Source organism: Paroedura picta, chromosome 1 (genome assembly GCF_049243985.1).
Source record: "Paroedura picta isolate Pp20150507F chromosome 1, Ppicta_v3.0, whole genome shotgun sequence".
Taxonomy (NCBI): Eukaryota; Metazoa; Chordata; class Lepidosauria; order Squamata; family Gekkonidae; genus Paroedura; species Paroedura picta.
Genome location: NC_135369.1, coordinates 129,125,659 through 129,197,747, shown reverse-complemented (window position 1 = coordinate 129,197,747; position 72,089 = coordinate 129,125,659). Strand labels below are relative to the sequence as shown.

Sequence of the window (72,089 nt, the reverse complement as noted above, 5' to 3'; positions counted from 1 at the left end):
AATCACCTTCAGGTGCCCCTAAGCCAGCTTTCCTTGTGCAGGCTATGCACACCAGCTCCAACTCATGTTGTTGTCTGCTGCTCATGTGTGTGCCACACTAGGGCAAGCTCATTCTAGTTCCCACCCAGGCAGGTAAAAGTCACTTGAACCCTATTCCAAGGTAATTGACCATGGGCGAAAAAAGGGAGGCTGAGTTGATCTGCTATACTTGTTGTCCATCAATTAGGTTTCATTGTCCACATCCAAGCCTATTGTGAGGGAGAACTACTTTGTATAATAGGCCGGCATGGCTGTGACAGTATTAGACATCTGGGATGACTTTAAATCACTTGATGTCTTACATTTATCCAATAGAAACAGCTCACTCTTGACTGTGAATACAAGAGAAGGGTGAAGATAATACACAGAATTTCAAGATAAAACGTACAGGTAAAAGACTGACTACCTGGTTTGTAATAAGTGGCTTTCCATTTAATGTACTGGCATTGTTCCAAGGACATCTTTTCAGAGATGAAGCAGGGGCTGATGAAGTTTTGAAGAACTTGGGCTGTATGTTTTCAATGACACATTTAATTAACAAGCCTGAACACAGTGAGGCACTTGAAATCACGCTAAAACAATAGCTACATAATAAGTCAGCTTGTCAACGCAGTTGTGTGGTGAAAAGCCTGAAAATATCATCAAATTGCCGAGCAATTAAAAATAAGTTTTAATTTTCATTCAAGGTTTTCTTTTGCTCTATGTGAATTTAATCTTTAAAAGAACTTTCCAGGGACATGAAAGAAAAGAATTCATTTAAGATGTACAATAAACTTATAATGCATCCCTAGCAGAGCAGCCAAAAAGTTTTGACCTCTATTCTTAAGTACAGCACTTGACTGTGATAGTTTTGCATGGAAAAAGCCTCAACTACCACTGTTATGCTTGCTGATGTGATTAGGATTTTGTCCTGTCACTTTTAAACAGACAAGCAAACCAAATATATGGAACAATATTCGTGATGAGAGAGAGGGAGATCTGAACACGTCAAGAAAATCCTTGCACAAACTTCTCTAGGGCTGCAGTGCTGGAAGGAAGAAGATTTTATTTCTCTGTGAAGTACTAAAGGAAACTGTGTTGCTGAAGCGAAGTGGTTTCAGTACTGGGACTGGATCTGGGTTCAAATTCCTGTTCAGGGGCTATGAGGATGCTGCTGCTGCTCAGCCACATAAAAGGGAAAGAATAGGAAACCACTTCCTGAGACTGTTGTGAAGAAGGAACAGCTATATATAGGGTTGCAGACATCATGGCTATTTGGTAAAGCACATGTGTCTCAATAATGCTAAATAAATAAAATAGAAGAAGAGCCCTGCTGGATCAGAAAGAAGTCCATCTAGTCCAACACAGTTCCTCTGGATGGCCAACAACAGGGCATAAAGGCTGAAGGCCTTCCCCTGATGTTGTTGTCTCCTGGCTCTGGGCTTCAGAGGCTAAATGCCTCTGAATGTGGAGGTATCTCTCAGTCACCATGGTTAGGAGCCCTTATCCTCCATGAAGCTAATTAATCCCCTTTTAAAGCTCTTTAATCACTCTATAAAGTAGTATTTCCTTTTGTCTACCCATTAGCTTCATTGGATGCCTTCAAGTTCTAGTATTTTGGATGGTGGATGAAAAAAAGATTAAATAGTTATGTTTTGGGGATATTGTTGATTGAAACGGAAGGACAATTGCCACAATTGTCTGTCTTTCCAGATTAGGGAATTGCAGTGCAATTCTATACAGAGGCATTCCAGTCAAAACTAGTGGCATACCTAAGGTAGGGCACATACTCTGGGCCTCACTACGGGGGCCTCACTGAGCAAGAGCAAAAAGCCCTCTAGGATTGGCTAGATAGAATTCCATATTTCCCAGACTTACTTAATAGAACTTTCTTAACAGATCATACAAGGGAGCCAACCTCAGGGAACAGCTGCTCAGTAACTTCCAGGCTGCAGGTCACTTTTTCCTCTCAGTTTATCTCTCTTTTTCACACCTTTCTCATTCATTTCTGAATCCCTTCACCTAATGTTCCTATATCTCCTCCCCTTTTTCATTTCTTGATCTCAAGATCTTCTCATCCCTATTCTACTTGGTAAAGACTGTATAGATGGAATCTTTGGAGAAGCAAGGCCAGCAGTCTGTGGGATTCAGTTCCCCTTCTTAAGTCATAGCCCCAGACTAGCCTGATCTTGTCAGATCTCAGATGTTAAGAGGGCTGATCTAGAGGTAGGCAAACATCTCTTGCCAGGGGAACCCTAGGGGATCACCGTAAGTCAGCTGTGACTTGACAGCAAAAAAAAAAAAAATGAGGAGAGGGCTGTTAAAAGTTATCTGGCCCAGAGTTTCACTAGGCTAGGTACACTACTGGTCTAAGCCTCCTGAAATCTACAGATTTAGGCTGCATTAAAACTGGAAAGTATATTATGCAATAAGCTTGTGTTGTTTTAGAGGCATATTTTTAACTTGGTTTTAATTGTGTTTCACAGTTTTTTGATTGATTTGATCTTAGTGGTCTTAGCCATCTTGGTGGTCCTGATGAGGGTCAAAAGGTGAGGTATACATTCTGTAAATAAGTTAAATAAATGAACATCTCAGCCTCACATCTGCAACCCAGGGATAATAACACTGAGTTTCCTTACAGGGTTGTTATGAGGATTATAATGCATATGAAGGACTCTGAATGTCCAAGGGTGAGTGCAATAGTACGTTATTATTGTAAAATGGTTCCACGTCTTTGTAATTCAGTGTGTTTCAAACTGTCTTCTGGGAACACCCAAGGTTTCTTGCAAGGCTACCAGCTGTGTGTCAGTAAGAAGATTAGTAATGGAAGACATTATTTCAGTTGTGAGTAGTAGATCTTGCTCTACCCTCTTAGCCTTTCCCTGCACTTATAGCAGTGTTCCGATCTAAGATGCATTCTTGGTTAAAAAGTGGCGAAGACTTAGCTGCAGCTGCCATTGATGCAGCGGAGGAGCAGGTGGTAGAAAGGCACGCTGGGAGGAGGTTCTGTAGCAGGAAGGGCAGGCACTGTGTGAGAGCGATGCGCATGCAACATTTGGTGCCTGGGTGTGGGCTCAGGGTGCCTTAAAAGGCACCACGTGGAGAAGCCCTGCCTCTCTCGTCAGGCTCGCCGCCCGAGCAGCTTCCCTCCCACCCACCTTGTTTTGTTGGCTGTTTTTGTTTGGATGGCCACTGGATTAAATGTTTATATTGCATTTTGTCACAGCTGGCGATTTTGGCATGGGATGGAGCCTATTTGGGGGGAGTTCAGTCTGAATGTCGGACTCCCCAGGTTGGGGATCTCCTAAGAGGTGGCAGGTCTGCAAGCAGGGCTGACCCAGCTGAGGAGGCTTGTGGCTCGCAGGGCCAGGTAGCCTGGGGTGGGACCAAGAATGAGGTGGGCACCTCTCCTTGGCACCCCAGGGCTTACAGTGCCGGGTAGCCTGGGGTAGGTCCATGGGAAGTGTGTGCTTCCTCTTGGCACCCCAGGTGGACACTTCCCTATGTGGGAACCCAGCGGCAAGGGGACCCGCATTCCCAGGGGGAACCGGGTGGGCCCCAGGGCGGCACTGGCTCTTCCTGTGGGTGGGATCCCGGCAGCAAGGAGACATGTGTTCCCAATGAGGATCTGGATGGGCTCCAGGGTGCTGCTGGGGTCCAGGTTCTTGTGGTCTTTGGACTGCAAGTCAGGCTCCCTCTCCCATGCTGTGCCAACACTCCTTTGGAGTAATAATAAAGCTGCGGCCTTTTTCAAGCCAATGAAAATGTGTGCGTGTCTTCCTTGAGCCCAAAATGCCCTCCTGCAAATAAATGTGGAGGACAACTGTTTCAATGAAACCCCAAGTAGCATGAATGTCTGTTCTAGAATGTGCTTGGAAGGCACAGGAATTTAGCATCAGATCCTTAGGGGTTTTTCTGTAAGATGTCTAACTTGGAAATGTTCTCTGAGCCTGCTGCTGTAGCTGTACTGCTGTGGATAGTTAAGAAATATCAAATTGATACAAATATGGCAGGTTTCAGCCCCCACGTACACACAGCATCTGACTAAGCTAGGCCATTTTGATCTTTTATCAGCGAAACACTAAAATGGAGCACAATGCATGTGCGAAAAGGGACGCATGGAGTTTCCAAGTGGACCAAATGTGCATTGTTTTCAACCAATACAGTCTCAACTTGTTTTAATTCAAGCAATTTGCAGCAAATGGCCCTGCAGTGAAGTAGATATTTCCTTCCTAAGTGGCTGTCCCTTTTCACTTTGTGAATGTCTAGTTGGATATTCATAAGGAAGAGAAAAGATCTGAGGACCTGTGGCCCAGGCCTATTATGTGTGATTCCATCTGTTTGTGCTGAACCAGAAAGAGATGCATGTTAGGTCCTCTGCCTTATGGCGATCCCTGGTCTGCAGTTGCTATTTTCCCACACTTCCTTAAGCTTCTCTGCACAGGGACCCACACAAAGCAGATGCCGGTGCCACAGCAGGCTTGACAGCATCCTCCAGAGTGCAGCATATTTTTATAGAGCCAGGTCCTCAGGACTTGCTGCCAGCAATACCAACCATGCAAACAGGCACAAAGCGGCTGCTCATGATTGACATCAGGCAACCCGAAACTGGTTTATTGATTGTTTAAAGAAGAATACACAAAATCATCAGTTATTTGTTGTAATGCTTTGCTATAACCTTTTTTTTCTTTAAATCTTTATAAAAATAGGAGGTATACTAGGAGGTATACTCCCCCCCCCCCCGCTTCTGAAAGTGTAATTTAAGAGAAGAAATTGGCACTGGGGAGAAGAGTTTTTAAAACCTTGCTTTGAGAAGTGTAGAAGAAGTGAAGAAGTGTAGGCAGCCACCAGCTCCACAACTGCTGTAGCTCACCAGACTGCCTGCCTTCCCCTCCCTGAGGTGGAGGGAAGCAACAAGAGGAAGAGCAGGCCCATGCCGGCTTCTCCATCACCTCTATCGCTTGCCTGGTTGCTCGCTGACCATGCCCCTTCAAAGGAGGGAGGGAACAGGCGGTTGTCAGATCACTCAGATCCTGATGTGCTTTGGGTGCTGTGGCTTGGGTAGTGTCTACACTACGATGCCTCTAGATGTGCCTGGGCAGAAGGGGTGTTGCCAGGCTATCACGGGGGAGTGGGGAGCACCTGACTTGTTGCTGGCCTAGGGCACCAAGAGACAGCAAAAGGATGAATACTAATGCAAGGAGGCTCTATTCCCTGTTTGTTGGCTCTCCAGGGTAACTGCTGGCTACTGGGTGAGATAAGGTGCTGGACTAGATGGGCCAGTAGGGCACTTTTGATGTTCTTATGTCATATAGTCACATTGACAGCTCTGTGCTTCTGCTGTCTGTCCATGCAGCTTTCGAAGGCAAAGGGATTGTGTTACATTCACAAAGTGACATCCTGACTTTGTCATATCCAGCTGACTTTCAGAACTCTGTTCCTGACCTGTTCTGTAAACTGTTGATTGTTTCACAGCCCTGGGGTTGAGTAGATAGGGGCCCTATAGGAACATGACAACTGTTTTCAGCATGCGCCTTGGAGATGGGTTGGGGGACTCCTCCAATGACTGCACAGTTTTGGTCTAGCTGTAACCACAGACAGGCTCCTCAGCATTCACAGTCCCCAATTGTTAAGGTATGATATGTTAGAATATGCAAATCTGCACTGTGTATAACTGAGCAGAATATGAAGGGTGTCCTGCAGGGGGCATTAGAGGAGATGTATATTTAGCATAGATAGGATAGGAAATGCCTAATGATTTTCAAATTATTTCCTCCAGTGTCCTAATTGGCTCCACAAGAGACTTCCTGCTTTTTGAGCACAATTCCTCCCAGCTTGTCTCCAGAACAGCAGTAGAACAGAAGAATGACTGCAGCTAGCTATATATTTAGGTCTCTCTTTCTATACATAGTTGTTTTTCTTCTGAATAGAAATTATTTTACTCTTTAAGCAGCCTAGTGCTTTGCTTTCTCTGCATACTGAAACTCTGTCAACATGAAAAATCATGTAGACTGTGTAATGGAGAGTGGTAATTTTATTTCCCCTCATTCTGATTGGGTTGCTTCTAGAACTGGGAATACTTTGATCATATGTTCTCAAAGAAGAACAAGGAGAAGCCTTGGTTTTTATACCCTGCTTTTCACCTCCTGAAGGAGTCTTAAAGCAGCTTACAATTCCCTTCCTCTCCCCACAACAGATACCTTGTAAGGTAGGCTGGTCTGGGAGAACTTAGACAGAACTGCTCTGTGAGAACAGCTGTAACAGGACTTTGACTAGCCCAAAGTCACCCAGCTGTCTGCATGTGGAGGAGTGGGAAATCAAATCCAGCTTGCTAGATTAGAAGCTGCTCTTAGGCACTACACCAAGCTGGCTGAATGAAGTATTTTATACGTGTAAATTCTATTTGCATGCACAGTTTGATAATTTTTCATACAGGCACAGCTAGTTGATCAAGGTTGCCTTTGAGAAATACATACTATCAAAAATGTTCTTAAAGCATAGACCTGAGAAAGACACCATCTGAGATGTTCTTGCCTTGTGATAATTAATGAGGCGTTATTAAATCTAAGGGCTAGTAAAGGGCTAGACTCACAGTGTTTGCCATTTATTCACTACCAGAAGCCTTTTCAATGTGAAATGAACTCTCAGAAATAAGTATCTATTCAGGCTGAGTGCTATTGAGTAAAGTTCATCAAAGTTAGGGTGCCTTCTCTGAAAGCTGGAGGTAATTACACATTGGTCAGCCTCCCTTGACTTCTCTGACAATAATTAACTTTGTTGCAACACAATAATGAAATTATAGCCTGCTTTGAGCCTGTCTGCATTATCCTGCTAGGAGTTTAAATTACTTAATTATGTTCATTTCTTTGTATTAGAAAGTCTTTGTCTCATAGGAACTAGAAACAAATATGAAATTTCAGTTCTGTTCTGAACCATCTGATCCTTTTTGTGCAGCGGTTCCAAAGAAGACCTGCTAGGAATTGGTACCTCAAGCAGTGGTTGCTGGTGGTTACAGGAAGACCACCTCTTTGTCTTGTTGGGTAGCTTTCACTACTGCCAGGACAGTCTCCTGTATTATTCTCACCTTGAAGTCAGTGTGTCCTGATTACAATGCTGGCCTATGGCTTGAGAGACCAGGTTCAAATTCCCACTGGTCACAAAACTGACTGCATGATGTTGGGAAAGTCATTCTCTCTAACCCTGACTTACCTGATAGAGTTGCTGTGAAGATAAGATAGAGAAGAGGTGTGCATTCTCCTCCTCCCTGTCCTTCCTGCTGCTGGTGCCTCAGAGGCTGAGGAGAATCCACATACACGTGAGAGGGCTTGGCCCACTTGCCTTCTGCCCCTGTTGTATGGGGTTGCATGCCCCCACTGCAGCTGTGCCCCCCTCTTTTTACCCTTGAGTCACAGATGTGAGCTGTGTGCATTTGGGTGTCTGCTATTCTGCCTTCCCCCCCAGGCCTGCTCAGTCAGGAGTTACTGAACTAAGTGAATGAACTGTCAGGTGCACAGGTGAGATTTTTAAAAAAACATAACAAGGAAACCACAAATGTTTCCCTGAGTGCCTTGAAGGAAGGCTGGGAAAAAATGAACTCGATAAATCAAATATGAAGAGGATTCGAAATGCACCATTCCATTTCCCTAAAACTTCTAAGATAACTTTCCTTTGTGAACAACGAGTGGAGCTGTTGAACTTCCACCTCTCACACTGTTGTAAGAGGAACAGAAGCTCTGCAAGCAAAATGGGAGGGGCCATTCAAATGGCAATCATTGCATCTCAATCAGAAGTCCTGCCTGAAGCTACCATTACCCCAGGGCTGTTGCCTACCTTACGCTTCTTCTTTCCTCATTTCCCAAATGTATTTTAAAAACAGCACAGCAAACTGTAAGCAATCAGTAGGGCTCCCCCAGTTTTGTGAGAGTTGAGGAAGCCCTAGTGGACATATACTAAGGGCATTTCCACACTAAAAAAATAGCATTACATCAGCGTAATGGCATAGCGCTAAAAATAATCATGCCTCCAGCCATTCCTTACCTTCTGCCTGTCTTGCTTCTATCTGCTTACACTCCTCACACTCTGCATGCCTGATTGAAATGGCAGAGCAACACACTTTACAGGCGACTCTCTTCCACCTGTCAATCAAGCCAGGCAGCCAATCACTTCTCAGCATTTTAAAGGGCCCGCGATGCCCGCTAATCTTTTTTAACACATTCAATCAAAAAAAAAAAAAAAAGGCAGGAAAGATGGTGTCCTGATCAGTCCACTCTTCAGTGAACTCCCTAACCAAGCGGAAGGGTAGAGCTCGACAGATGCTGGTGAGACACGCAAATCTCACGAAAAGTCTCCCCTGAGGGCTCTTGAAGTCCAAGGGGACTCAAAATTGATCTGTGGAGCTTAGTCTCCGGATCTTAAGCCGTCTTGCTGGTGGCCCTGTGGCTGCCTCTCATTTCTTACAATGCATAGTGCTCTTCGAGTGCTATCCATTATGGACTCAAGATAGTAAAAATATCAAGATACTGAAAAAAAAATCTTGTTCCTGATTTTTTTGGGGGGGGGGACTTTAAGGAGGGATGCTTTGTGTGATAACTTTGGAAAAATATTTTTTTGCTTTGTCTGCATGCTTGTATGCCTATTCGTTACTCCAGGCAGTTTGCTTAAAAAACCCCACCCATCCCCGAGAGAAGGGAGAGGGAGGCAGGTGCGAGGGTAGGACATTGGAGGTGGAGGTAGTACTTCTTTGCCTCCATACATTTTTTTAGCATGTGGTCTGCTGGCTGCTCTTCTGTAGCTTGCACGTTTTAGGTTGGGGAATCCACTTTATGTGATTCTCCAGCTAGTGCTTTAAAATGGAGGATGTAGCTAGTGGTTTGCTGCTTGGATGCTGGATGTTGGCAATGTCATGAGAAATGCCAAAAATGTATTTGAAGCTTGCAAAAGGCATGTAAAGGGCCTGTGATCCCTCCAGGTAAGCATTTCACTATATGTATGGCGTGTGGAAAGGTCCTGTGTTTCAAAATGCTTGGGGAACAAAGATCAAAGGAGCATTAGTTGCTCTGGCTCCTGGGTGCAATATACACAGGTGCCCCCCCCACTAAAAAAATCCAATGACCTCATTTGGACACAACAAACAACTATTTTTCTTGGTGTGGAATACATTTTGCTTATATATTGCCAAAGGTGAATTACCATGAAGGCTCTCCTGTGAGCTCTCAGACCACTTTGCACTTAAGAATGAACCTGAAAAACAGCCACGTTGCTTAGCGCCCACACATTGGGTCTGCACTGTGTAGTATCTCAGTGGCCGAAGTGGGAATGAATATGTGTTCACTCACGTTTACTGTCACTGATATTCATCAAGAAGGCAGCAGAAAAGCAGGCATGCTGAACTTGTAGAAATGCCTCTGGGGTTTAATGGGAATGGATGATATCATTAGCCAGTGACATCTCTAGAAAAATCTGCACAAATACAGAATGGCAGCCCCTCTCTACTTGGCGAAGACAATGCTGTTGCAGTGCAGTGCCCTCTTTTGTGTTGCCATAGATGTTGTTTACGACAACTATGAGGACAATCCCCTCCTGGAATGGTTCTTGTTTCCTCTATGGCTCTGCAGGGGTGGGGAGCTCTGTGAGTATAGTTACTTCTAGCCCACTTCTACAGTAGGCCATTTGATCTTGCTGAATGCCACCTCTGCTATACAGGAAGAGCAGGGCAAGAAAGCACATGCGTTGCTTCTGGAAGAATGGGTGGGGTTAGGGTTAGGGCAGGACACAAAGCGCCAGGAAGGTGTCCCACACAAGTCCACACAATAGAATTTTTGACTTGTCTTCCCATTTTTACCCCTTTTTGCTTTCCTTTTTCTGTGGGGTTTGTATCTGTTTTTCTTGACAAGTGCTTAGTGGGGTGAGGATAGGGGGGTGGTGGAGAGAGACAACTTTGACTGATATTGCTTTTTGTCCTTTTAAGTCTGCATTAAGTCTCCTTGTTTCCAGCACTTAAAGCTTAGTTCTCTTCTTCCAAGTCATAACAAAACACCTTTCCTAAGATACAGCCCAGACATGCTCACTATAATGCTCGTTTATCTGTCCATATTTCTTCCAAAACTTTTAAAATTCTGCAGTTCTTTCAGTTGATCTTCTCTCCATTTATACCATTGTAGTGGCTTCCTAGAGGACTCAGTGCAAAACCGGTTAGCCTATATCTATTCTCTGTACTCTCTTTGTACACCCTCTTTACGTCCCTCCCTTACATTCTGAGAGTACTTTGCTTCTTGTCAAGCCCTAAGCCAGGGGTAGTCAAACTGCGGCCCTCCAGATGTCCATGGACTACAATTCCCAGGAGACCCCTGCCAGCGTTCGCTGGCAGGGGGCTCCTGGGAATTGCAGTCCATGGACATCTGGAGGGCCGCAGTTTGACTACCCCTGCCCTAAGCCTTGCATGTAACCCTTCATGCCAGTTACTGCTGAGACCCTCAGAAAGAGAGGCGGCAGGAGTCAGGTGCTTTTCTGTCATGTCTGGATCCTGCTCCAGCAGAGGACTTCCTCCCTTGCTACATTTTGTCTTTGTATTAGATTCTGTGTGGTTGGCCAATATGGGAGCCAATCTGGGGTTGAAAAGTAGGACAAACATACAGCAAATAATTATTTTCATCCTTGTTATTCCTTATCTCGGGAATAAGGATGATGATATATAATGGTGCACTTGTATGATTCAGTGGAGCACAGGAGATTGCCATCACTCTTAGCTGGGAAATAAAATGCAACTCAATTCCGACGTAGTCTGTATCTTTCTACTCTTTTAATAATGCCAGTGCTTTATTCGGATGCTTGAGGAATTATGGTCCAGAGGAGCAGGTGGTTCTGTTCTTGGAGAAAACCTCATAGTAAGATTAGCTTATTCTTCCCACAAATGTACAAGATTAGAAACTTCTGTAGTGTTACATGGTAATGTTGAGTTGTACATTGTAATTTTTTTAAAAAAATGTATGTACCGGCTGACCATATGAACATGTTCTCATTCCCTACTCGTGCTTTTGAGCAATTTGCAGCCTTTTGTTAGTACACAAAGGCTCCTCAAGCCTCCTACTTGAGTGCAGAGTTTACCAGCTGCTATCCACTACTAGGCCTCATTAGAGGCCTGCTGCTCTGCTGAGAACCAAACCACATGCTGCACCCTCTGTTGTTTGTCTATTAGCCTGTTGCTGCTCCTTAAATTACAAGGCACAAAAGGTTGTTCTATTTCTCCACAGAGAACATCTATTCTTATTCCCATTTCAAGAGGCTGCATCATGATCTCTCTAACTAATTAAGGTTCGCATGCAGGCCACAGGTTGCTACAGAGAATTTGTCCTCATCGTTGATATAATTTCTCCGCCTCTTTTCTTCCCCCTAAAGCTGGTATAACTCATGTTCACTGGTGTCAAATAAAAATAAATACAGATGTGCATTGAAAATAAGAAGCCATCTCTTGTTTTAAATCAGGTGCTATTCTAGAAATGCAGTCTTTTTGATACTGTTTTGATGGATGACTTATCAATAAGAGGGAAATATTTCCTGTTTTCCTGCATAATTTGGTTGTTCTCAGGGGAGATGCATGTAAACTGGATCAAAGTTGTTTTGATAACCATATTATCTGGTTTCCAAAGGGTGCAGTTATAGACTGCAACAGAAACAGGAATTATGTGAGCTCTTCACTGAGAGAACCAAGCAAATGGGGTCATTGTTTTTCTTCCAGTGTTACAAACCCCATATTTTCTATTACTGAAAAGGATGAAGAGGGAAGCCCTGTTCACATGTAAAAGTGAACACATGTACATCTTATATGTATGTAAAGGTAAAGGTATCCCCTGTGCAAGCACCGAGTCATGTCTGACCCTTGGGGTGACGCCCTCTAGCGTTTTCATGGCAGACTCAATACGGGGTGGTTTGCCAGTGCCTTCCCCAGTCATTACCGTTTTACCCCCCAGCAATTTGGGTACTCATTTTACTGACCTCGGAAGGATGGAAGGCTGAGTCAACCTTGAGCCGGCTGCTGGGATTGAAGTCCTAACCTCATGGACAGACAGCTTCAGACAGCATTTCTGCTGCCTTATCACTCTGCACCACAAGAGGCTCTATATAGCAATTATGTGCATCTATATCAGTATCTATATGGGCGAGGCTTATAAATATTACTCTCTCAAAGACTCACACAACACCACAATTTGCAATTTACAAATGAAACCAGGGATCAGTTAAATGCTGATTTTAACTCACATGTTCAGCTGCATATGCACTGAGTATAACATCAGAATTACTAAAGTATATAGAAATGTACATTGTACTTAGGTTGTATGTGTGTTCACTGTAACTTATTAACAGGGTTGGACACAGACCCTTATCCTGTCTTCGAAGCTCCAATACCCTCTCACTAGTTGCCAACTTTGGGTGGGGAAACTCCTGGAAATTGGCAGGTAGAACTTGGGGAGGGACCTCAGCAGGGTACAATGCTATAGAGTCTACCCTCCAATGCAACTATTTATTTATTTATTTATTTTTGTCCCCCCCTTCCCACCTCCTCCAGGCCCATCATTGGCCATTTGGAGGAGAGGGCAGGTCAACGTGACCATATATGGTCATATCACCCAATAAATGTTTAACAATTTTTACAATTATATAAAAATTACTTAACTCCCACCCATTTGGGAAACCCTTCGAAGACCATAAAGAAACCCCAGAGATTCACAAAACCATGGTTGAGAAAGCCTGATCTAGAGCCATGCCAGCAAAGTTTGCCCACACCTAGTTAGGCTAATATGTTACATAATAAGTTACATAAACTTATTTCCTGGTTCTTCTGTGACATTGTAAGTGAAATAGAGGATCCACATATCTGCAAGGAACCTCTAATTTAGATGTGACAAACTGAAGTCAAGGCTTAATTTGAGCTGAGGTTTAATCTCAGAACCTATTTTGAATACTAGTTCTCAGCTCTGGATATTGAGAAATTAGTCAAGATGACTGCCTGGCTGACAATTTCATTTATCAAATGGTAGATGAACCCACAAGAGGTTCAGCCATACTGGACTTAATACTGACCAACAGGCAAGAGTTGGTGGATGAGGTGAAGGAGGTGGGGACCCTAGGGGGAAGTGACCATGTCCTCATAGAATTCCTTTTGAGATGGGGAGGCAAGGAAGCTTGTAGCCAGACGCGGATGTTGGATTTTCGTAGGGCAAACTTTAATAAACTCAAGGACATGATGAGTGTCATACCATGGATGAGAATGCTGGAAGGGAAGGGAGCATGTGAAGGGTGGGTGCTACTCAAACAAGAGCTATTGCATGCTCAATCAATGACTATCCCAGAAGAAAACACTGCAGGAGTTCTAAGAAGCCTATTTGGATGAACAGAGAACTTCAAGAGGAACTAAGAAAGAAAAGGGAAATGTTCAGGAAATGGAGGGAAGGACAGAGCTCTAAAGAAGAGTACCTACAGGTTACTAGGCACTGTAGATCAATCATCAGAAAGGCCAAAGCTGAGAGTGAGCTAAGATAGGCCAGGGAAGCCCACTGTAACAAGAAAAGATTTTTCAGTTATGTGAGGAGCAAACGTAAAGTAAAGGAGGCAATAGGCCCACTGTTGGGTGCGGATGGACAAACTCTAACGGAGGATGCAGAGAAAGCAGAAAGGCTCAGCGCCTATTTTACATCTGTTTTTTTCCCACAGGTCAAAGGGTTTAGGCACATCTAGAGATGGCAGTAGCCAAGAGATAGTGTCTGGGTGGCAGGTTGACATGGACAGAGAGGCTGTTGAGAGGCATTTAGCTGCACTGGATGAGTTCAAATCCCCTGGTCCGGATGAAATGCACCCGAGAGTGCTCAAAGAACTTTCCAGAGAACTTATACAACCATTGTCCATCATCTTTGGGACCTCTTTAAGGACTGGAGATGACCTGGAGGACTGGAAAAGAGCAAACGTTATTCCAATCTTCAAAAAAGGGAGGAAGGATGACCCGGGAAACTACAGACCAGTGAGTCTGACTTCTGTTGTGGGGAAGATAATGGAGCAGATATTAAAGGGAGCGATCTGCAAACATATGGAGGACAATTTGGTGATCCAAGGAAGTCAGCATGGATTTGTCTCCAACAGGTCCTGTCAGACCAACCTGGTTTCCTTTTTTGATCAAGTGACAAGTTTGATGGATCGTGGAAATTCGGTTGATGTCGTTTACTTGGATTTTAGTAAAGCTTTTGATAAGGTTCCCCATGATGTTCTGATGGATAAATCGAAGGACTGCAATCTGGATTTTCAGATAGTTAGGTGGATAGGGCATTGGTTAGAGAACCGCACTCAAAGAGTGGTTGTCAATGGTGTTTCATCAGACTGGAGGGAGGTGAGTAGCGGGGTACCTCAGGGCTCGGTGCTCGGCCCAGTACTTTTAAACATATTTATTAATGATCTAGATTAGGGGGTGGAGGGACTACTCATCAAGTTTGCAGATGGGAGGACTGGCAAATTGGGAGGACTGGCAAATACTCCAGAAGATAGAGACAGAGTTCAATGAGATCTGGACACAATGGAAAAATAGGCAAATGAGAACAAGATGCAATTTCATAAAGATAAGTGTACAGTTCTGCATCTAGGTCAGAAAAATTTAAAGCATGCCTACTGGATGGGGGATATGTTTCTAGGTAACACTGTGTGTGAATGAGACCTTGGGGTACTTGTGGATTGTAAACTAAACATGAGCAGGCAGCGTGATGCAGTGGTAAAAAAGGCAAATGCCATTTTGGGCTGTATCAACAGGGGCATGGCATCAAAATCACAAGATGTCATAGTCCCATTGTATTCGGCACTGGTCAGACCACACCTGGAGTACTGTGTGCAGTTCTGGAGGCCTCACTTCAAGAAGGACGTAGATAAAATTGAAAGGGTACAGAGGACAGCGACAAGGATGATCTGGGGCCAAGGGACCAAGCCCTATGAATATAGGTTGAGGGACTTGGGAATGTTCAGCCTAGAGAAAAGGAGGCTGAGAGGGGACATGATAGCCCTCTTTAAGTATTTGTTGTCATTTGGAGGAGGGCAGGATGCTGTTCCCGTTGGCTTCAGAGGAAAGGACACACAGTAATGGATTTAAACTACAAGTACAACGATATTAAGAGCCTCTTGTGGCGCAGAGTGGTAAGGCAGTGACATGCTGTCTGAAGCTGCCTGCCCATGAGGTTGGGAGTTTGATCCCAGCAGCTGGCTCAAGGTTGACTCAGCCTTCCATCCTTCCAAGGTCAGTAAAATGAGTACCTAGCTTGCTGGGGGGTAAATGGTAATGACTGGGGAAGGCACTGGCAAACCACCCCGTATTGAGTCTGCCATGAAAACGCTGGAGGGCATCACCCCAAGGGTCAGACATGATCCAGTGCTTGCACAGGGGATACCTTTACCTTTACCTTGACAACGCTATAGGCTAGATATCAGGAAAAAATTTTTCACAGTCAGAGTAGTTCAGCAGTGGAATAGGCTGCCTAAGGAGGTGGTGAGCTCCCCCTCACTGGCAGTCTTCAAGCAAAGGCTGGATACACACTTTTCTTGGATGCTTTAGGATGCTTAGGCCTAATCCTGCGTTGAGCAGGGGGTTGGACTAGATGGCCTGTATGGCCCCTTCCAACTCTATGATTCTATGAGACCACATCTTTGCAACTGCAGACTGCAGAAACTACATCCCCCTCCCCAAGAGATTAGACAGCAGGTCAGGTCAGAAATTACAGCTTCTAGAAGGGTTTTGGCCTGCTCCCTTTATTTTAAGCATTTTCTTGGTGTGATTTACCTAACTGGAGGCTTTTAGAATCTCAAGTCTCAGCTTATTCTTCCTATGAATTCTCTAAACACACACACACACACACACACACACCAGTGAGCTCTGCTTTCTTCTACTTGTCTGCCTGGGAGAAAAAAACTCATGTGGTACTAATGATGTTGGTACATCCTTAATAGTTCTTTTTTTTTTCTTTTCTACAGCACAAATGTCAGGAAAGTTAAACATATATTACTAGCGAAGTGATTGACACCTTAGGTGACATTCAGCACTGAAGTGCAACATTTGTGAATTGTGATTTAAAATCTAAGTAAATGAAGAATTTGGCCATCTGAGATTTCTCTTTTAAGATCTTCATATCCCCAGCTGTATGGTAGTAGATGCAATTAATATTCAACAAAAGAATGCTGATTACATATGGCTATACTGAGAATAAATGATTCTGAAATCTGTTTTCATAATTTCTGGGAGAAAATAAAGCCAGCAGACGCCAGACACCAGCTGACTGAGTACATGCCTTAAAATTAACATGCATGTGAGCTTAAATTAATACTGAATTATTCTTTAGTCCACTGTGGCTGATTCTGCATGGGTGGAAAAGGCTGAGGGGGCAAATCTCCGCTTCCACATAATGCAGCCACTGGGCAGGGCTCCTCCTGGGCCTGCTGCAGATCAGGCCCTCAGATGCCCTGGGCTAAGGGAAGGCAGGAGAATCTGCATTCCCTTAGCCGCTGTGGGGGCCAACAGTGCCTGTCTCACAGAAGGTCTGTGTGGACAGGGAAGAGCCAGACCTTCCAGGCCCAGCTCCTCCCTGCCCTACAGTGGCCCAGATCATCTCACAAACTTGTAAAAGGTCCCAGGTTTGCAGAGAAATGTGAAATCTAAAAAAACCCCAACCTGATGGTTAAAAATCTGAAAATGATAAAAGAGTTTTCCTTAGTGGCTGTTGCTAGGCAACCATAGTATTCCAGGTTAGGTTTATGTAAGGGAAAAGGCAGGGGAAGGGGAAGGGCCCTTTCTAGGCCTATTTTGGCTTTTGAGAGAGGACTCATCAAGGCTTGGCTGGGGTTGCCAGGCTGGAAAATTCCTGAAGATTTTATAATGGAATCTGAGGAGGGCATGGTTTGGGGAAGGGAGAGGACTCGGCCAGACATAAGACCATAGAGTCCAACCTGCAAAGCAATCATTTTCTTCAGTGGTTCAGATCTAGATGCAGAGAAATTCAATTGTAATTCTGGGACACCTCCAGGCTTAGAATTTCTCTGGGTAACTTGATTCCACCTTTCATGTCTCAGCTAGGCCTGACTGCCTGATACTTTTCAGTAGCAGCCACTGTGTGAAAGTCAGTGTGGTATAGTAATTAGAACTTCATAGTATGGTTTGGGAGACCCAAGTTTCAATTCCCATGTATGCTTTGGAAGCTCAGTGAGTCATTTGGACTGGTCAGATACTTTCAATTCAATCTACCTCACCTCAAGGTTCTGTGGATCAAAAGGAGGAAAGGAGAATAGTGTAAACTTCTTTGAGCCCCACTGTGGACAAAGTAGGGTATAAATGAAGTAATAAATATAGCTGAATATGTGATGCAGATAAAAAGTAGGTTGGTTAATGGTTGAGAAGGAGAGAATCAGGTAGAGAACTGTAGAACCAGACAAAATGTTACCACAAGTGCTCAATTTGTGGGGGAAATTATGGAGGCCTTCTGTTGTTGGGGCAGATGATAATCTGGAGTTACAACAGCTCTCTAGATGATAAAGAGTAGTTCCCCTGTAGAAAATAGCTATTTTGGAGGGTTGACTCCATGGTATTATATCCTGCTGAGGTTACTTCCTTCCCCAAACATTGCCCTCTTAATGCTCCACCCCCAAATCTCCAGAAATTTCTGAACCTGGAGCTGGCAACTCTAAGGAGAATTGACCTGAGTGATATAGTGTAATCCCAAAATATATCTAGGAGAAGGAAGGAGGAAAAGGGGAGAGTTTATGGGGAGTTTTAGGAAAGGAAAAGAGGAAATAATGGGGGAGGGGAAATGAGATGCCTTCCACAAGTCCTTGTGAATTCTGACTTATTTATGTCTACCAATTTTTATTGGTAGCTTAAGTGATGCCAGACAAAATTAGATCGACTAGCCAAAGATACAGAGATGTTAATTTATTTAGGCAACAGTGCCAGACAGCATGAATCAAAGGAGATAAGGTCAATCTTCAAATAAATAAGGCACAGTGAAAATTATCTCAGATGAGTCTGAGGGCAACTGGTATTCCTATGTATGCAAATAAAATGTACTTTGAGAGGCTAAAACTCATGTTAGGAAATGGGCCAGGATTGTAACTTAGAATGATGCACTTCATTTTTTTCTGTAACTGAAACCCAACTGTACTTTCAACTCCATGGCATTTGCTTCAGATGTTTTATCTGAGAGTTTAATCAAAGTGTTTCATCTGAGAGTTTAATCAAAGTGTGTGCCTTCTTTTTGAGTTCTCTGAACCTTGATATAAATCAGCCTTTCTCAATTTTTTTACCATTGAGAAACTCTTGAAACATTTTGTTAGCAGGGTGGATAAGTCATTGATATGCACACGCCAGCGGTCCCCAACCTTCTTGTAGTCGGGGACCGCCTCCGAGGGTGGGAGAGAGCCGGCGGCCCGGCCACAGCAGCTGCACGTAAATGCGCACGCGCAGTTGCAGCACATGTGCGTTTTCGCCACTAGGTGGCACTAACGCGCATGTGCAGAACAGCCGCACATGCGCGTTTTCGCCAGCAGGGGGCGCAAACATGCATGCGTAGCGGCTCCGCGCGTGCGCGTTTGCGTCGCTGGCGTGCCAGCGGCCGCACCTGCCTCTTCCCCCCTCTCGCTGCGGGGGGGGAAGGCAGGTGTGGCCGCTGGCGGCCCGGTATCATGGCTTTAACAGCCCGGTACCGGGCCGCAGACCAAGGGTTGAAGACCCCTGATCAAGACCACATATGGACATATCAGCCAATAAATGTTTAACAAATGTGAATATATATATATAAAATGTATTAACTCCAACCTATTTGGAAAACCCTTCCAGACCTGTCAGGAAGCTCAGGGTTTCATGAAACCCTGGCTGAGAAAGTTACATAGTTACAATATTTATTTATTAGATCTATTACCCGCTGATCTTGTAAAACATCTCAAGGTGGGTTACAGAGTAAAACCCCACACCAATTAAAAACATCAACATTAACAGACTCTGGCAGTCAAAAAATCAAAACTTATCCTTTATCCCCCCTGTCCCCCTTCCCAGTCAGCCTCCACTCTTTCAACGCCTCAGGGCATAGATTTCTAGGGGTGCTGACTATCGTCCTAATCTGAGGAAGAGGCCTTAGATCTTTCATGCCCTGGCCTTAACTAGAGACCTGGTGGAAGAGCTCCATTTTGCAGGTCCTGCGTAACTATGAAAGCTCCTGCAGGACCCTCAGCTCTTCTGGGAACCCATTCCACCGGGCTGGGGCCAGGACCAAAAAGGCCCTGGCCCAGGTTGAGGGTAGGTGAACTTCTTGGTGGCCAGGAATAACCAATAAATTAGTACCCACAGAGCTCAGAGCCCTGCAGGGAGCATAAGGCAATAGGCAGTCCCTCAGGTATATGGGTCCCAGACTGCGAAGGGCCTTGAAAATCAAAACCAAAATCTTGAACTTGATCTGGGCTGCAACAGGCAACCAATAAAACTGCATCAGCACCAGCTTGGTGTGGGCCCTCCGGGGAATTCCTGTCAGGACCCTAGCTGCTGCATTTTGTACTAGCTGCAATTTCTGGGTCAAGGACAAGGGAAGGCCTGCCAGTACATGAAGAAGAGTTGGTTTTAAGGAGTCTCAAAGCAGCTTATAATTGTCTTCCTTTACAGCCACACGCATCCTGTGAAGTAGGTGGTGCTGAGAAAGCTCTGAGAGAACAGCTCTGCAAGAACAGCTCTAACTGAAGTGTGACTGGCCCAAGGTCACCCTGCTGGCTGCACGTGGAGGAGCGGGGAATCAGATTATAGGCCATTGCTCTTAACCACTACATCAAGCTGGCTCTGGAGCGAACAATGTGAGATATAGTGTTGTGTAGTGGTTCAGAAAAGGGAACTCTAATCCTGATAACCAGGTTTGATTCTCTACTCCTCCATCTGCTGCGGAGTTTAAAAACTAACTCTTCTTCTATTTTTCTTTCCTGCTTGTATGTTTTGTAATTGGTTGCATATGTCTGCTTGTCTATGTGTTTTTGAGGAATGATAAATAATGATAAAGATATAAATAGTTGCAAATGAACATAGAATAATACAATACATAAGTGGTATGTGCATAGGGATACTTTGAGAGACAAGGGTGGGGGCATACTTATAAAACTGTAACTAGAAACATGACAGAAAGCCAGTTTCCATTATTTTGTTACACTCTAGAACAGGCTTTCTTTATGACCCTGGAAGGGTTTCCTGAATGGGTGAGAGTTAAATTAAATTATATATATATATATTTTTAATTTGTTTAACACTGATTGGGCAATATGACCATATATGGTCATGTTGACCTGTCCCCCACTCCCAAAATGGCCAATGATGGGCCTGGAGGGGGTGGGAAGGGGAGGGGCCGGGTGGGCATGTACACAGATGTGCTTCCCAACCATATTCTGCAGGATCGCATCACTTCTAGGGTTTCTCAAAGCCTGAAGAAGGTTTCAGGGGTTTCTCAATGGTAAAAAAGTTGAGAAAGACTGCTCTAGAATAAAGTTTAGATTATTAAAGTACTGTTTGGATGACCAGGGCAAGATGTTTCCAATCAAATCCTGCAGTGTACTTGTTTACTTTTTCCTTGTAATGGAATGGTTCCTTTTGGGAATTACAATATAGCTCTTACTCCTCAGAGCTCTTGAAATGTAGGAGCCCCAGAGAAGCTGACAACTGAGACTACCCACCCAGAAGGGCAAATGACTCTGGCACTTCCACTTCTGCAGTGCCAAATGATGCAGCCATCAGGCCAGATCCAACACAGTTACCCTAAAAAGTACTTCAGAAGTAAGTTTAGCCATGCAGCTGGAATATTTAGGAGAAACCTGAGGTCAGACCAGCAGCAATGGGCTGTATGAGGAGCATGGGAAAACACAGAGTGTTCTGTGTCAGCTGACAAGGCTACTGGATGGGGCATACATGAACCTTGCCAGTTCTCTCCCATATCCTCTCCAAGCTGCTAACTCCTTTCCCACCAAAACCAGTATTTGGTAATAGATTTCTTTTACATTATGATGAATGGCTTTTCGGAAAGAGTTATGGTAGTATAAAACTGTAGAGCTCAGAATATATGCCAGTCTATATTTCCCCTAACATGTACCGGACTGCAGCAATTCTCTGTGTGCTTTGGGTGTAGTCATTTTACCTCTTTAGGTATTGTTTGGGTTCCTTTTCTTTCTTTCATACATTTCAGCACAGATCTTTGATTAATGCCAGTTATGATGGCAAGGCTTTTTGTGTGTGTGAGAGAGTGTGTGAACGTGTGACAAACACACCTGTCCTCTAGGAACTGGGTTGATGCTCTCAAATTGTTTGAAAGGGATCAGCAAACGGCTGTCAGTCCACTGTAATTTGGTTTTCTTGATTTGGAAAGGGATCTTATTCACAAGCTATGGTGCCTGTCCACCAATAAGCTAAAGCACATTATGCTGTATACAATGTGGATGATGAATGCTTGTTGATTGGCACAATTCTGTACGGTGGTAAAGATGTGGCCTTCCACCATGGTGCCTCCTTTTCTTTTACTAAATGTAACATCGAGGGGGGGAAATCCTTGAGGAACAGGTGACACAAATTCTGTGTACTGGTTGAGCATGAATGTGGATATACTAGCTGTACAGCAAGCTAGAATTCTCCATGGCTATTCTGGCTAACTAATCAGTTTTGAATCTCTGCTAATTGTAATTCATTTTAATCTTATTCACTGTTACCAACAATATCATAATGACCCGTTGAAACATAGCTTGCTTCTGTGTGAACGCTGGAAATTAACAATTCCTACACCATCAGGTATTACCTGCATGGGCTGGCAAAAAGCATGCATGGGAGATGGAGCAGCAGTATTGCATTGGTGGGGGTTTAACAAGAGGAAGGAAGATTCCATTTGAGGTCAGATTAATCAGTGTTTTCCATAATCTTACAAAGCACGAGCAGGAGCCTCAGAATTGGGGTTTTTAGTCATTTTCCTTGACACTGTTTTCAGAACTGGTCACCTCCCAGAGCTGCTGTTACTTACAGTTTTGTGTGTGTGTGTGTGTTTGTAGGGGGGGCATTTACACTGCTGAAATGAATAGAAGCACAGAATAGATCACCCAGGTTAAAATACTGAAAAAGCTTTCAATTTAGAATAAATGTTATTTATAAAATAGGCAGAAATTAGAAAATGTGAGCAGGCAATCTCAAAAGAAATGTCAGGTCACATGTATGTTTAGCTTCCTAGAGGTGCATGTTTTCTGAAAATGGTATAAACTTTTAAGAAAGTAATTTTACCACTCAGTCGTGAACTGGGATCTGTAGGCCAATTCCTTGTTATCCGTACTGTGAGAGCTTGGGATATGTTGTTACCCACCCTGAGCCTTTGGGGTTACTGAATTACTGTCTATGAATTTAAGGCCTGTCCCATAGCCAGTTCTCATGAAAAACAGAAATTTATTACTCCAGTCTCCAACGCAGGGAATAGCTTCAGAACCTAGAGTCCCAGCTTATGAGGACTGTAAAATCGATTGACAAAACAGAATTTATAACCAAAGGACATGCAATTTCAATCACAGTGTTCTATTATTTTCAGGACTGCTTTTATACTTCACATTTTTATTTAGATCTCTTTTTAAGGAAAAACATAACATCTGGTTTGCCTTTTTGGCTACTTTGACAGTTTGGTGCATGTTTTTGTTAAACTGAACAATAATTTCTAGGTCTTTCTTCTGAGAGTTTACAGTTAATTTACAACCCATCAATGTGTATGAGCAGTTCACATTGTTCCTTCCTTTCATTGTGCACTAGCTTGCCTTTGTCTAAACTGAATCTAATCAGCCAATTTCACCTCCTATAGCCTTCTCAGCTAGCTTTATTAGTTTCTTCTATGGATGCTTTCAATCAACCTCCATCCACAAAAAAAGAAAAGAAAAAAAATCTGCCAGAGGATGGGGTTTATGAAACTGTTAACACCACTGTGTCAAAAAGTGATCCAGCCTTTTTAGAACCTGGACTAGGAAAGGTTATGTTGCTTTACGTTTTTGGTGGCAATCTCATTGTTTTAGATTCTGCTTTCAAGTTTGGGATTCCAGTTATATATAAAGCCGTTATTCTAGTTATATATACAAAAGGAAGGGACGATGGCATACCATAGCCTTTTCTTGTCAAATCTCAGTACCCAGAAGGGACACCACCATGAAAACCTGCCGAGGAAGGCCATGGCAAATGTATTCTGCTTCTTACTTGCCTTGGAAGCCCTTTGAAGGGGTCACCATAATTCAGCTGCATCTTGAAGGCACTTTGTATACACAAGTATAACTTTGATTGCTGGGTCACCAGACATTCAAAAGAATTACAAGATGCTCGATGAGAACAAATATGCTCCTACTTTCTTCCAGCAGCCCCATTACCATCTTTCTGGCCTCTGTGAAGTGACCCTTGGAGAGGGGAGGAATATTACTAGTAATACAGTGACCACTGGGTTAGGAATGCTGGCCACCAAGACATTCATTCCACTTAAAAACAAAGATATTTTTTGAAGTGTCATACTGTGATATCATTTCAACACAATCAAGAGTTTCTGTTGGTGTTTAACATTTTGGTTCTGGCTTCTATAATTTCCCACTGTCCTGCTGTCCACAGGGCTAATTCTCTTCTTAATTTTCTAGTGTTGGATTCCCTCAACTTGACATGGGCAGTAACACTTTGTCTTTAATTGCAAATGCATTTGCTCTGTTGCTCATCAGCTCTATTGAAGTGTTTAATGCTGACTGACATGACGTAGAACTGCTGGACTGCTAGATTACCAGTGAGATCCATAGATCCAGGCTACATTGCCACAATGGGGGATGACTGTGTGTTGTTCCAGGTTTCCTGCTGTTTCCAACACAGTCCCTGATGATTTTCTGATCACAAGAAGCAGCTTTTGGGGGTACTGCAAGGGCTGCAGCTGGCAGCTGGGAAAGAACTCTTCCGTAAGCTCCTGGCTTTGTATTTATTTATTTATCGTCTGCCCTTCCCACTGAGACTACCATTCAATGCTCAGCATTTATATAGAGTTTTAGAGTGTCATCCTAGCAAAGTATTTAAATGCTTTGCATATAGTCATTCAAATGTTTCTATCCAGTAGGTCAAAATTTGTTTACTTTCATTTCTTCACTGCCCCTCCCAGCACAGCTGGCTCAAGGTGGTTTCCATCATATTATGATAAAGCAGTGTACATTCATTAATAAAATACAGCATAAACCCCTGATACTAAAATTGTAATTAAACATTAAAACAATCAGTCAGTCAGCAAGCTTTTATCTAAATATTAATGTTTCAGGGCTGTCCCACATCCATTCTGGACTTAGAGGTGTAGTCATATAGCGGGAACCTCAAATCATATGCTATTTGGTATTGTTGTTATCACTTGTGTTCATTGGCCTCAAAAGCATTCTATCTTACAGCCCTGCAGAACTGGGTCAGCTCTGACATGGCCTGTAGTTCTTCCTGGAGCTCATTCTACCAAGGTGGACCCAGGACAGAAAAGGCCTTGATCCTCATTGACCGTTTACGCACTGGAGGTTTCATGCTGGGCTGCAGGCTGGAGTTCTAGTTGTGGCAGGTTGTCCTCTCTCTTCCTGCACACACACGGGGGAGCACTTGGCTCGGTGCATCTCATCCGCCCCCAATTTGTGCTCCTGCACGGGAGCTGGGGCAGTGACGTTCCCAGTGCGTAAACGGTCATTGAGGCTAGATATACCTCTCTTGGGCCAGGGATCACTAGCCTGTTAGAATTAGCTGAGTGCAAAGTCCTTTGCGGGGTATAGTCAGCCAAGTGGTCCCTCGGATACACTGAGCCTAGACCATGTAATGCCTTAAAGCAGCTTTTCTCAATTTTTTAACCATTGTGAAACCCCTGAAACATTCTTCAGGCTTTGAGAAACCCCAGAAGTGACACAATTGTGCAGAATATGGTTGGGAAGTTCAAGCCCACTCTGGGCCCCTTCCTTTCCCATCCCATCCAGGTTCATCATTGGCCATTTGGGGATGGGTCGGGTCAACTTGAACATATATGGTCATATCACCAATAAATGTTTAACAACAACAACAAAAATTAACTTCTACCCATTTGGATAACCCTTCCAGGGCCATCAAGAAATGCCAGGGTTTCATGAAACTCTGGTTGATAAAGTCTGCCATAAAGGTGCCAGCACCTTGGACCAGAGCTGGAATTCAACCAGAAGCCAGTACAGTTGCCTTAAGGCTGGCTTAATGTGGGTCCACCAAAGTATTCTTGTGAGGACGCATGCTGCTGCATTCTGCAGTTTCTGGATCAGGGTCAAGAGTTAGACCCTCATAGAGTGAGTTACAGAAGTCTAGCCTGGAGGTGACCATCACCTGGATCACTGTAGCTAGGTGTTCTAGGCCCAGGCAGGCACCCAATGGCACCGGAGGGTCAAGAAACAGGACACAGAGACCATGGACATCCCCTGATATCAGGATCAGTGATATTCAGAGGTTTCCTGTTTCTGGGTATGGAGGGTGCCTTTCCTCATCACGGCTAGTAGCCAATGATGGACTATCCTGTATTAATCCATCTACTACTCCTTTAAAGCCATCTATACTAATGGTCACTAGTATGTCTTCCAGGAATGAATCCCACAATTTAATTACTCATTAATCAAATGAACTCAATTGGGTAACTGAATTAAAAACTAGAGGGTGGGGGGGGGAGAGTGTGTGCGCGTGTGTGACTGGAAAAGAGAGAAAGTCTCATGCTGAATGTATTGCCCTCCTACTTAATTAGGCTTCCTAAATTCTAGTGTTCTGCACCAGGGAGATCAGTCAAACAATCTATATAATAATCAGGTTCTCTCTCTCTCAACAACTTCAATGTGGCTTATTTTTTAAAATATACTTCTCATCAATTGTTGGACAAGGTGTTTCATCAGACTGGAGGGAGGTGAGTAGCGGGGTACTTCAGGGCTCGGTGCTCGGTCCGGTACATTTTAACATATTTATTAATGATCTAGATGAGGGGGTGGAAGGACTACTCATCAAGTTTGCAGATGACACCAAACTGGGAGGACTGGCAAATACTCCGGAAGATAGAGACAGAGTTCAACGAGATCTGAACACAATGGAAAAATGGGCAAATGAGAACAAGATGCAATTTCATAAAGATAAGTGTAAAGTTCTGCATCTGGGTCAGAAAAATGAAAAGCATGCCTACTGGATGGGGGATACGCTTCTAGGTAGCACTGTGTGTGAACGAGACCTTGGGGTACTTGTGGATTGCAAACTAAACATGAGCAGGCAATGTGATGCAGTGGTAAAAAAAGGCAAATGCCATTTTGGGCTGTATCAAACAGGGGCATCACATCAAAATCACAAGATGTCACAGTCCCATTGTATACGGCACTGGTCAGACCACACCTGGAGTACTGTGTGCAGTTCTGGAGGCCTCACTTCAAGAAGGACATAGATAAAATTGAAAGGGTACAGAGGAGAGCGACAAGGATGATCTGGGGCCAAGGGACCAAGCCCTATGAAGATAAGTTGAGGGACTTGGGAATGTTCAGCTTGGAGAAAAGGAGGTTGAGAGGGGACATGATAGCCCTCTTTAAGTATTTGAAAGGTTGTCACTTGGAGGAGGGCAGGATGCTGTTCCCGTTGGCTGCAGAGGAAAGGGCGCACAGTAATGTGTTTAAACTACAAGTACAACGATATAGGCTAGATATCAGGAAAAATTTTTTTCACAGTCAGAGTAGTTCAGCAGCGGAATAGGCTGCCTAAGGAGGTGGTGAGCTCCCCCTCACTGGCAGTCTTCAAGCAAAGGTTGGATACACACTTTTCTTGGATGCTTTGGGCTGATCCTGCGTTGAGCAGGGGGTTGGACTAGATGGCCTGTATGGCCCCTTCCGATTCTATGATTCTATGAAGATCAAAATACAGAAACTGGAGCATTCCACGGTGTGTTTGGGACAATTTCTTTTGAAGAGGACATGGTATTCTTTAAGACAAAATCAGAGTCCAATGGCACCTTTAAGACCAACAAAGATTTATTCAAGGTGAGATGTTTCGAGTGCAAGCACTACTCCTCAGACTATGCAAGAACTCTTCCTCAAACTATTCAAGGTGTGAGGTTTCGAGTGCAAGCACTCCTCCTCAGACTATGAACTGAGGAAGAGTGTTTGCACTCAAAAGCTCACACCTTGAATAAATCTTTGTTGGTCTTAAAGATGCCACTGGACTCTGATTTTGTTTTGTTGCGCTGCTTCAGACCAACATGGCTACCGACTTGGATCTATGGTATTCTTTAGTACTTCTATGCTCCTCTAGGCTCACTGCAGTCTGGCATTCCAGTTCTATAGAAATATCCCCACCAAGTAGGCATTAGGAGCAGGCATTGCAGATGGGCATGAGCAAAGGCATCCAAGAATACATGCACTTGTTTTACCAGCATGTGTGTTAACGAAAGACAGGATGCTGAGGAAGAAAAAAAACATAATGACATGAAGAGAAAGGCAAGGAAAGCCAACCTTACCAAAAAGCCCAGCAGAGGAGGAAAGGTGGCACACATTTTTGAAGCAGGATACAACTTCAAAGACCAAAGTGGCATGTGGGTGCCAAGAATCTCTAACCACTCCTTGTGGCTTCTCTTGATGCATCCTTCCAAGGAACTGTTCTCCAAGCCAAATTTCTTTCACTTTTGTAGTGTATTTGGGAGACAAGAGCAAGGCACGTTTTGGAGGTAAATCACAGGTGGGAGGAAGATGCAGCCTATGTGACTCTTGGGACTTTTCAGATGCACCTCCTGCTTTACATGGGAGTAGCATTGGCCTACATTTAAAGACATCGGGCTCTCCAAAATAGTGACTAGTAAGTCTGAACGTCATTTCATAATCAATACAACTATGAAGCACCAAAGAATAGGATACTTGTGTGTCTGCCCATCTTTTTACAGTATGAGGCCAGGTTGTCTGTTTTGGTGGAAAATATCCTGCCCTTGACCTATTTCTCAATAGAGGGGGCAGGGGATAGCATTCTGTGATGCTCACAGTAATTTCTGGCAGCATAACTAGAAGTGACTTTATTACATTGTGTGATATTTCAGGCCCCCCTCCCCCCAAAAAAGAAACCTCTTTGGTTTCCACACAGAGTTTTGGTGACTCAGTGATGAAGTAATATTATTAATTATTTTATTTACATCCCACCACTCCCATAATATGGCTTGTGGCAGGTTACAAATACATATACATTAGAATCCCCCCCCCCCGAACAATAATAAAACCCCTAGAACGTTCCCTCCCAGGCAGTGAAACATCCCACCCTCACCTGATATAACAGACCCTATGATGGCACAGTGCCTCGGGGGCAATTCCAGGGGTGCCTGATGACCTGGCTAGCCAGTGAGGGGCCCAGATATAAGCCACCCTGGCCTTAACCAAAGACCTGGTGAAAGAGCTCCATCTTGCAGGCTCTACTTCTGGTTATGCAGCTGAAGTAACATTGAGGAGATTACAAAATGGCATTTGGTAAATTCCTGCACTACAATCTCCCCTCTAGAATCTTCCAGGCTCAATTCAAAGTGCTGGTTCTTGGGGATAGAGGAGCATATTGAGTCTTCAAGTGGCACTTCCCCTCATACTAGGTTTGCCAGCCATTGGCAACCAGAGGGTGATGGTGAAAGGATGGGAGAATGACTGGAAGTGGTGTCATGTCACTGACATGATACCAGCATAAGGCTCTGACATCCACCAAAACTCTGGTGAAACTACAGAATTTTATCCAAATCATTACTGCTTATGCACAATCACTCTTCAGGGTCCAGTTACCATGTCCAGCCTCTCACAAATATATCAGAACATAAAGACCAAAATATCACAAATCCCAAAAAAAAGGGGGGGCAATGCTGTATCATTCTGGGGTTTCTCCGTAGCAATTCAGAAGTGTTAATTTTTTATTTAAAATGCTTTAACGTTGTGGCATTACTGCATAGCATGAACAGCTAACATCATCATTAGGGAGGCCAGATCTTCCTAGCCATGATGCCACTCTTGTCTTGTCATGCAAATTGGCTGAAGAGACGTACTGGAATCATTGAAGTCCCATCGAATGGGGAAAGCTTAAAATGGACCTAGGGTTTGGGATACTTTGGATCCTCTACATAGATACTGTATAAGAACTGCTTGGTTAGGTCAACAAGTGGGCTCACATCTATCTGAACCAGCCTGAACATACAGATAAGCAGAGGTTTAGATGAGTACGAAAGCTGTTTCCATATGGCAAAGTTTCAACCCATTTGGCTGAGTAGGAGTTTTGAATAAAGTCAGAAAAAGAGAATGGATTAAGTATATTTGAAGCAGTGTATGCATTTTCTTAAGAGTGGTCTCAGGGACAGGTATCCTTTGGCAAATCATTTCAAATTCAAAGTCTAAATTTAGGCACCCTTAATGATTTATGTTCATCCAATATTAACTTGGACAGGAAAAGCATTAATTAGCTTCAGAAGGTTTGCTCAAGATTGCAGAGCAACTTCTTGACAGATCCATTAATAGAAACGAGCTTCTCTGACTCCATGTCCTGTGCTTTACATGTACAACCAGCAAAAGGAGTAATCTATTAGTACAACAGTTCATAAGAAGTTGATCTTCTTTATTTAGTGCCTTTGGCAACAAGGACAGGGAGTTGCACTGGTAACAATGATTTTAAGCCCATATGATGTACAAGCCCTAGTACAGACCAGCTAAACACTGATAGGAGAAGCTGAAAATGAGGACTTGGCCAATTTGCCACCATAAAGGAAGACTAAATATTCAATTTATATTTAAGGTTTGCTAGTAACTTGTCAGGATTATTCAGCCAAACTTGTAATAGTGCAGTGTTGGCATTTGCAGGGCTTCATAATGCTGAGAAAAACTGGAGTATGATTCCTCCCCTCCCCTAGAATATTCCATATATGCAACCAAATGCAGTCTGAAGTTCTGCTTTGACCATGGTAGCGAACAAAATACAAGTTGGCATACCCTTATATTAAATTTTAGGGGATCAAAGAATAGGGAAGAGGAATTTGATATAAAAATATTATACAATATAGAAAATACAGCTGCATTTGAATGGCTACTATAGTTTGTTAAGAATATCTTTGCTAAGTACTATATACATTTAAGACAATCTGTTGGTTCCAATATGAAAATCTGGCTAGCATTAGAGCTCCTGAACAAATGAAAATGCAAAAGTAGAAAACGAAAAGAAAAAAAAGACAGTGGTAGCTGCTCACACATCACTGCCAGTTGTGATCCAGAAATGATGCACAGTGCAAGCAGCACCACCCAATTTTTGCTCCACCAGCCTGTGAAGAAGCAAAGAACTGGTGTTGGTGCTGGGAGGTATCCTGCTATAGCACAGGGGTAGTCAACCTGTGGTCCTCCAGTTGTCCATGGACTACAATTCCCATGAGCCCCTGCCAGCAGTCAAGGATGCTTTGGGTGTAAACATACCCATGGAGCAGGTAGGTTCCCCAACACCAAACAAAAAATCTTGGACACTTGCATGTCTAGTTAGAAGCATCAAAAATACCAAAACCTATATAGTAAATGTTGTCCTAAGCTACCTTTGGCCCCTAAAGTCTTTCTAAAGTCTTCTTTGTTATCTTCTGAAAATTATTTAATTACACTTTTAAAAATTCCTTAATTCTTCATTATTTCATTGATAGCTGACATGAAAAGTATGGTGCGTTTTGACATTTTCAATTGCAGGATTTAATATCCAGGCCTTGATCATCTTGACTTCTTTCCAAAAATGAAATACAATTCATTTCCTTCATTCTAAATAGGCTTGAAATTACTAGACCTTGTAGTAATTACTTTAATGATGTTCTTCCATTATGGGAACATGCAATTATTAGTCTAATACGAAACTTTCAGGGAAACATAGTGACCAGGATGAAATCTCATTAAGAGTCATGGGATAAATAAAGCCTGTTTTTTCTTGTAATGTGCTATAAAATTATGTTTTCTGAAGCATTTTTTCCTTAAATACAGGAAGAGTGTGGCAGTAATGACTTTGCTAATTAATAAGGTAAAAGTATACAGGTAGGATAATATGTCCCACCTTCTCTTTAAACAGCTATGCACCTTCTCATTCTCCAAAGTTGTCTTAAATAAATACTCTACCTTTCCTCTCAACGGGGATTCAAAGCAGCTTATATTGATTTCCTCTCCTCCAAGTAGGGTTGCTAACATTCAGGTGGAGCTTGGATATTTCCTGGAATTACAACTGATTTCTGGATCACAAAGATCAGTTCCCCTGGAGAAAATGGCTGTTTTGCATGGTGGATTGTATGGTATTATATTCTGCTGAGATCTCTCCTCTTCCCAAACCTCATCCTCCCCAACCTCCAATTTCAAATGGCCAGGACTTTTTTGTCCAGGTCTGATTCTGCACTTTGTTTTTTCTGTTGTTGATCCTGCTGAATTCATATTGATTTGAACCCGGGTCTTCCTCCTTCCTTCCCCCCCCCCCCCAAATTGAAACAGAGTGTTCTGCACTTGATTGGGGAAGCTCAGAGCCGGGAGAGGAGCCAAGCGCAGCAGGAGGCTCTTTTTTCTTTTCTTGAATGGGGGTGGGGAGAGGATTGGAGACAGCAGCCTCAGAGAAGAGGAGGGGGAAATAAATCCAAGAGGCAAATCTCTGCTGAGAGAAGTGGGAGATTCTGAGTGCAGTCACTTTAAAACAGGTCAAAAATGAGTCAGGAGGGAATCCTTGCAACTGGGAATCAGGAAGTCTTTGAACTGTCACCCTGGCCAATCAGGGAAGATTGTTTGCTATGTCAGTGTTGCAGGCATGGACAGGAAGTTAATCTGCAAAACACAGAACATCTACACTTATACTGGGGGCTTTAAAAGCCGGATATTCAAATATAGCAACTTATATCCACTCCTGGATATCGTGGGTGAAAGGTAGGGTCACTGCGGATGAATCATGGATGTTGCGGAGGGAAAATTTAAAGCGTCTAAAATCAAAATGGAAATCGAATATAGTGCAGAGGGGAGGGTTTTTTCAGACTGGGACAGGATAAAAAGCAAAGTGCAGACTTGACCCAGGAGTTGGCAACTGTACCTGTGAGGTAGATTGGTCTGAGAGTGTGCAAATTGCCCAAGGTCCCCAGGTAATCTTCCATAGCAGAGTGGGGATTTAACAGGCTTATCCACCTCCTTTTGGAAGGGAGGTCACACCAAACAGAAACTGATTGGATCAAAGACTTTCTCACGGTCTCTGCAGACAGCAAAATTTTGTGCCTATGCGATTCAAGCCTTCTGGAAGGAAACCAAACACCTTAAACTTTTTTAGAATGACTAATTTTATTCTGCACAACATGTTTTAAAATCTTAATGTTTTATTATGTCTAATTTTTATATTCTGGTCTGTGACCATATAAAAATGAGTGAATGTATGAATGAGTGGGGATTTGCATACAGAATCTCTCATCACTCTAACCACTATACCATGCTACCCCTCTCTTTGCTTGCTTATTGAAATCAAAGCTGCTATATCAAACCAAGAGGGGTGAGAACTGAACATATGTGGTGTGAACATTAAATAATTTAAGCCATTAATCAAATTTCAGATCATGGACAATTTGCATCTTAATCCATAATACATTTCCTTGTATCAAATTTTTATGCCACTATTCCTCTAAGCAGCTTACATGGATCTTCACAACAGCCCTGTGAGGCAGTTTAGATTGTAAGATGGCCAGCAAGCTTCATGGCAGAGTGGAAACTTGAATTCAGGTCTTCCCTGTGCTAATCTGATTTCATCACCCCTGTACCAATCCGGGCCCCTCTACTAGAGAATCATTGATTTTAATGAAGCTTTCAAAATATATTGTAAGACTGAAAATTTTACTTTGGGCATACTGAGAGGTTTGACTTTGAGTAGCAGATCTTTTCCCATGCCGCATCAGAAATGACCTGTCCCTTATTTCTAAAAGATGTTTGCCATGTGGCTGTTGTTCAAAAAGCAGAAGCCCAAAGGTGCCTTGGGCAAAAGTGGTTTCAGTCTGTGCAGTTTAGGCTTCCTTTGTTCACAGTAGGCATTAATTCAATTTAAATGCGGGACAAGCCATTTAATCCAACACAGATGATTTGTGTCACTGAGGTAATGACTTGGATCCTCAAACCTGTTCTGAATGTGGCTATATATATATATATATATATATAAATAAATACGGGACAGTTAAAACCAACCTTCTTGCATAGCTACCATTCAGTTGAGAAGGGTGATGTAAACTAGTTTTAAATTGGGCCTCTGATTTTTCATATGTGCTTGCCAACATCTGGAGAGGAGCTGAAAAACATTTGATGGGTCACTTGTGAAACTGGTATTGGTCCCAATGATCCTCAGGGAACTTTCCCACAGGATGTCATTCAAAGTTCCTAATGATGCCTTCTCGGAACTGAGATGTCAGTGGGGCATGCACCTCAGTAAATGTGTTTAGGATTCGAACATACAAGGGTTTAGCTCACTGTCTTAAGTGGCTTTTGAATAAGTCCAAATCACAGTGTATTTGAGAACATGTCTATGTCTACTGAAATGATTGGAAGGGCAACAACCGATTGTAGAATGAAAAAGCCCAATATTACATAGACTTTTCACATTTCATTACAACGCAGGAAAACCAGCTTTTGACATTCCTAAGTTATAAAGATTTACTATTAGTAAAAAAAATACATACCAGATCTTAAAAGAAATAGCTTGTTGTTATTTTGAATATTCCACAGTATTCCTGTTGGCTGCATTTAACTGTGCAAACTAATGATAGGCTTTTGAGATGGATTTGTACTTATTCAAAGATATATATATATACACACACACACATTCCATGTGCACGCTTGCACACACAAACCAAGGCGCATAATGAGAACATTATTTTTCATGTGCTTATTTTCTTGGCACTTGCAGTTTCGTTCTATATGCAATAGCCAAAGCATTTGCATCTACTATCTGCATAATGAGCCCAATATAAAATGACTGCGGCTCATGCAAAAGACAGGGTGGCATGTTTTCAGTTTTAATGGGGACACTCTGAAAACTTCCAATCTTTCTTGACGTTTCTTATAGCAAAATAAATGTGGTCGAGGTTGGAGTGTCTATTATGAAAATAAGAGAAGAGCAAGTCAATTATATTTCAATGACTGAATAGCCAGGGGTCCTCATTAAAATGATCAGAAAGGCTGCAGTGTTGCTTTCCTGTATGTAGCCACTGATTAAGTTGTATAAGAATGACATGGCCCTTTTAGGAGGAAAACAGAGGAGGCCTCTTGGTATCGAGCCAGCCAGCCAGAAATTGTTGACACTTACGAAAGTGAGATGTGCATTCCGTCAAGAAAGGGAAGTTACTACTTATGGGGTCATGGACTCCTGATGTATTTAAAAATAGTTATGGCTCTTTTTTTCATTGGAGACCGACCTCAAAAGCTTCACAGTTGCACTGGGGTGTATGAAAAATGCCTGTGGTTTGGTGGTGATATGGTACGTTTTCCTTTTCACTGGCTTCAATGACATACACAAAGTATAATGGGAGGAAAAAATGCATTAAATTTGTAACGTTTGCATATCTGGACCTTAAAGCGATCTTCTAGTTATCAGTTCATTACTGTTCATTTTGAAATGCAAATTTGTCCACTTACTATTAGTTGGTATGAAATAATTCTGAGGGGGGAAACCCTGCCATTTTATTCCCAGAAGAGAATGAATAGTGTACTCAGAAGGGATTACTTAGGTCTCTGGATAGCCTGCAGTTTAGGGAAATAGAGCATCATTCATAGCCATGAAGCAAGGGGGGGGGGGGAGAGACTGGTGAACAACTGTTAAAGCTTCATACAAACACACAAAAAGCTTGTTAACAGCTGCTCTTGTTTACGCACTTATAGTTACACCTGGTAATACTTCATTTTGAGGGCTTGTCAGGAAGGTACATTCTGTATATATTTACTGCATGTCAAGACTGCTTTTCCAGTTGATCACAAATACATGAACATCATCCCAAATGCTTTTTTGGTTGTGTGTGCATGTGTGGAACCATCCTCAGAGGCAACGCTGGCTAAAATTGTTATAGATATCTTATAGCATCATAAAAGAAGACATAGAAATATAGATGGTTGGGAAAGTATCAGAAACAATTTCTCTGAAAGCTGAGATGCACATGTTCCCCACACTTTGCAACTCAATTTTAAAGGGGACAATTCAAAACATAATTCTAATTTTAAATGCTTTAGATCTGTTGTCATTACTGGGTTATTTTGATGCTGGCTTACTCAAATATGAAATCTCATAAGCCATGAACCGTCAGATACTACTTACAGTGTATTTTATCTATTAAATGCTGTAAGATAAAAATAGCATTAAATGTCGGGGTCTTTTTTAAAATTTACCTAATATAAAATACTATTGCATGTCAATCATAAATTACATTTTCTAAACCTTTTCCAAGAACCCTGGGTTCTTTGGAAAGTTACAGAGATGTAGTCAAAGGAAAGAAGATAGTTGTTTCTCACTACTATTTATCAAATACAATAGTCCATCCACAAGCAAATATTGTGTCTGTTTTCTAAGACATACAGCTAGCTCACAGTGGGCAGAATTGAAACCCAGCCCTGCCCCATATAGGCAAGTCCAAAATCATTTGCAGTGGTCAGAACTTCTGGCACAGAAATACCGAGGCTGCTTGGCAAATATCACAGATCAGCAAGAAGGAAGTTTGAAAACTACTGAGATATACCATTGTCAGGTTGGCTATCTGTGCCTGTCCCCCAGTGAATCTTAAGGGTACTCCCCTTTTGGTCACGCAGGGAGGTCACCCTGCACAACTTTCAGTATGCTAATTGTGATGGTTATGATCTTTTTTAACAGGTCAAACAAGCATGCATGGTAAATATATTCTTTGCTATGGGGAAGATGAAAACTCCAGGGCCGTTCAGCTAATTAGCTCTGGGTAAAATTTTTTCCCAGCCCTGTTAACCAGCAACCCAAGAGAGTTGCTGAGTGCCAAGCACCTTTTCAGCCTCCTCATTTCAGTCTGAGCTGAGTACCAGAGAGAAGCCTGAAGCCCACAAGTCTGTGTGCCCTGGTCCCCCCATGATGGGTTGCTTAAGGCCTGATAAGCTGACAGCCAATGCTGGGCCCAGTTGCCCAAAGGAATCCTTGTTCCCCACCTACCCAGTCATAAATGATGCCTCAGCTCAGGAATGGAGTTATACTTTAATTTGAAGAGGGGTTTTGCTTCAGAGGAAGGTTCACCTGTAATTCTGGGGATGAAACCTCTGATAAGCTACCAAACTTGCAGAACTGCTTGTCAAAATCCCTGTGCCAGATCAAAATGTAATCATTTGGTTGATCAAGTATAAGATAGATCTGAACATTCTGAAAGTGATATTGAAAATCTATTCTGCTTGCAAAGTACATTTCTTCTAAAGTAAATGATCAAAATCCCAAGGAGCAGAGAAAATTGGGAATACTGATTTTTATCAAGCATTTCAAGAACTTCATTGAAGACTAGAATACAACGTGGAGGACTCCCCTCCCTGCTGTATTTAAAAAAGATTTTTGAACATGATTGCGTTAAAACACAGTTCTAAAGTAGCACAAGCACAACACACACAAAACCTCCCTGTCTCCCCATCTGGCAAGACAAAGACTGATTCCGCATGGAGGTGAAAAATGTGCTCTGCCTTCTGCTTTTAAATGCGCGATTGGGAGCAGTGTGTTTGCAAGCTTTCTGATGGAAGACCCCATTTTCCTGCCATCTCATTGCGGCTTTTTGCCTCCTGATGAGGTGGTGGAGAAGAGAGAACAACCCGAACTTCTCTCCCTGCTCTCTGGCTTGTCAATCAAGGCAAGCCACCAATCCCTTCTCCCGAGCCCTGAAATTAATTTTTTGAAAAAAAATGCACTTCTGGGTCACTATGGGGAAATGCCCCAACACCAAAACATTTTTTTTTAACTTACACTTCCCTGTTGTTGCGGGATCACACCACAACAATGAAACATTCCCTTTTGGGGATTCTTAAATGGTCTCTATTTGCAGGTACATTTGTGGTAGGCTGGCCATAGTAACTGGACCCTGATGATTGTGTGTTCACAGTAAAGATTTAAAACACAGAGCATGGACACCATGCTAATAGGGAGAGGGCTGCTTCATCACACGCCCCCCTCTTTCCCCGTTAATACCCAACTGCCAGAAAATGCACACAGGAATGTGTTTTGGTTACCCAATCCCAAAATTATGATTTGCTCCCAACGTCATGTGGAAGCAGTATTAAAACCTGTGAGCAATGAAAGGCTGGCCAGGCAAATTCCTTGTGCGGAATCGGTCTGAAGGTTCAACAGAACACTCTTTGTCAATATCATGCAGGGAAACGGATCCTGGGTCAATTTCATGCAGGGAGACTAGATAAAGTTAATTTCATCCAGAAGCCTCCCACAATTTTTTCTAAGTAAAAAAAAAAAGAAGAAGCTGATTTAGTGTTACAATGCAGAAGCGCCATAACGGAGGGTTTTTTTAATTAAAAAAATTAAAAACATGGACTATATTGGGGAGGAAGGGGGAGGCAATTGATTGCACAGAATGCTTGATTGAAGTGGCAAACAATGATGAACTTAAAACAATGATGCAAGCAGGTACCATTTTCCCCAAGCTATCTTTGAATTTGCACTGATTGCTAGAAGGCTGAGGAGAGGGGAAATGAGCTGCACAGCATATGAAAAAGGGAAGTGTTTGGGCATCTTTCCCACAGGAGAGGGAGGAAAGGAGGGTGAGGCAACGAGGATGGTATTATTGTGCATGCTTGGATTTTTTTAAAAGGGAAGGGAGGCGAGGTGGGAAGTAGGAATGTCAGCTTTTCCAACAGAAGTGAAAAATGCAAGCTGTGAATGGACTCCTATATGGTGCCAGAGGAAGCAACAAATGTAGAATGCCAGGCACAAAGTCAGGGGCAGCATCCAGAAGTCAATGCGGTGAGAGCACACTGGCAAATAACAACTGTGGAAATGGTCTGAATGTATCATATATATCATATTACTGAAGACTACTAGTAAAACTCATGCACAATCCTTCAAGATACATGTGAGTAGGAAATCTCATATCCATCTTAACATGAAGGAATACTTAACATTTCTATCATGTTTCTTCCAAGTTCTACATACTATATAAAAATGACCTCAGTTAAACCACCATATAAAAGTATCTGTTGTTTTATTGCATTTTTTACAACTCTTGTGACCTGCCTTGAGCAATGCATTGAATCATATTGTTATAGTTATTTGTATACTAACCACTGCAGTCACCTTACATCATCTAACAAATTCATGTTAGAGGCATGAGTTGAACTGGGGACTTCTCAGTTACTAAAGATATCATATAGTTTATGTTTAGATAGTAACCCACCAATGACCCAAGTATATCAGATCTTGCAAGTGTAGCATTCCATGGGCACAATGCAGCCTTCCTAGAAATATTGATCTACTAAAAATGCCTTCAGGGGTTTAGTTAATAGATATGACATTCACCGAGTAGTTTACCATAGAGCAGGACATTGGTTGTAGCAGCAGTACGTTAATGATTACCTTAGTACATTATCTAGATTCTGTATTTTGTTGAAAATGAATCTTTGAAAGATACAAGCGTAGGTTCTATCTAATCAGGGGGAGCAGCTTGCACTGTAGCCCACTCTATCCTCTGAAACCATTCTACCAGGGGTTGGTGGACCCATGGAAATAGGGTTGGGATCTAGTGAGAATCTACAGTAGGAGGGGAGAGTTGACAAACCACCCCCCAATTTTCCATGTGGAAATGTCTGCTACCAGTGGGAAAAACATGATCCATTCCATTATCCAAAGCAGTGCATAAATGAAAATTTTATCACACATTTTAAACCTATAGTCCATAAGCCTTTTGCATCCTATCATCCTCAAGCCGTAGGACTGTCTCAGTGGTCGAATGCTGTGCGTGTGGAAGGTCCCAAGTTCAATCTGCAGCCTCTCTAGTTTAAAAAGAATCAGGGGTGTGAAAACCCTTTATCTGAGAGCTACTGTCAGTCAGAGTAGGCAGTGCTGCTCTTGACGGACCATTGGTGTGACTCAGTATAAGCTTCATGTGTATGTATTTGTTAGTATGTAAGTTAACAGAATCTGAATCTGATGTAAGTTAATAAATTATTATCTTGGAGAATATCAGACTGACTTCATCCTTTTCAAAATGGTTCATTATCATATGTCAAGCTTCTGGTTTAGTACCCAAAGGGTACTTGTTAATCATTCAGCATCCTCTTGGAGAAGAGTGACAAGTGGAGTGCCCCAGGGATCTGTCCTGTAGCCTGTGTTGTTCAACATATTTATAAACTAGGAATAGAGCCCGCTGTAAGCTGAAGACAGCGGGCGCTAAATATTAGGGGCGCAGGGGGGGGCGGCCTGTGAAGTGGTGGGGAGTGGCGGTGCCGGGTCGCGGCCTACAAGTGTCTGTAAGGGCCGGCTGGATCTCAGAGCGGGGGTGAGGCAGGCTGCATGCTGCGAGGGCAGGAGGCCTCGTGGGAGCCCCGCGTAGGTCTGGCGGTGCGGGCAGGCGAGGTTCGGGTTGGGCCGGGTGGTCGTTGTCGTGGTGGAAGGCCAGTCAGTGGCGGGTGTTCCTTGGCTGCTGGGCATGGGGGCGAGGGCCGCAGTCTTGGAAAGGAGCGGCATATGTGAGCGGGGACACGGGCGTGAGTTGGCGCAGCGGGTGGCGGCAACGGGTGCTTCTGGCCGCGGACGGCTTCGTGGTGGGGTGGCGAAGAGAGGCTGGGCAGCAGGTGGCGGCGGGGCGACGGCCGTGGGCGGTGTTGCCGCTGGAGCGGTAGCAGCTGGGTGGCAGGCAGCGGCGAGGCGACGGCCGCGGGCGGTGTTGCCGCTGGAGCGGTAGGCAGGCGGCGACCTGGCTGGTGTGGGGTGAGGGGAGTAATGGTGGCGGCGAGGCGGCTGCGAGTGCAGTCGAGAGGGGGGTGGACCTCCCGATTCATCTGTCCGGCGGGAAGGGACCAATCGTGAGCCGCGCTCTGCGCGGCTTGCAATTGGTCCCTTCCCGCTGGAGTGACAATAGGAGGGCCCAATTGGCAGGTGCAAAGTGCCTGCCGATTGTGCCCTCCAATTGTCAGTCATGAGGAAGGGGCCTATCGGCACCCTTCCTAATCACGGACAGGGCCCTTCTTAGGTGCCCTTAACCGATTATTTAATCCACTCCACAGGTTTAAAGATGATTTGGATGAGGGTTTAGAGGGAATACTTATTACATTTGCAGATGATACTAAACTGGGAGGGGTAGCAAACACAACTGAAGGCAGCAACAGAATACAGGATGATCTTGATAGGCTCGAGAACTGGTCTAAACTGAATAAAATGAAATTCAATAGGGACAAATGTAAAGTCCTGTATTTAGGTATTAAAAACCATCTACACCAATATAGGATGGGGGAGACTTGTCTTGGCAGTTGTATGTGCAAAAAGAATCTAGGAGTCTTAGTAGACCATACATTAAGCATGAGTCTTGGTGGCTAAAAAGGCAAATGGGATTTTGGGCTGTATCAAATGGAGAATTGTGTCCAGATCACAGGAAGTGATGGTACCGCTTTACTCTGCTCTGATTCGGCCTCACTTGGAGTACTGTGTTCAGTTTTGGGCACCCCAGTTGAAGAGGGATGTAGATAAAGTGGAGCATGTCCAGAGAAGTGCAACAAAGATGGTGAGGAGTTTGGAGACCAAGACATGGTCTTTTTAGCCTGGAGAGCTTGGTCTGTTTAGCCTGGAGAGGAGACGTCTGAGAGGGGATCAGATAACCATCTTCAAGTATTTAAAAGGCTGCCATATAGTGGATGGAGCAGAGTTGTTCTGTCTTGCTCCAGAGGGACAGACCAGAATGAATGGGATGAAATTATTTCAAAAGAAATTTCATGTAAACATTCGGAAGAAGTTCCTGACAGTTGGAGCAGTTTCTCAGTAGAACAGGCTTCCTCAGGAGGTGGTGGGTTCTCCATCTTTGGAAAATTTTAAACAGAGGCTGGATAGCCATCTGACGGAGAGTCTGATTCTGTGAAGGCAAAGGTGTGGCAGGTATAGTCAGCAAAAACAACAACTCCAAATTTAATTTTTAATTTTTCAATGTGTTGCCTGGCAGGAATGAACTTTGGAATAGATAGCCATTGCATCTATATGCAAAAATTATACTGTCTGCTCCCAAGCAGCCATCGTAGATGCTAGCTAGATACAAGGTTTCCAAATCTTCATTGGACTCTTGAGATTAGATTAGAGAGATGACTAGGGGCTGATCAACTGCTTGCTTTCTCTCCACACTGAAAGCTAGAAAGCATATCCTTGGGATAATAGGACCTCCAGTAAGGTGCTATTAATTTCATCAACTCCCCATCTCTCCTTCCCTGTCACATCTGCAAAACTCAGTTAGCATGCTCCACCGTAGCTTTTTTTCATCCTGTAAGCTAGGGGTCATCAAGATGCATTTACATCTCTAGTTCTGCCCCAGTAGAACAATCACAGTTATTGTTTTGGTTCCTGGGAAACTTCTGAGGTTCCACCCTGGGCTTTGTCCTTACTCTGGGCAGATCCATCACCTGACTTCCAGCCAGTTTGTCATACACATAAATCACATCAAGCATAGGAACTCTACACTTGCAAGGTCTGTTATATGGGCTAGTGTGTCTGAAGTTACAATTTTCCTATTTAAGCAAAGCACTTAAAAACCTTGTGTGTTTCTTTGCACCCTATACACACCGTCTGCTTGCATGGAGGCTACTTTCCTTCTCCAAAATTCTGGATGTCTTTGTTGGTTCCATGGACTTCTTCACATTGTGATAGTAGCTATAATTCCCTCTATTCCATCTCTTTCTTCCCATTCAACCCTGCTTCCCTTAGCTTAATTTCTTGTGCTTATGTTTACAACGTTTTGGTGTGTTTGCTTGTATTTATGTTTAGTTCTTTTTGAATAAAAAAACAACTACCAGTTACTCCAGACAGGTTTCTTTAAATTTCTAAAGGAACAACCCTCGTATACAATGGTGGAGATCCTGTTGTCACCCCTCTCACTAGCTAAATTCCACATTCCAATATATAATTTGGGCAACATAAAATGCTGATCACTCTGTCTGGTTGTCTGACTCGGATACAAACTCATAGGTATTCGTTGTGCAGCTCCACTGCCATAATGACCCAGTGAAATCATTATCCAATGCAATCATCATCTGTTTAAAGCTTCGTCAGGGTCATAAATGTCTTGTCATTTTCTTAAAATAAAGAAACAAACATAGACCTCAATTGGTGCTCAGACTTTTCCCTGTTTGGAAAGAATAACTTCCTCTCTGTCTGGAAACTTTCGAGAAAATGGATGGATGGTGATTTCCCCCTGACTATATTAGTGTCTTTGGCAGCAGTGGAGGGATGTTGATGAAGGAAATTGCAGTCATAAAATTGAGAAACGCAGTACATTTTGGAAACAGTGATAAGGAAACTTTGCTCCTACTTTCTGTGTGGGGAAACAGTGACTAAAATGTGGGGTGGGCGGTGGGGGAAATGATTCCTGAATGTGTAACTCTCTAGTTGATTAAAAATGCTCTTAAGACACAATGCATCAATACGAAGTGACACATGAAACACAGGAAAAATACAAATCTGTTTTTTAAAATTCACTTTCATATATTTTACCAGTCAATTTTTAAAAATGTTTTAAGCTACATTTCTGACTTTTGAACCAGCACACCCATAATTCATGTGCTATTTACCCAAAGACTTCCATGTGGACATGAGCCCCAAGATGCCTGGAAGGAAAAAGGGATGTGGTTTGGTGGCAGTGGATCATTTTATATGCAGGTTCTATCCCTGGCATCTCCAGCTAAAAAGATCAGGTAGTAAGTGATGAGAAAGGCCTCTACTTAGTCCCTGAAGAGCTGATGCCAGTCTAACCGTGATGGACTGATCGAGTGATTCAGGATAAGGCAGCTTCATGTGATAAGAGGCTGCTGCTTGTCTGAGCTGGTCCTTTAGTTATTCCGCAGTCTCAGACATCCCCAAGAGGTCCGTGCATAGGAGGCTGCTGCACGAGCCCATCAGACCAAATGAGTTTGCTCTTTAAAACCAACTTTGGAGAAGATTCCACAAATTAATGATGGCTAAAATGCAGATGATGCTGAAAAGTTACCCTGAGACTAAATGCAAGCGACCTTCATTATAATAATTGAAGGAAAATACCCTATTGTTGTTGAATCCCTATTCACTGACTCTGACCTAATGTCAACAATGAACTCTGTTTTAACCAGCCTTTCAACCTGTGTATCATCAGAATAATTGGTCTTTTAGATGATTTGACTAACTGACAACTAAGCCTCTAATAATTATCTGTGGCAGCATTTAGATTTTGTGGGGTTTACATTAGAACACCACACTAATGAATGTTAAGCAACAACTACATTTGAATGCTCAGATTATCATTTAAACAATCCTTTGTCGGAGGTATGACCCAACTCCCATTCCTACGCTGAAGCATCTCTTTAATTAAAGGGATAAAAAAACAGCATGTCTCACTAGTTCCCCTGCATGCTTACATAGTTCATTATCTATGTAATATAAAAATTTGGTCAATTTCTTGAAGTACCATTTCAACTTTTTGACAAGCTTTCAGTTTTATTTAGGAGTCAGGATTCAACATAATGCTTATTTAATAACTTACGCTTTCTGGGAACTTCATGCACAGCCATCAACCATAGTTGACCTACGTTGTTAGAGTGACCTTCTTTAATGTTAGCTATATTTCCATATACAAACCACATGAGGAAAGCTAGCACATTACTTACAAACCTACAGCAGCAACCTTCTATAAAGCACTCTCAGTGGAGTGCATGTTGAAGAACGTGATATGCAGAGGTAAGTTATAAACCATGATATTTGACAGAGCCACTGTGGCATTTCCCAGATATGCCTTGGAAATGGTATTCATTTTGCTTCTAGTAGTGATGGCATTATGATCATGAAAACATTTGTTGAGAATTAAAAGGCCAATTAATGCTGTTCCATCTTCAAAACTATCACAATAGTTTTAAGAGAAGGGACTGGCATATTAATATTAACCAGTAAAATAGAAGTGTGTGTATGTGATATATGTGTACTCAGCTATAATTATACTTATTATTTACATTTAGTATCTGTTGTGCATAATATGATATTGCATATCTTGAATATGAACATAGCAAAAGATCAGGTTTCACAAGAATCTACCATTTTTTCTTTCTGCAGAAATAAAGTATGTCAATTGCATATTTATTTTTTTACTGTCTTGTCTTGCAGTATATAATTAGGAACTGTATTAAAATGTCTTGTATTATGTTTTATAAAAATAGAAAGGCATTTGACCACATCATTACAATGGGATAATTTCAAACAATGAAGAATACCAGCTGAATATATATAATTTTATTGTGGAATCTTCGAATACAGGTAAAGGGGGAAATTCACGTTAAAGGAATGAATGAGGGTCCTTTTAGTCAAGATATGTTTCAAGTAAGCATTTTAGTTCTATATCTAGACTTCTTTTGAACTCAAGATAGTCGATTTATACTGGCAAATTGGTGGCTTTATGAACAAAAGGGATTGGGAGATCTTTGATTTATACTAGCAATGACTATTTTGAAACATCTATATAAAAAGACCAGTATTTCATTTTTCAAAGTGATTAAAATTAATTTTAAAAGGTATTATTGCATATTAAAGTAGGCATTAATACATATTGCAGCTATAAGCAGTGTGATATGTTGGGTACATTTGTATAAACTGGGGCTATAAATTACAGAACAATGAATAAATATTTCCTCCGGTTGAACACGGTTTGATATAATTTTAGTTTTTCTTTGACAGAATAACTGGCAGAGAGAATAGTTTTAAAGATGTGGTAATACGTGGGTGTCATTGTAGGTAGAGAAAGATGACTACAAAATGTACTACATCATCATAAAGTCATTTCTGGTTGTTGTCAGTGTGCTGTTTTTGATTGTCTGTTACCAGTGCTGGAAAATATTTTGAATAACAAATGAGTAATTACAGATGAGTAAACCTTAAAAATGAATTTCACCAGAGACAATGGAAGCTGGAAAAGATCATAGTACCTACCAGAAGCAACAAAATTTTGGCGGTGAGGATTTGAATCTGTATTTTTTCTGCTTAGGTCAGTGAAATCACAATAAAGATGACCTTATGTTTTGCATTATCAATTGCTTCTTATAGGATGAACATAATGAAATGTGTTAATTTCTGGGTTTGAAGACAGAAGGGAAAGGAATGAAATACACATGGAATAAGGTAGGGATAAATAACATGTTCTCAAACTATAGAATTTATCAGCATGTGGATTATCATTCAAAACATGAAAATGCAAGGGCAGAATGTGAAGAATTGCCCGTCTGGCTCCAATGCGTATGTGTGTACATGTGTGTGCAAACATAAAAGCCCATAATACCCCATACTCTGTTGGTCCTCTTGGGCATCTCATTGGTATATCTTTTTAATTCTTTTATCTTTTAAAAATATATATTTAAATATATTTCTTCATTATTTTATTATTTTATCTATTTTCTTGGCCACTGAATATATTTTGCTGTGCTTTCTAAAGCACCATGAGTATCAGCTGCCGCAGGATCAGTTCTACGATTAATATTTTCTTTGTTATTCATCATTAAATACATAAAAATCACATGAGGCATCTATTATGACAGTCAGGGTGTCATTGTGTTATAGCAAAATCAACAGAAATCCCTTGCAAGACTAAACATTTTATTGTGATACACACTTTTGTAGACATACAGTGTTTGTCTGAGGTGGGCCTAGAGTGGGGTCCTTGTTGATGTTTCTCATTTCTATGCATAAATTTTGTGTATTTAAAATAAGAACACAGCAACCCTTTCACGACAGAAATTCTCCAAAGATCAAAGATCCATCCTGTTGACTAGAGTGAAAGTGGGAGTCTTGTACATACACACCACCTTTACCACACTTGCCAACAAGTTCCTTTCTAGTCAGTGGGGGATACTTGCTGGGCTAGACGTATGTGAGGCAAGCAGTTTTCTTTATTTCATTTATAAACTGACTTTCTTGCTAATGGAGACATGGTTACATGGTTCTCCCTGCCACATTTTTAAAGAGCTGTTAATCTGGATAAATTAGAGAATTCACTCTGGAATAAGCATAAGGAAAATGGAGTTCGTTGGTATAATTTACATATTGACTAGGTTATCCAGTGGGAGAAGAGTAATGCTAGAAAGTTCTTGGGATATTTAAGGTAATATTCAACTGTGAATAGATCTCTGCTCACAAGATAGAATTTTCATACCTCCCATTTCCCACTGCAGCCCACTGTTCCCCTCAGATGATTCTCCCATTTCAGAGAACTTCCATAAATATCTGCAGCAGGTGTGCAAAAACTGGTTCCCTATGCCAGCAGAAGTGTTCTCCCCCAGTAGGAAAGAACCATTGTGTACAGCCCCTGGAAACCAGCTTGTGTCACTCTTCTTGTCTTCCCTTTCTTTTCATGCAACTGTGAGATGTGGCCCTCATTGTGAGGGAACGGGAAGGTGCAATGCAAACTGTCTTGACAATTAGTTTGATGTCAATTCTTGTTTCCTCAGAGGTTTGTTTAATCATCAGAAGTAGTGAAGGAGGCGACATAACACTTTAACTTGGTCAAAAGCATCAGAGTCCAGTAGCACCTTTAAGACCATCAAAGGTGCTACTGGACTCTGATTTTATTGTGCTACTTCAGACCAACACAGCTACCCATTTGAATCTTGGTCAAGAGCTACAGTCTTATCCACTTAAAAAAATCTGTGACTAGTACTACTACAGTAATAAATTTCAGTCCTCCACTGTGGGTACTAGTGCTAATGTAGATAAGGTGGCCTAGGCTATACTGCCTGCTTCTTCCTCCATATGGCCCATTATGCACGGAGTGGAAGGTCCGCATTCGGGGTGGAATGGTGGTGGCTAAAATCACCAATTATGCACGCTGCAGGTGGCAACCGGGTGCAGAGTCAACGTATGCCGCCGAAAAAGCCGCATTAGCGAGATGCGGAAGAAAGTGGAGCTTCCCGGGACCAGGGCACAACCAGAAGCAACTCCGGAGTAGCCGTGTGCATAATCGGATACTCTGGGTTTTGCCGCCATTGTGTTTCATCCCGTGCATAAGCAGTTTGCTTCGCTTCTTCCTCCTCCGCATTCTCCATGTCGCTGTTTCAGCGGCCGTGCATAATAGGCCTATGAGTGAATCTGTACCTCACTATTTATCACAGCTTCCACATTCAGGATGTTTTTAAGAGAGACCTGCTGAAATCACCAATTCCTGAGTTACTAAGTGGTGCAAAAGTATGTTGAACTGACACCAAGATACATTCTGATACAGTTCCCTTGGATACAGAATTCTGGAAAGCTGATTTAAGAAAGAAAGTTACTTTCCCTGGGCGCACAGTGAATCAAGCTGTTTTATCTCTGATACCTGCTCAGGCCTATAGCCTGAACTGATCCATTTCCAATGGAAGCTTATGGAATGTTAGTGAGACAGGGGGTTGAAAACAGCAGCTAGGGGAGCTAAGAATGTGTCTGGCTAAGGCCGGTTATGCATGACCACCAGTTTCTGGCAGCGGGGCAGCATTCCCCACCACTTCCTTTGTGCCAATGGGGGAAGATTTTTCCCACTGGACATGGCCTGCCCTGGCTTTTTGTGCACACACACAAAGCTGGGGAAGAACGGTTCCACTGTGCCACAGCATGGCAGTGTGGGGGGGGGGGGGAGATATTTCCCCATCTCCCTGAAGGGAGTGAAAAAAATCCTTGTTCAGGTCCGTAGCACCGTGGAGCTGAATGGGGCATTTTCTGTTCCTGTGGGACAAGGGAAGATCTTGGCCTCTCTTTATTTGTTTTGGTATGAAAAATGGTGGCAGTGCATGAATGGAACGGTGTTTGAGTCCTCTACCCCCAAATCTCTGTACAGTGTCTGTCTGGCAATGTCTCTGAGAGAGAGCGAGAAAGAGAGAGGACCGGAAATATGAAATGGTCACGCCTCTCTCTATATATATTAAAAGAGGCAAGAAAGGTAGACATGTGACTGCCTGACCTGCCTGTAACCCTGAACCTGTGGGGAAAGAGTTGTGGAGGGTGATGTGTGAGTGAAAAAGGTGTGTCACATAAACAAACAAGCAAAAAGGTATCGCTGGAACTGTTTCACAATGAAGCCAATGAAAGCAAAACACAAAGCTGAACACATAATAACTAAAATATAGAAACCTAGAGTGGCTGTAGGAACTGTTTGCAATAGCAGGGCAGGATGTTTTGACTGTAACTTCCAAATTAGGGCAGAGTCTGCACTTACTTTCTTTATTCCATTGTCAATCCTGTTGAATTCAGATCGCTTTGAACTCAGGTCTTCCTCTCTCCCCCCCCTTCCCCATTGAAACAGGAAAGTCTTCTGCACGTGGTTAGGGAGGCTCAGAAGGTGGGGGGGGGCTCTTTCTTTCTTTTCTTGAAGCCTCTTTCTTTCTTTTCTTGAAGGGGGGGGGGAGAGGAGCCAGGCAGGGAGCCTCTTTCTTTTCTTGGAGGGGAGGGGGAGAGGATCGAAAAAGGCAGAGGAGGGAGGAAAAATCCAGGACTGAAAAAAGTTGCGAGAAATTAGGGGCTTCTCCTTTAAGGCAAGCATGTCACAGGTGTGGCATATCAGAGGTTCTCTACCACGGAGCTTTCTTTCCCAAATGGATATTCAGGCTTAAAAGCAGTCTGAGATATCGCACAATAAAGGTAGGGTCACTCCGGATAAATCCTTCTTGCTGCAGAAGGAAAATTAAAATCGCCCCAAATCCAAACGGAAATTGCATTCTGTATAGAGGGCAGGGACTGAATTGACCTGGGGTGGGAATAAAAGCTCCGTGCAGTTTACACCCAGGTAAGGTTGGGAGGGACTAAACAAGGCTTACAATACCAAAAACAAAACAAAGCAACAAAAATAAACAAGTATGTCCAAGAAAATTAGTGATCTTCTCTGCAGATGAGGAACCAAGACAAGGCATTCCAACATTTCCTGTGGATTTATTTTCCATTTATGACACGGATCCTTCCACTTTTCTCAAAACAGCTTATTTGTGGCTTTATAGTCAGCTTGCCAAGTCTGGCCTGGCAATCAGCAAGAGACTGGGCGGGAAGGAGAGTTTCTGACAATTCCTAGAAATGTCTTCTCTATAAATCACCAAAACCTCTATGGTTGTACCATAAGCTTTTTGGGTTTTTCCTGGCGAGGTGTTCCTTCCAAGTTTTGCTAAAAGTGAGATTATAACATGGCTGATGATTTACATTTTTTTCTCCTGATGGGCAGACAAGGCCCATCAGGGTGGCAGATCTCCCACCTCCAAGGAGTGCATGGCAACTCTATTTTTTGGGTTGCCAGTTACTCAAGAGGAGGCAGGGGTCCCCTGACACCAGGCCGCATCTTCTGCCAATCAGCTGGACAGCGGGAGGGGGGGGGAATTACCAGGAGAAAGAGGAAGGCACAAGTGATATTGCCAGTAATGTGGCTACATCCCTTCCATCATGCACAGGAAGTGCTGGTGGCATCTGGGTGGTGCTCTGGTATTTGGGCAAAATTCTATGATAGAAGCCATTTTCAGCATAGTGCTTTTGTCCAAATACCAGATAATCACCACAGATTTGCTGTCTGATGACATCACCTCCAGTGCACATCCGGAAGTGACACAGCCAGTGTTGCCTGGGCCTGCCTCCCCCTCCTGATTAGTCCCCTGTTTCCTACTGGTTGCCAGGTGGGACAGTAGTTTGCTGTCGGGCAGCTCAACAGGATCAGGCTTACTTAGCTTCATTAGAAAGGCAACCTCATATCCCTTTAAGTATTTTTTTTTGGGGGGGGAATGTGTTCTCAGTTCCTGTTCTGAAAATATTGGTGTTCTTAAAAAAAGAAACTTCAGAAGACCTTCTAGAGGAGTTGTCATACAAGGAGTTATAAGAGAGGATTGCCTTTAAAAAATAACAGCTCTGTAACCTCAATGTTTTAAATAACATTTCAGGAGTGTCACCGAGCCACAAGAGCTTACTGGTATATGTTGTATGGAACTTTTTCCTTGGCTCTGATTTATAACTTAATCAGATTTAAGATATTACTAAGGTCCCTTTCATAGGACTCTTCCACTGGCTTTTGCTTCTGAAGTTAAAATTGAGAGCCAGTTTGGTGTAGTGGTTAGGAGTGCGGACTTCTAATCTGGCATGCCAGGTTCGATGCTGCGCTCCCCCACATGCAACCAGCTGGGTGACCTTGGGCTCGCCACGGCACTGATAAAACTGTTCTGACTGAGTAGTGATATCAGCGCTCTCTCAGCCTCACTCACCTCACAGGGTGTCTGTTGTGGGGAGAGGAATGGGAAGGTGACTGTAAGCCGTTGAGCCTCCTTCAGGGAGGGAAAAGCGGCATATAAGAACCAACTCTTCTTCCTCTTCAACAGATTTTCACATTCCTAAAGGATATAAGACTGTCCACAGGTCATGAAGCTTTAATCTGGGTTTTCCAAAGTTTGTTTTACTTTGATCATTTTTTGCTACATTTTATTCTTACGTAGAGTTAACAGTTCAAGGTTGGGAATTATTTTTGATATAGCGAATGAAGCCTGGTGATGGTGGAATTTGGGGAGTGACCTAAGTGGGATACATTGCCAGAGTTCACCCTCCAAAGCAGACATTTTCTCCAGGCAACTGATCTCTGTAATTTGGAGATAAATTATAATTTTGGGAGATCTCCAGGCTCCACCTTGAGGCTGGCAAAAAGCCATATATAAATGTGTCATAGAAAACTTAGGAATGGTATTCTGAACCCAGTTTTATAGGATGTTCTGCTAAGAGAAGTTTGTTTCTATACTGCTAGATAAAGACAATTTTCTTGGAAATAAATCTTGAACTTAATGGAACCTATCCACTAAAACCAAACATAGGCAGATCGTAAAGGTCCCTCCTAAAACAAATGTTACTTCTCATAAAAATATTAATGATTTTGAAGCCTCGGTTTTCCATGCATCAAATGTCATCCTGACAAACTCAGTTGGCCATATTAGTCAAAATTGCTGGTCATTAATTTACTTTCATTTTTTGCGTGTGAAAAACTGAACCTGCAAAAGTGCCATTATAAATTATAATCCATTTGAACTGACCTAATTAACTTTAGCAATGTGCGACTAACCAACAATACAGGGAAAAGAAACGTGGGCAAATGCTGTGGCTGTAATTGGATGTGATGTAAATACCAGTGCCAGCTGAATAACATGTTGTTGACTGAAAAGACACTCCAGGTAAACAACTGTATTTTTTATTAGACTTATCTGCAGATATTCTTGAGAAAGAAAAGTAGAATAAGATTTCTTTCACAATGAAGTTCAATTTGTCTTGTTTAGGAGAATGGAGAATAGTCTGAAGAATAACTGAACGTAGACTAATTAAAACCAAATTCATAGAAAGAAGTCATGCTAGATCATGTTAATAAACTTTTAAGTATAACACACCAGTGCCTGATAACACGTTTGTGTTCATCTAATACAGCCTTTCTCAACTTTTGTACCATTGAGAAACCCATGAAACATTCTTGAGGCTTCAAGAAACCCCAGATGTGGCGCAATCATGCAGAATATGGTTGGGAAGAATAGCTGTGTAAATACCTACCTGGGGCCACTCCCCTTCCTACCCCCTCCAGGCTCATCATTGGCCATTTTGGCCATCATTGGCCAGCTGGATAGAGGCGGGTCGGCAGTGCTGGTTCTTCTGGACCTGTCGGCCGCTTTTGACACCGTGGACCACAAACTGTTGGTCCACCGCCTCGCCGAAACGGGGATACGGGGCACAGCTTTACGCTGGATACGCTCCTTTCTCCAGGACCGGACCCAGAGGGTAGTAGTGGGGGATGAGCTCTCGCGCTCCTGCAGACTTCCATGTGGAGTCCCACAGGGCGCAGTCCTCTCCCCCACATTATTTAATGTCTTTATGCGCCCTCTGGCCCAGCTGGTGCGGAGTTTTGGACTGGGTTGCCACCAGTACGCTGATGACACCCAGCTCTATCTCCTCATGGATGGCCACCCGGACTCTCCCCCGGAACCATTTGCCAGATGTTTGGAAGCGGTGACAGAATGGTTCGAGCAGAGTCGTCTGAAACTCAACCCCTCCAAGACGGAGGTCCTGTGGCTGGGACGCAGGGGGCAGGATCAGGAAGCGCGCTTGCCCACCCTGGGAGGGGCGCATCTTACCATCGCGTCCCAGGCCAGGAATTTGGGCGTGATCATTGATGCCTCCCTAACCTCGGAGGCGCAGATCAAAAGAGTAGCAGGCCAGGCATTCTTCCAACTTCGCCAGGCCCGACTACTAGCACCCTACCTGTCCCCCGAACACCTGGCCACGGTGATCCATGCAACGGTCACCTCCAGAATAGATTTCTGTAACTCGCTCTACGCGGGCCTTCCCTTGTCCTTGATCCGGAAACTTCAGCTAGTGCAGAACGCAGCTGCCAGGGTCCTCACTGGCACACCTTGGAGGGCCCATATCCAGCCAGTGCTGAGGCAGCTGCACTGGTTGCCAATTGCTGCCCAGATCCGGTTCAAGGTTTTGGTTTTAACCTTCAAGGCTTTACGCGAGTTGGGACCCACATACCTGAGGGACCGCTTATCGCCCTATGCCCCCCGTAGAGCTTTACGTTCTGCGGGAGAAAATTTATTGGTCGTCCCCGGCCCTAGGGAAGCACGCCTGGCCTCGACCAGGGCCAGGGCCTTCTCGGTCCTGGCCCCTGCCTGGTGGAATGAGCTCCCGGGAGAGCTGCGGGCCCTGCGGGACCTTCCATCGTTCCGCAGGGCCTGCAAGACGGAGCTCTTCCGCCTGGTTTACGGTTGAGACCAGGTTTAACATCTACACCCCCCCGGGACCTGAGGATTGGGATTAGACATGAGTACCATCAGTATCCCCTCTCCACTTGCTAGGGGGGGGAATGGGTAGTTGATTAGCCGCTCTTGCCAGGTAGTCATTAACTATTGACATGTTAATTGGTTTTAATGTATTTTATGGGGTTTTATACTGTTGTAACCCGCCACGAGCCGCAAGGGAGTGGCGGGAAATAAATTCAATAATAATAATAATAATAATAATAATAATAATAATAATAATAATTTTGGGAGGATAAGTTTTTCTTTTAGAATGATATGGTTTTGCATTTTCTCCATTACAAAAACTACATGATTTTCTTGTTCAAATGTATGGGCAGTAGATATAGTACAGAAAAGAAAGCACTTCCTCAGATAATGGATACTGAATTTTGGAACAAGATACAGCGAGAGCTGCTGGCCTTTAAAAGGGATTAGACAAATTGATGGAAGCTATAGCCATTAGTACATCTAATTCTGGATATGGACTTAGATATGGATAATTAAATCCACATATTAGGGCTATGTATATGGGAGGGAGATCTTAACTCCAAGAATTCACAAAAATATTACATTTTACAATGGGTGGGGAAGGTTTTTAAAATGCTAAGATCTCACAGGACTCCTCATTAAAAGTCTCCTTAGGCAACTCTGGTAACAAAATGACTGGTACAGTTTCACTTCAGCACTGGAAGAGAAATGGGAAATGAAGGTGTGGTTAGGCAGGCAAGATAAGGCAAGGAAAAATGGTAGGGATGCACAAAAAGTGCACATTTAAACAAGCAAGTATAATTGTGAAATGAAATGAAAAATTTCAAGCCTAAAGAGGATGTAGTTATCAGAGATGGGGTGACTCCTTTTAAAATAAAAATGTTATTTGTAAGGCATTATTCAACAGAGGCAAGAAAGAGGCACTATCCCCATATCTAATCTAATATCAATACAGTGACAGGAGGAGATAACTGCATTTTAAAATGCATGTACAATACTCGGGAGCCCTAGTTTTCCAAGGTGCCTAAATATTCAGCTGTGGTGTTAGTTGCCTTGAAAACTACATATCCCAGGGATCCTTGTATCTGAGACACAGCTGTGGATGCAACCTTGGCATATGTAATTGCCTAGATATCTGGCATCCCTACTTAAATATCCTAGAAAACTACATCTTATAGTACCTGGGATGCTGCCATAGAATGGGTTCCAAAATCCTTCTTGATTATTATGATTATTCTTCTGGAAAATAATTTGTATTAGCTGAGCCTATTCTGAGTTAAAAGGAGAGAAGTTTGCATATGACTGCTCTTGGAACATACACTGTTGAGTAAACTCCTTTCACAGGGAACAGAAGAAGTGGAGAAGAAGGCCATAGCTCAGTGGTAGAACATATTTAATCTTTATTTTAAAATACATCTGGTAAAGACTGGGCAGAGCTGCTTGGAAGAGACATTGCTAGGTTGAGCAGCAAGGCAATTTAGTGTAAGGCTGCCTCACAGGTTGAATGATAGCAAGAAATTCTGTACAAGTAATACCAGCTAGATCACCATCCTCCAAAAATCATTGAATAGCATGAGCAACACTGTAAATTTCTGTCATGGTTTCTTATGAGTTAATAGCAAAATGGAACACAATTTTGACCTGTACAATTTTGTGCCTGTTGTAAATTACAGTGACAAGATCGGTTGTGTTCTCTTGACTAAATATAGTTTCCACAGAGCTGATAATACAGAGCCTGAGCCATGATTGCTGTGAAAAAGGCTTCCCCCCTCCAGACAACTAATTATAACATCAAGTGGGATGGTCCTCACAATAGAATGAATGAGAAAAACTAATCCAATAATTATTTAAAAGAGTAGGTGTTAGCTTCTGGTCTGTTCCAGTGGTGGTGGTAGCTGAGGGAAGCTTCAAAGTAACAATAAATATCCAGCCATTGAAGACGTTTTATTTGCCTATTCATATTTCACAGCATCACAAAAATCCAGTAGATTTAGTGTGCTTTTCAATTATACCTGCCACTTAGGCACATACTGCAAAGCCTTTGGTACAGTTGTTGTGGTCAACAAAAGACAATGAATAGGTTTTGAAAAAGCAGTAGATGAAATACTGTTACAATAGGAGTAGGTAATCAGAGGTAATCACCTTCAGCTAGAAATCTGAAGCCATAAAATGAACAGGAACACATGGGAGCTTTGAAGTCCATTTTTATGCAAAGATCAGATAGCTCTGCCAAATTTATCTTTTACTGGTTTGAAGTGTAAATGTACATCAATGCCTGTCAAAAATGGCTTACTATGCTCTCATGTGCTCTTGCATAATTTTAAATAAACAATTAGTTCCAGTTTAGGGGCACTAATTAATTTCACTGACTTTTATTTTTTTAACCAGAAGAATCAAGGTGAAATCCAAAGTGTATATATTCAAAAATAAATACCATTGAATTCAGTAGGACTTACTTCCTAGTATATATGTTTAGGATTGCAGCCTTAAGCAGTAAAGTACACTGATCAGGGACTGTCCCATTTGAGCTCTATAGTAAGTGCTCAGGAGTAACTAGGATGAATTTGGAAATGATTGCAGAGTATTTCCGATGGATAATCACTCTGGCATTATTTTGAATTAAAACCTATATTGGACATTGCAGACATTCTAGTCTTAAAGTATAAAACAAAATTATCACTAAACATTATAAAGTTGAAATTGCGTGCAGCCAACTCACTCCCTACCTGAAAGGCCCTCTCTGGGAGTATGCTGACAATAGGCTCTGCCAATGAGGGTAAATCAGTTCAAATTGCACTCTGCCAATGATGGCCAATCAGTGCAAGTTACACTGTCAATTAGGGCCAATCAGTTCAAATTGCATCCAGACAATGCACTCCCTATCTGATTGGCTCTTCCTGGAGGTGTGCTGCCAATAGGGAGATAGCACTCTTCCAATGAGGGCTAAGTGTGGGGCTTATCTGTCCTGTTCTTCCTCTTTCTACTGCTTGCTGGGTAGAAGAGGTTCTGGCCTCTCTGAAAAGCCCTGCTGCTGGTAAGTTGCTCCATTCTCAGCCTCTTCCCACCCTCCGCCTCTCCCAGGCAAGGGAGGGAAGCCAGCTGCTTCTTTAGCCTCCTGTGTTGGTCTCAGGTTTCAACTCTCTGCTGGAGGGAAGCACAGGTGAGCTGCAAGGGAAGCAGAAATAATCAGTATTTCAAAAACAGAATGCCAAGGGACAGCCAACATGTAACGAATGTCTTAACTTAGGCCAGTGAGTCAAGGGTTATTTCAGTCAATCCAAGGGCATCAGCAGAAGGAGCAGGTCACAGGTTGTGTCCACAACCAAAGTCTCCCAACCTCAAGTTAATACAGGCTGTCAGTAGCCTATTGGTCCTCACTCTGCAATGACTCACAGTCTTCTGACATCAGCAACTGCCTTTTAGACTGGAGCTCTTTTCCAGGACATATCTGTTATTGTTGTTGTTGTTATGTGCGAAGTCGTGTCCGACCCATCGCGACCCCATGGACAATGATCCTCCAGGCCTTCCTGTCCTCTACCATTCCCCGGAGTCCATTTAAGTTTGCACCTACTGCTTCAGTGACTCCATCCATCCACCTCATTCTCTGTCGTCCCTTCTTCTTTTGCCCTCGATCTCTCCCAGCATTAGGCTCTTCTCCAGGGAGTCCTTCCTTCTCATGAGGTGGCCAAAATATTTGAGTTTCATCTTCAGGATCTGGCCTTCTAAGGAGCAGTCAGGGCTGATCTCCTCTAGGACTGACTGGTTTGTTCGCCTTGCAGTCCAAGGGACTCGCAAGAGTCTTCTCCAGCACCAGAGTTCAAAAGCCTCAATTCTTTGACGCTCGGCCTTCCTTATGGTCCAACTCTCGCAGCCATACATTGCAACTGGGAAGACCATAGCCTTGACTAAACGCACTTTTGTTGGCAGGGTGATGTCTCTGCTTTTTAGGATGCTGTCTAGATTTGCCATAGCTTTCCTCCCCAGGAGCAAGCGTCTTTTAATTTCTTTGCTGCAGTCCCCATCTGCAGTGATCTTGGAGCCCAGGAAAATAAAATCTGTCACTATCTCCATTTCTTCCCCTTCTATTTGCCAGGAATTGAGAGGGCCGGATGCCATGATCTTTGTTTTCTTGATGTTGAGTTTCAAGCCAACTTTTGCACTCTCCTCCTTCACCCGCATCAACAGGCTCTTTAGTTCCTCTTCACTTTCTGCCATTAGAGTGGTATCATCTGCATATCTGAGGTTGTTGATATTTCTCCCTGCAATCTTGATCCCAATTTGTGACTCCTCTAATCCCGCATTTCTCATGATGTGCTCTGCATACAAGTTAAATAGGCAAGGCGACAGTATACAGCCTTGCCGAACTCCTTTCTCAATTTTGAACCAGTCAGTGATTCCATGTTCAGTTCTCACTGTTGCTTCTTGACCTGCATATAAATTTCTCAAGAGACAAATAAGATGCTCTGGTATTCCCATCTCTTTAAGAACTTGCCACAATTTGTTGTGCTCCACACAATCAAAGGCTTTAGCATAGTCAATGAAGCAGAAGTAGACGTTCTTCTGGTACTCCCTAGCTTTCTCCATGATCCAGCGTATGTTGGCAATTTGATCTCTAGTTCCTCTGCCTCTTCGAAATCCTGCCTGTACTTCTGGAAGTTCTCGGTCCACATATTGCTGGAGCCTAGCTTGTAGGATTTTGAGCATAACTTTGCTAGCATGAGAAATTAGTGCGATGGTGCGGTAGTTTGAACATTCTTTGGCATTGCCCTTCTTTGGGATTGGAATGTAAACTGACCTTTTCCAATCCTGTGGCCATTGTTGAGTTTTCCAAATTTGCTGGCATATTGAGTGTAGCACTTTTACTGCATCGTCCTTTAAGATTTTGAATAGTTCAACTGGAATGCTGTCACTACCACTAGCTTTATTGTTGCTCAGACTTCCTAAGGCCCATTTGACTTCACATTCCAGGATGTCTGGCTCCAGGTCAGTAACTACCCCATTGTGGTCATCAGGGATGTTAAGCTCGCTCTTGTATAGTTCTTCTGTATAATTTTGCCACCTTTGTTTGATCTCTTCTGCTTCTGTGAGGTCCCTACCATTTTGGTCCCTTATCATACCCATCTTTGCATGAAACGTTCTCTTCATATCTCCAATTTTCTTGAAAAGATCTCTGGTCCTCCCCATTCTATTGTTTTCTTCTATTTGTTTGCACTGTTCATTTAAGAAGGCATTCTTATCTCTTCTAGCTTTTCTCTGGAATTCTGCATTCAATTGGGTGTATCTTTCTCTTTCTCCCTTGCCTTTCACTTCCCTTCTCTCCTTAGTAAAGCTTCCTCAGACAGCCATTTTGATTTCTTGCATTTCTTTTTCTTTGGGATGGTTTTAGTTGCTACCTCTTGTACAATGTTGCGAACCTCCGTCCATAGTTCTTCAGGCACTCTGTCTATCAGATCTAATTCCTTAAATCTATTTGTCACCTCCACTGTGTATTCGTCAGGGATATGATTTAGTTCATACCTGAGTGGCCTAGTGCTTTTCCCTACTTTCTTCAATTTAAGCCTAAATTTTGCAACAAGAAGCTCATGATCTGAACCACAATCAGCTCCTGGTCTTGTTTTTATTGACTGGATAGAACTTTTCCATCTTTGGCTGCAGAGCACATAGTCAATCTGATTTCTGTGTTGACCGTCTGGTGATGTCCATGTGTAGAGTCGTCTCTTGGGTTGCTGGAAAAGAGTGTTTGCTATGACCATTGTATTCTCTTGACAAAATTCTACCAGCCTGTGCCCTGCTTCATTTTGTACTCCAAGGCCAAACTTGCCTGTTATCCCGGTTATCTTTTGGCTTCCTACTTTAGCATTCCAATCCCCCATGATGATAAGCACATCATTTTTGGGCGTTGCTTCTAGAAGGTGTTGTAGGGCTTCATAGAACTGATCAACTTCATCCTCTTCAGCAGCAGTGGTTGGGGCGTAGACCTGGATCACTGTGATGTTGAATGGTTTGCCTTGGATTCGAACTGAGATCATTCTGTCATTTTGGGGATTGTATCCCAAGACTGCTTTTCCTACTCTCTTATTGATTATGAATGCTACTCCATTTCTTCTGCGAGATTCTTGTCCACAGTAGTATACCTGATGGTCATCTGAATTAAATTCACCCATTCCTGTCCATTTTAGTTCACTGATTCCTAAAATGTCGATGTTCAGTCTTCTCATTTCTTGTTTAACCACGTCCAGCTTGCCTTGATTCATGGATCTGACGTTCCAGGTTCCTATGGAATAAAAATCTTTACAGCATCGGACTGTCTTTTCGCCACCAGTTACTTCCACAACTGAGCGTCCTTTCGGCTTTGGCCCAGCCGCTTCATTCATTCTGGCGCTACTCGTACTAGCCGTCTGCTCATCCCCAGTAGCATATTGGACACCTTCCGACCTGAGGGGCTCATCTTCCAGCGTCATATCGTTATGCCTATTGGAACTGTCCATAGAGTTTTCATGGCAAAGATACTGGAGTGGTTTGCCATTGCCTTCTCCAGTGGATCACCTTTTGTCAGAGCTCTCAGCTATGACCTGTCCGTCTTGGGTGGCCCTGCACGGCATAGCTCATAGCTTCACTGAACTACGCAAGCCCCCTTGCCACAACAAGGCAGCGATCCTTGAAGGGGGAGGACATATCTGGTATTGTTTAATTGAACCAGGTGAGCAGCAGATGGAGGCTGGGCAGTGTTATGAGGAACTCCTGTAACAACTTTGGAATTTAAGCCCTGGTTTTCTGCAGCTCCATTCCCTCCTGTTGGTCAGAGCTCTCTGCCTGTTGAACATCTGGTTGGGCTAAGTGCTCATCCATCTGAGGCTTGGGTGAAACTGGGAGCTCCTAGCAAGGCTTTCCTCTGAGAAGTCCTCCCTAACAGGACCTGGGCTCATAAGACCTGCCCGTGGCCTTGCAGCTGGCCATTGGAGTGCTCTTTGCTTTCCTCCACCCACCCTCTCCTCAGAGGGGCTGGGGGGATTCAGCTGACTTCCTGACCTAGCCTGGTCCTTGGGAGATATGGGGAGATGGGAAGGAGGCAGCTCCCCCTACAGCCTTATCTGTCCAGTTTTTCCTTTGGGAGATGTGGGGATGGGTGGGAAGGAAGCATGGCCTTCCCTGCCCAGGCTGTGAGAGATGTGGGGGGCAGGAAAGAGGCAGATCAGCTCCCCATGGCCTACCCTACCTAGTCTGCCCTTTGGGAGATGTGGGAGAGGAGCTGGGAAGGAGGCATCCCCTGCAGCTTTTCTTGCCTGGCCCAGCCTTTGGAAGATGTGAGGTGTGTGGGAAAGAGGCAGCCCATCCCCTATGGTCTTCCTGGAGCAGTCTGAACTTTGGGAGAGGTGGGGGTGGGTGGGAAAGATGCAGCCCTCCATGGCCTTGCCCACCCAGCCTGGCCTTTGGGAGATGTGGAGGGATGGGCAGGAAAGAGGCAGCCTCCTTGCAGCCTTCCCTGCCTGGCCCAGTCTTTGACAAATATGGGGGGCAGGACCCTCCTGCAGGACCCTCCTTGGAAACTCTGGGGGGGGGGTGGAAGCTTTACCCCTCCATATCCTGTCCGGCCTGGCCTTTGGAAGATGTAGGGTTGATAGGAACGTGGGGACAGTGGTGGCTGGTACAAAACGCAGCTGTGAGGGTCCTCATTGGAACACCTTGGAGGGCCCATATTTAGCCGGTGGGGTGGCAGCTGCACTGGTTACTGGTCTGCTTCTGGATCAAGTTCAAAGTTCTGGTTTTGACCTTTAAGGCTATACGTGGCCGGGGTCCTACCTATCTGATTATGCCCCTTGCAGGGCTCTTCGCTCTGTGGGTATTAATTTGCTGGCTGTCCCAGGCCTCTAGGATATCTGCCTAGATCAGGGCCAGGGCCTTTTTGGCTCTGACCCCAACCTGGTGGAATGAGCTCAAGGAGCTGAGGGCCCTAATGGAGCTCTCTGAGTTCCACAGGGCCTGCAAGACAGAGATCTTCCACCAGGCATTTGGTTGAGGCCAGGGAATAGAATCATAGAATAATAGAGTTGGAAGGGACCTCATGGGTCATCTAGTCCAACCCCCTGTACTATGCAGGACACTCGCATCCCAATTGCTCATCTACTGTAATCTGCCACCCCTTTGCCTTCACAGAATCAGCCTCTCGGTCAGATGGCTATCTAGCATCTGTTTAAAAATTTCCAAAGATGGAGAACCCACCACCTCCCGAGGAAGCCTGTTCCACTGAGAAACTGCTCTAACTGTCAGGAACTTCTTCCGGATGTTTAGATGGAATTAGATGGCCAGTGACTGGAGTTTTGAACTGTGGATCCTGCCCTACTTTTAAGACCCCCAAGTCATCTTAGCCTAGGGTCATCAGCATGGGCCCATAGGCTGGAATAGCGAGGTTGTGTTTAGAAAGGTTATAGATCCTAAGTATGTCATTGCATATGTTGCTCATTTGTGTATATGGGGTTTTAAGGCAGGTTTTACATTGTAATTTTATTGTTTTATTCTGTGAACCGCCATGAGAAGGCCTTTGTCGAAAGTGGCGGTATGCAAATCAAAAAATAAATAAATAGATGTACTTCCAGAACTCCTCTTCCAACTCAAAGGATAGGGAATGGCTCAACTTTCCGTAATGTACCTGAGGAGTGCCCCCTGGTTTCTTGCAAGCTATTCAGTTGCTAACTGTTTCCAGCATTTATATGATTCAACAACAGTGCAGGTCAGGCATTGCGGTAAAAAATGACTTATGAAAGTCCAGCTATTAAAGATATATTCAGCAAAGTTAAATTCCTGGAGATAATGGGTCCAAGCACTGTACTGATATAGCACATAAAAATATGTCAGGGTTGGTACCTGCTTGCATTTTATTTCAGCGCATGCATTTACAGGCTTGAGTTCAAACTGGCATGTATATAATCTTGAATTTATTTGAAACATTTCTGGCTTATATGGGACAACATGAAATGTTACTACTAATGAGTTTCAAAAGGATTCCATTATTCCCATTCTACTGTTTTAGAAGATAGCAAGAAATAGTACTGCGAGAGAAAAATCTTAAATAATAATATAATATAAATAGAAAGCTGGACTAGATAAAACCAGCTGAACACTAGTCTGTCCTCAAGACCTAACAGGGAAGTAACAACAGGCTTTTGAATTTGTTGCAATTTCTTTTGGCAGATATGCCTTGGACAATTCAATGCCCACTGAAGAACCATTAGAACTGATCGGTCATTTAATCCATTTCGGAAACAGCATCTCTGAGGGGGAATTTGAAATATCTAGATAAGATAGATAGGTTATTTCTGGTTTACCTACAGCCAGTAAAAATTGGAAATAGTCCAACTGGCAATATGATATATGGTGAAATTCCAGATAACTTTATAATGTCTGTATGCATTTTCATGTATGAAGCAAATACGCTGAAAGTTGATCAAAATGCTTGCCGGAGGTTTCATTGTTCCAGATGAGCACAGTCTCTGATTTTATTATATTAATTTAATACTTGTCCTTGCTGGTAGGACATAAAAATGCAACAGGACATAGTGTGTGTGTGGCAATATCTGTGTTTCTCACAGAGCATAAAATAATGATGCCAGGAAATCTGATCTTATAACAACATCTCAATGGTTTAGTACTTGGTTTTCTGGAAAAGGCAAATCGGACTGAAGAAGATTTTTTTCCAGCATTCATCTTGCCTTTCATTAAGATGGATTTTTTATATTTCATATTGTCAAATTTATTGTCAAAAGACTGCTTAAAAACTCATCAAGGTCTTGACAAAACAGCATCAATTCCCATTCATTTAAATGAGAAAGTTAAACACATGAACTCCACAGAATGAATTCACAAGACAAGAGTATTGGTTACAATAGATTTGATCAAAATTCTGATCTGCAGAATGTAAATGTCTTACTAATATCCACTTTTTCCCCATCCAAGGTAAAACAGAAATCAAAAGATGCCTTAAATACTTTCATCACATGCAGACAATCTGTTCTGAAAAGTGCTTAATCTTAGGAGCTAAGGTTAAGATGCTGTTGTCTAGTACCAAGTTAGTCTTATCCCAAAACCCTCTGGCCATAACAGGTGACAAATGTCATCATTAGATGTCTCACGTGTTCCCCCAATTTTGTTATTTTGCCATAGTAACCTGAGATGCCCTGATCTGGATTGTCCAGCCTTGCCCAATTTTGTCAGATCTTGAAAGCTAAGCAGGGTCAGCATTATTCAGTATTTGGATAAGAGACCAACAGGGAATGCCAAGCAGAGGCAGCCATGGAAAACCATCTCTGTTCATCTTTTGCCTTGAAAAACCTCATGGTGTTGCCATGTCAGCTGCAACTTGTCACCATTGTCACACACAAACACAATGTGAGATATTAATGCCACAGGAGGGAGATAGTCCAGCTTAACTCCCTGCTCTCAAATACCCAGCCTTAAAGACATTCAGGTTGACATGCAAATCAGTCTGGAATATGTCACATTCCTGGAGATGGACCTCCATTCTCTTCATACAGATGCAGTATCAAGAAACAGATGCCCAGATGGTAGATAAATGCTCCCTCATTTGCTACCACAATTCTCTGCAAGTCCTGATTCATCATAACCTTGCCTTTTCAATGTTACCTTGAAGAAGCATTGCCAGCTGTATTTGAAGTGTATCTGAATCAAAGAATGGTGATTCCCAGAGATCATTTCCTTCTTTTCAGATATCCCAGGCCTGAGAGGAAATTTGGACAAGATTGTTCTCACAGAAGTCGTTGACCAAGTCTTGCAAGCGCAGGTCATCCATAAGAAGCTGACCGAGGAAATGACACAACTGAGCCCAGGACATCATCCAATGATTTCTGTTCTGGCAATCATACTAATGCCCAACTGAGAACCATAACAGGAACAGTTTGTTTATTTATTAATTAATTATATTTATACACCGCCCTCCCCGGGGGCTCAGGGCGGTTTACATAATAACATAAGAACAATACATGGAACAATACGTATCTACATATCTACCTCTAAGTCCAAAACATGCAAATGAATGCCTTAACAGGAGCTCTGCACAAGATAAATAGATTACATGGGCCCAACCAAACACCATGAAAGCAAACTAATAACACTTGTCCAGCTCTGTGGACCCTCCGGATAAACTGTCCCTCCCTCCCAGTTGTGTCCTGTTATGTCTGGCAGGACCCCTGCCTCACAGGCTGGGACACTCTTTCCACAGCCAGTAGTATTGCTTAATAGTCTAGGCTTGTGCCAAACCCAGACCTTATAAAAACCTGACAAGCCACTGCTGGGACTAACTCTATCTCAGACACCCCCTCTTCAGCTTGTCCACTATAGGTTGGGAATCACAGGTACCACCTGAATCAGGTATTGCTCTTCTACTTCTCCCCCACTCCATTGTATTGCTGATTCAGGGCTCCTAGGCAAACTTCTTTGTCTCACACATATCACTCATGCTTGTCCCCTCTGACAGGGAAATCTCTTTCTCCAAATTCAGCAGCTTCCAATAAAGGTTGTTATTATTTTACTATATACCAGTGGTCCCCAACCTTTTTTCGGCTGGGGACCGGCAGGGCAACTGCCCCGCCCGCGCACTGCGCATGAGCGGTCGTGCCCGTGCACTGCGCATGCGCAGCGCAGCCCTGATTCCCTCTCCCCCCCTCCTGCAGTAAGGAGCTTCCCGGGCCGCAAGCTTGCGGCCTGGGAAGTTTTTTACTGTGGGGGGAGCGGGGAGAGGGAACCGCTGCCCGGCGCCGTGTTGCGGACCGCAGGTTGGGGACCACTGCTATATACCTGTTATCTGCCTTGAGTTCTTAAAGGTGTAATCACCTCATAAACATTGGCAAATTATTCATTTTGCTACTTTACCACCTCTCACTAAGCAAATTTCCCACAGCTGAATATACACATGTCATGGGATGTGTGTAAGCGCATTACTGATAACATCTCTGTTCCTTTGTTGGCAGCCATATAATCAGTCCAAAAGATGACGAATTAATCAAAAGTGAAATTCTGTAGAAACTGCAGGTAATTTCTGGTTTCTCTCTAAAATTTAAGAAATGATAAAGAAGTACTCTGTCACAGGGAAAATCATAGGAGCTGAAGCCTTCCTAGTGAAACTATCTTCTATGAGCAATCATCATAAAACTGCTTCATTTGTTGATAAATGCGGCTGTTGTTGACAAGAGAATAATGCAGCAGAAAGGGACTGTTGTCAGCATAAATGGCAGTTATTGGAGGAAAGAGCTTCCACTGAGAGAAAAATGAGAAAAGATTTCATCCAGTAGAAAAAAAATGACAGTTAGTCCTTTGAGTCATGTCAGTGCAGAAGTCAGAAGAGGGGGCAGGTGCTTGTCAAAATACATTTGTTAAGTAAAATATGTTTTTCACAACACCAGAAATACAATCAAGGGCAGAAGTAACACACCTCCATAGGTAGCAAGATATGAAGATGGCAATGTTTGTTGGCCCAGACCCATGTGCGCTCAACTCCCCTAAGCATCCACTCCCTGCAACACGGATACATAGCGCACTGAAACTTCCCACTTTGGGTAAACTATTGTTACTTATGTGTAAATCAATTAATAATTTTTATGTTATAGTTTGTTACATCAATGAACGTACTCTGTAAAGTGTGTTGTGTAGAGGAAAATATCACCAAATATCTGAAACTTTCTCAAATGGCCGATCTATCTGGCAAAGAGAGATGCAAGGCTTGAATTTGAAATCCAGGCTTTGATTTCATTCAATTCAGTTGCACTTAAGAAGCTTTTGTAAGCAGAAAAATTATACAGTGGCTCCTAAACTGAGATGCTCAGGAGAAAGGGGTGTGTGTATATATTTTCTAAATAAATCATTGAATAAGTAAAATTCTAGAAGGCTCAGAGGTATAGTCTGCTTTGTGCTACTGGAAGTGATTTGGATCCAGCCCTTTGATAAGATTAATGTTTTTAAACTGATATTTTCCCCAAAACTGGTTCCCCTATTTTTAAATATCTCTGTGTATGTCTGCAAAAAAACTAAGTGAGTGGCAGAAGACATCCACTGACTATATCTGACAGAATGAAACACTAAGTTTGTTTAAGCTGATATCCCCCCAAAAATGGTCACAAGGAGGTCTGGCCATTCCTATTTTCTCTGTCTTTACCATGTCTCTAGGCTAAACTGGATGATCTCATGGAATGATGCAGACAATATAATACTTGAACAGTCATATGTAAAATTTCCACTAGGCGGTTGGCTCTTACTAATGAAAACCATGCAAAGTAACGGAGTAATAATAATAGCTTAACTTCTGTATTAAGGACACTTTGACAAAATGCGGATTGTTTGGAGTGGGGAAAAATCTTGCTTGATAGATACAGCAATGTCATTGTTAAGAAAAAATGAGCAATTTGATACTGTATTGGAATGTAGAAGTCTGCTTATATCTAAACTCCATTAAGGAAAGCTTCATAGAGAACTGACTCCCTCTGAAGCTTCCACAGCTTCAAGGAGCATTGGTTCACTATCTGCACTTTATGCAATACTTTGTAAAGCTGAGGGCGGATCTGGTCAAACAGTTCGCAAAAACTGCATCACTGTCTAAGTTATAAAATCAATATTCATATCTGAAGAAGAAAAGTTAGTTTTTATACCTTGCTTTTCACTGCCCTAAGGTGTCTGAAAGTGGCTTACAATTGCCTTCCCTTCTCCCCACAACAGACACCTTGAGAGGTAGGTGAGGCTGAGAGAAATTGCTCTGTGAGAACAGCTCTGACAGGGCTGTGACTAGCCTAAGGTCACCAGCTGGCTGTATGTAAAGGAGTGGGGAATCAAACCAGCGTGCCAGATTAGAAGCTGCTTCTTTTAACCACAACACCAAGCTAGAAGCTTTTATTCAAAACAGGACTGTTAGAATTAGCTTTTCTAAAGTCCAACATCTATATCTGACTATGTACGGCTTTTTCCTTCACCAACATCTTAAATTCCAAAATTACATGCCCACTATTTTCACTTCATCAACCAGTTCTTCCCTGCTGAGGAGAATCAAGTATAAGATAGCAGACCCCCTTTTTTTATTCTCCACCTTCTGGAAAATGAAGTTGTCATAAGACAAATCATATTCATCAGACCTTTCATTTTTACCAGAGCTTGAGATCAACAGATAATTAAAATATCCCATGACCACTATGTCCCATCTCTTTGAAAATGTTACAGTCTGGTATTCCACGTTGGAGCAATCTATGGCAGACCTCCACTATAATATTGCTATTTTTTCGTACTGCTTTTATTTTTACTCAGACTCTTAACTGACTGATCTTCAGTGCTCAGATTCATCTACGTACTCACAAGTATATACATACTAGAGGCAAAGCTTGTTGCTCCCAGGGAAACAGGATTTACACCTGCACTGTGGACTTCTTGGGGGCTTGTTACATGGCAAAAACTCCTGCCCACCCCTGGACTCTTGAGGCCCCACCTCCAAACCTGAAGGAACGGTCTTAACCCAGGGGTCACCAACCTCCAGGTGCAGCTTGGAAATCTCCCAGAATTGAAGATCATCTGGAGACTATATAGAAATCAGCTCCCCAGGGGAAAATGTAGTTCTGGAGGAGGGACTTAGCAATGAAAACTCATTTCCAGGTTCTAGGAGATAAAAGGGCTTGCTTTGGAGGGGGGAACTCATTGGCACTGTGCCCCAGAGAGGTTGCAGAATGCCAATCTCCAGATGGGACCTGAGGATTTGCTGGAATTGCAGATCATTCCCAGGCAACAGAAGCAAGTCCGTGTGGAGAAAAGGGCTACTTGGAAGGGGGGACTCTCTGGCTTTAGATTCAGTGGAGGTGCCAGGCTCCAAATGGGAAACAAGGAGAAATGCTGTGTGGCGGTAATTGCTAATAACAATAAAATCAAATAATTCATAAACTTGTCACAGTTTTTTCCTTCAATTAAAATATTTAATCGATAGCAAAATTTGCTTGAAGAACTTAAAACCTTTCAGACTATACATTCTTCAGTTCAGTTCAACATCAAAGTAAATCAACAGCATTGCTTGGCAAAGAACTTACAGAGAGTTTCTCAGTACTGCCATTTTTTTATGACTGAGAAAACTCTGAAATATTATTCAGGCTTCAAGAATTCTCAGAAATGGGATCTCCAGGTCCCAGCTGAAGGCTAGAACCCTTGTCACTGTTAAGAAATGCCAGCCTCCAGGTGGGACCTGGAGAACCCCCAGAATGGGGATGGGGGCTGTCTACACACGCACACACACACACACACACACACACACACACACACACACACAGATAGAGAGAACATAGAAGACAAAAGCATTCCGCCCTTCTCAAATTGTAAACCTTATTAACCACATAATCACCTCTTCATGTAGGAAATACCTGAGTGTTTCCCTCCTTGGATTGCTCTGAAAAAACATTGGCTAGAAGGTCGAAATTTAAAGGAAAAGAATCCCACAACAGTCAATGAGCAATTCAAAAAAGACACCATCCTCCTGCAACAGCGTCTCCTGTTTGTGTTTTAGCTACATCTCTTTAAGGTAATGGCATTTTGTATGCTTGGTGTAGTGGTTAAGCAGTAGCTTCAAATGGAGCGAGCTGGATTTGATTCCCTGCTCCTTTACCTGCTGGGTGACCTTGGGATAGTCATAGTTCTATTAGTTCTCTTACAGAGCAGTTTCTCTCAGAGCTCTCTCAGCCTCAACTACTTTACAGGGTGTCTGTTGTGGGGAGAAGAAGGGAAGGAGATTATAAGCCACCTGAGACTCCTTTGGGCAATGAAAAGCAGGGGATAAAAACCATCTCTTCCGCAGCTGGGAAAGTGCTACTCAAACAGTGTGTTCCCCCCTCCACATGTCCCTATGGCTTCATGGTGCTTCTGTACCCTGTCTGAAGTTTCCACATCTTTCATACCATTGGTCTAAAATGTGTTGTGAGGGCCTTGGAAAGACTGCAGCAAGACCAAGGTGGTATCCATATGGAAAAAGGAAGTCTACATTTTCTTAGTTCCACCTGAATCAGCATTCTTTTCCCTGCTGCAATTGCCTGTGATGGTTACCCCCAAAGCATTCCTTCCTTCTCAGATCACAAATTGCATGCTTCACATGACTTACTCATGAGTGAACATTCCCAGGGCAGAGCTTTTCTTGGCTGCCCTGTGTCTCAAAGGGTGGCAGGATGCCATTTTTGGGCCTCCCGCAGCCCCCCCCCAGAAGGTATGCAGAGGCTGCAACAGGAAGCAGCTCGCTTCCACCATGTCCTCCAAGCTGAAAGATGCCAGGAGGCCAGGACAACTTATTGGAAGCAGGGTAATAAAATATGTTTTAACTTATTCTGTTGTTTCTGTTTTTGTTCTAATTTCTTGTATTCATTTTATAAAATAGCACTTTGTAAAAATATTGCATGTAGCTTTATGCAGATTTGAATTTTGTGACTGAACTGCCTTATGTTTGTATAAACTTATTATATTCAATGACCTTGTGAATGCTACTGTTGATATTAATACACAGTGGCTCTTGCCTCCTTCTTCTATTCTGTATACCGTGTTTCTTCTTTATATTTTTTTACCTGAAATATTTAAAGCCTATCTGGAATGGTGTGCCTCACTTTTACCCACCTTATTTATAGTGATTAATAAGGCAGGCCTAATCCTGACTCCACCTCATGAGAAGGAAGGACTCCCTGGAGAAGAGCCTAATGCTGGGAGCGATCGAGGGCAAAAGAAGAAGGGATGACAGAGAATGAGGTGGCTGGATGGAGTTACTGAAGCAGTTGGTGCAAACTTAAATGGACTTCGGGAAATGGTAGAGGATAGGAAGGCCTGGAGGATCATTGTCCATGGGGTCGCAATGGGTCAGACACGACTTCGCACCTAAGAAGAACAATCCTGACTCATGGATCAATGCGATTCTGGTGCCAATATTTTAAAAGGGAAATCATTCACTCTGACATAATGCTTGAGCTATTATTTTACTTTCCATAGTGGGAAAGATTTACATTAGTATCTTAGTAAATTAACTCATTCTGTAGACGGCAGAATTGAGGATCCTGGGCAACTTGCAAGTAGGTTTCTGCAAAATTTATTTTTATTTTATACAGATAGAGGTTACAAAGAAATAGTAATGTCGAGTACACAATATTAGATCCCTCCATCCCCCCATGTCTTTGAGTCAAATGTTTGAAGGTAATTTTTGAAGACAGTCCATATAGAAGCACCATTGCTCTTGGTATTCTTCTGGAGGTTTTCTATGAACTATTGAGGTATGTTTAACCATATTTGATAACTCTACTTTATCCATCCATGATGAAATAGTTGGCATCTCAGTTGCTTTCCAGGTCTTGGCCAGTGTTATCCTCACAGCCGTTGTAGCATGGAAGAAGAATATTCTAGCTTGATGGGGTAGTACCTAAGGACACAAACTTAATAACATATATTCAGGTTTCATAGGATACTTCATTTTAAACATAGATCACGTACTTTTGCCCAGAATTTATTAACTTTTAACATCTCCACCACATATGAAAAAAGAGCCTACTTTTACATTACATTTCCAACAATCATCTTTGTAGCCCTTAGGCATTTTAGCTATTGCTTTGGGAGTTATATACCATTGCTAAAACATCTTATACCAATTTTATCTTAAAATTTGGCTGTTCGCTAGTTTGTGGACCTTAACCCATATATGTTCCCAATCCCCCATACTTATAGTGGTTACTAAATTCTGCATCCATTTAATCATACATATTTTAACCTGTTCTGTTTCCGTCTCATATTTCAACAATAATTTATAAATTTGACCTTGCAAATGTGGATAGGTAAGGCTGTGGAAGGCTGCCTCCTTTCCATCTCCCCACATCTCCAAAGGGCCAGGCTGGGTTGGGAAAGCTGCTGGATTCCACCAGCCCCTCCATGGAGGGGGAGGATGGGGGAAAGCAAAGAGCACTCCAATGGCCAGTTGCAGGTCCATGGGGAGGTCCTGTTAGGGAGAATTACTTGGAGTAAAAGCCTTGCCAGGAGCTTCCAACTTTACCCAAGCCTCAGCTGGATGAGAGCTTAGCCCAGCTAGATGTTCAACAGGCAGAGATTTCTGACCAGCTGGAGGGGATGGAGCTGCAGACAAACCAGGACTAAGTTGTTACAGGAGCTTCTGATCCCTCTGCCCAGCCTCCAGCTGTGTGACTCTGCCTTGTCAGCTCACCTGGCTCACCTGAACCAATTAAGCAATGCCAGCTATGTGCTAGAAGAGAACTTCAGCCTAAAAGTCACCACACCATGTTAGCAATACAGTTGCTAACTGCAGAAGACTGTGAGTAATCACAGAGTGAGGTTTGAGAAGCTGCTGACAGCCTATATTAACTTGAGGCTGGGGAGACCTTGGTTGTGGACACAGCCTGTGACTTGCTCCTTCTGCTGATGCTCTTGGACTGACTGACATAGCCCTTGACTCACTGGCTTGAGTTAAGACATTCATTGCATGTTGTCTGTCCCTTGGCATTCTGTTTTTGAAATACTGAGGGCCTTTTCGCACGGGGATCTTTGTTGCAAATTGTTTGCGGAATGAAAAATCGCCATTTAAAATAGTGGAATTCGTCGTTATGCATACCTGCCTTTGTAGTGGAATCAGTTGCGTTTTTTAGCGTTTCCCACAGGCTTCCGGTCTCGGCAGAAATCGCTAGAAAGGAAGCGCTATTGCCAAGCTCGTCCTGCCCCTGGCCGTCAAGCAGCCAATGGGCAGCCGTTAGCATGCTCCCAAACAGCCCCTTTCCCTTTAAGAAAGGTTTAAAAAAAAAAACAGATCCATAGCAACGAATCTAGGTAGATTCGTTGCAACGGAGAGACCCATCCAGCTGCCTGATGTGAGCTGTCGTTTGATTGTATGATCGTTGGCACGCTGCCTCGAGTGATAAAAAAAAATCCCCCCCCCTCTCACGGGCCCGATTTTCGGCTGAATTAATGTGTAAAAAATAAAGGGACTTTATTTCAGCAAACGGGCTTTTATGTGGTTTGTGCTTAGTGACTAAAGGTGAAGGACTGAAGCCAGGGAAGCCTCTAAACAGAAAGAGGCTCGC

General features: G+C 43.0%; 1 long non-coding RNA gene across 3 annotated transcripts; it reads left to right on the top strand.

Annotated features, from left to right (window-relative positions):
• Nucleotides 1-43,636: 43,636 nt before the first annotated feature.
• On the top strand, nucleotides 43,637-69,445 carry LOC143820535 (uncharacterized). 3 transcript variants are annotated; one of them, XR_013225402.1, is made up of 5 exons: nucleotides 43,637-43,960; nucleotides 44,434-44,530; nucleotides 45,095-45,221; nucleotides 45,314-45,388; nucleotides 63,732-69,445. It is a non-coding gene; the product is annotated as an uncharacterized LOC143820535 (long non-coding RNA). The 3 variants fall into 3 exon arrangements; XR_013225399.1 differs by having other exon boundaries at nucleotides 44,434-45,221; XR_013225398.1 differs by having other exon boundaries at nucleotides 43,637-45,221.
• Nucleotides 69,446-72,089: the final 2,644 nt, after the last annotated feature.